This window comes from Conger conger, chromosome 9 (genome assembly GCF_963514075.1).
Source record: "Conger conger chromosome 9, fConCon1.1, whole genome shotgun sequence".
In the NCBI taxonomy this organism is placed as follows: Eukaryota; Metazoa; Chordata; class Actinopteri; order Anguilliformes; family Congridae; genus Conger; species Conger conger.
In genome coordinates this window covers 38,934,442-39,006,530 of record NC_083768.1, presented here as the reverse complement: position 1 = coordinate 39,006,530, position 72,089 = coordinate 38,934,442, and the positions used below count along the sequence as shown (strand labels likewise).

The 72,089-nt window shown below is 41.2% G+C and overlaps 2 protein-coding genes across 2 annotated transcripts; both read left to right on the top strand.

The window, feature by feature from the left end:
* Window positions 1-8,700: 8,700 nt before the first annotated feature.
* pi15b (peptidase inhibitor 15b) lies at window positions 8,701-12,709 on the top strand. Its single transcript, XM_061256286.1, has 5 exons — window positions 8,701-8,976; window positions 11,343-11,461; window positions 12,045-12,177; window positions 12,268-12,383; window positions 12,574-12,709. Exons 1-5 carry the CDS (start codon window positions 8,701-8,703, stop codon window positions 12,707-12,709), a joined length of 780 nt encoding a protein of 259 aa, XP_061112270.1.
* Window positions 12,710-20,236: 7,527 nt separating this feature from the next.
* On the top strand, window positions 20,237-42,236 carry crispld1b (cysteine-rich secretory protein LCCL domain containing 1b). Its single transcript, XM_061255176.1, has 15 exons — window positions 20,237-20,264; window positions 25,742-25,971; window positions 32,582-32,700; window positions 33,676-33,808; window positions 34,245-34,360; window positions 34,807-34,907; window positions 35,448-35,609; window positions 36,561-36,621; window positions 37,456-37,522; window positions 37,738-37,868; window positions 38,133-38,176; window positions 38,275-38,347; window positions 38,657-38,723; window positions 40,742-40,875; window positions 41,282-42,236. Exons 1-15 carry the CDS (start codon window positions 20,237-20,239, stop codon window positions 41,331-41,333), a joined length of 1,518 nt encoding a protein of 505 aa, XP_061111160.1. The 3' UTR covers window positions 41,334-42,236.
* Window positions 42,237-72,089: the final 29,853 nt, after the last annotated feature.

Here is a 72,089-nt window from a genome sequence, read left to right as displayed (position 1 = left end):
GATTTGCCGCTCTTCCCATACACCAACAAAGTTGGATCCGCAATCTGATCTGATGAGTTATTTTGCTGGCAGGCCAATAGCAAAAGATCTTCTGAGTGCATTAATGAAGCTTGAAGTGTCCTGCTGGTGAACATTACAGCCCATTGTGTACTATTAGGCCGAGTTCCTCCCATGCATCTGGATGTGATGTTTCAAGGCCTTGACACATCTAACCTGACATAAATTAAGGGCAGATCCGTGCTGAGATGGTCAGTAGGCCCATTGGCCATCTTCTGCTCCTCAAATCTGCTATGCGGGTTATGATAAGTGATGTGCCTCAGGATGGCGCTGCTGATGCAGCACTTTCTTCCTAAGATCCAGAAATGTGCTGAGCAGATTATTCGTTCAATGAAGTAATCGCCCTTGATAGTGGGCTCATATGTAATGACATACAGTACAAGCCAATCATTGCAGTTGCCTGTTTAGCCTGAATTTGCCCTTCTGAATGCATGTGTGAATGCACTGCTGAGCACTGTTACAGAATTTCTGTATAACTTGGATGTGGGTGAGATGGGACTTAACCAGGAAGGTCAACCATTTTCTAAAACATTTGTGTTAAATGCATTCACAATGGTTGGCTTGTGGGCTTTGCCAAAGCAAGCATCTTCCACCACAACACAGCCTACAGTAGGTCAAGTCTGCACAAATGTAGTGTTGTTTGGGCCAGTAATTTGCACGTTATGGACTCCCAAGATATCCATGCCAGGAGGAGAAGAATCTGAGTTTGTTGATTCACTTCAGGGTTGATACTCGTTTCAGGTGCAGATAGTGAAGTGTGGCTTGAGTTGTGGGAATCTGACCTTCGCATTTGGTTGGCAGTGGCAGCCTTGTTTTCCCACTGACTCTGCCTCTATGAATTAGCCATTATAATGGCATTCCCTTGGATGCTAAAGAGGTTGAAGACGTCTCATCTGGCTAACAAACCGTTACTCTAGTCATCCAGGACTATAGGATACACCTTCACTGAACATCTCTTGGAACAAGACTTGCCATGCATGCCTTGCCATGCCGGCCACAGGAGTGGACTTAATACTTCTTCCTCACCCTGTTCAGTGGGTGTGGTGGACACCTTCAAGACCCAGGGAGCTCACCCTGGATGAAGAGCCCGTCACTATCGCATTATGTGCACTTCACAGCTGTCTTGCTGTTTTGTGCTAGGTGAAGTAGATGCTCTTTTGTTTTTAGAAGGTATTTCTGTCTTCAAGAGACCTTTCTTTGAAGCCCCGGCACTTTGCGAGTGGATTATTATGGATGGAGCTGTGTTTGTCAGGAACTTTCATGGTCATGCGGAAGTTGGAGGTATTCGATCCCCTTGTGCAGATTCTACCCACCAGTTGTGTATTGCTGTGTATTGCAGGGCTACTGCTGAGTTCCTGTGCTACAGGCAGCAGTGTCATTTGTACATCTGTACGGCTCAGTGCTTGGCATTGATAGCTGGCCATGGACATACTTTCTTGTATGCCGTGCGGGACTGTGTGGAGTGACTTCTCCCTTCTTCATCAAGTGCTGCTGCCTCCAGGACCTCTGCTTCTGCTAAGGCCCATTGTTCTAGCTCTAGCGCCTCCAAGATGGCTCCTAGGCATGTCTGTTCAGTCATCAGGGTGATTCTCGGCCTCTGCGTGGGCTTTCACCACAGCGCTGCTTGATGAGAGGCTTGTTGAGCCTGAGCAGCGGGAGGATCTGGCATCAAACGGCTGAGCTGTCATCGTTTCTTCCTCTATAATGAAATGCTGGGGATGTCAGGATGATGGCTTCTCTCAGAACAATGAGCATGTTGACTGACTCATGCTATAAATCTAGCACTGCTGGTTATTCGAATAAATCTCCTAAGTTCTGGAGCAAGTTAAAGACGAAGCAGCAGAATTGTCTCGCTGCATTTACCATTGCACCCTAGTAGTCAAGCCATTTTTTCACTGTTCTGCCCACCTTATGCGTGTCTCTGCACAATTTGGCAGATAGCTAACAATAAACAAATAAACACAAGCTGTGATGAGTAATTCAATTGCATTTACTAAGTTTCATCATTTGCTTTTTTTCATTTGCCATTGCTTTCCAAGATGCAACCAGGAACAAATGACTTGAAATACAAATTACACTGTTAAACAATAACTGAAAATGGTGGACTGTTCATCACATGACTCATGCCAATAATAAAATGCACATTTGTCCTTGGTTAACTACTGTACACAGTAGACCTGGCCACTAGAGGGCAATACAATTACAACAAAGATAGGTGGCAATGTTTTCTATGGTTTTCCAATTGTAAAGTTTTATACTTATACTTTCACACACACAAACACGCACACACACAGTAAATAATGAGTTCTCTAGATCATTTAATTCATTAAAACAAGACAAAGACATAGGCCCACAGTGGTTGAAGTGGTCAAACCCCAAAAGTCTATTTACAGTAACAGTGTTGGGATTGGGCCTTTGTAAACAGATGGAAGAATGAGAGCAAGCTGGGTCGGGACTTTCTGAGTCAGTGTGGGTCTTGAGGCCAGAAGCCTGAAATTGATCAAAAACATTCTCATGGTCATCTTTGGTTGGGAGCCAGTTTACTGCACTGCACTACCACAATTAGACTCAGCGGCACAATTGGATTCATGACCTCAAGATAATATTGTACATACTGTATAATAGCAGAAAATGCTTTTGTTATTTCTTAATTACTCTATGGATTAAATTGATTACTGGGAGAACTTGAGTGGAAAAGGTTCTGGTTTTGTTGTCACTACTAATTGATCAATAAAGCAGGTGATTACATATTCAACTCACCTGATTTCTTGAATGGATGGCATGGTGATGCAGGGGATAGCATTGTCACCGCACAGCAAGAAGGCCAATTAAGATCACTTCAAGTTATTGATAATGACTGTTGAAGATTTTTTAATTGCCTTTATTCTTTGGTGCAAGGGCAGATGTTTACATGAATAGTAATCGACTGGACGAATAGAGGGTCTACTCTCTGCTACTCTCTGAGCTACTGATACTGATGCAGGATCTTTGGTTCCATGGTTTGATTTCTCTCAAATAACTCACTTGTACATAGTTCCTCACTGATGACAAATGTGATTACATTACATTACATTATTGGCATTTGGCAGACGCTCTTATCCAGAGCGACGTACAACAAAGTGCATACCCATAACCAGGGATAAGTTCGCTGAAAGACCCTAGAGGTAAGTACAATTTCAACTGCTGCTGTGATAAGCCATATATTCAAAAAGAGGTCCAACTCCTGTCAAGTCTTGGAAACACTTGCTCCAGTCCACAATCCTTTGATAACATCTTGAAGACCTGTTTGAAGGGAAAAAATTATATAGCCAAAAAATTTGGATTTATTGCATTTCTTTTGCTGCACGTGGTGGACTTGATAAATCAACCAATCCTTTTCCACACAGAGATCGAGAGCTAGAGGACCTAAAATGACATTACATTACTGGCATTTGGCAGACACTCTTATCCACAGCGATGTACAGTTGATTAGACTAAGCAGGAGACAATCCTCCCCTGGAGCAATGGAAGGTTAAGGGCCTTGCTCAAGGGCCCAATGGCTGTGCGGATCTTATTGCCACTATGCTACAGGCTGTCACTTCTTGTGGTTAAAAAACAGCTGCTTTTCCAGTAGTTACAAGTTATTTTTTGATATCTTGTTACATACAGGAGTTTAAAAAAACTATACAGTACACAGCGAAAGTGTGAATTATGGGCCCAAATCTGTGTGTGTGTACGTGTGTGTGTGTGTGTGTGTTTTGGGTGAGGCTCAAATTTAATAACACAAAGAAAAGCAAAAAAGTCTCTTCAATAGTTAATTAGTCCACAGATGATTTATGGACAGCAACTCACAGCTGGTCCTGTTCCTTACTATATCAACTGCCAGAAATACATTGCTTGCGTTGTGAAAAAAAGTTGGTAAAGTTGAACATTAAGATTGGCTTCGACCCAATGTACACATATCTGTGCTGTCACAATTTATGTCTCCCTCCCCTGCCAAAAGGCCCCTGAAAACTATTATATGATGTCACCATCTTGCTTTCGTTTTTCTTTCAATCTGCACTCAACAGTGCTTCTCAGGTAACAAGCTGCCTATTCATTTTAATATAAGATACTGACAAAAATGTGAATTGAGAGGTAAATAAATCATTAATTTTTATTTTTTCTTAGATGTTGGTTTTCACCATAATAAATGATCAAATATTATTAAGAGCTTATTTCCACAAAGTTTGCGGACACACACATATAATCTGTGTGAATTATATCTGTTTGAGTAATTTTGTAGAAATGTTTTAATCACTTTAAATCTGATAGCCGATGCAACTTTTAACTGGTCTACTCCAAAGTCCATCCATCCATCCATCCATTATCTGAACCCGCTTATCCTGATCAGGGTCGCAGGGGGGGTGGAGCCTATCCCAGCATACATTGGGCGAAAGGCAGGAATACACCCTGGACAGGTCGCCAGTCTATCTCAGGGCACACACACCATTCACTCACACACTCATACCTACGGGCAATTTAGACTCTCCAATCAGCCTAACGTGCATGTCTTTGGACTGTGGGAGGAAACCGGAGTACCTGGAAGAAACCCACGCAGAGAGAACATGGGAGAACATGCAAACTCCGCACAGAGAGGCCCCGGCCGACGGGGATTCAAACCCAGGACCTCCTTGCTGTGAGGCGGCAGTGCTACCCACTGCACCATCCGTGCCGCCTACTCCAAAGTCATCATGTGCTATTCAACCGCAGCACATCTATAGAATGAGCTCAATGCATATTTTTAACTTTTTGGACATGTTATTATACTTAGACACCAGCTGTTAGATAACATTGAGAGCCTTCAATAGCACCTGAATTGAAACATTTTTGTGTGAATCAGCATGGCCTACCCGTGAGATTCTCACAATAACATTTTTCAATTCATGTGCTATTAATACACAAAAACTGTTGTACGCTATTCTGCATCAGTCCTGTGGTTTTTCCATTTCAGTCACAAATAATCTGAATATTTGAAGGCAAATATTGAAGTTTTCGAGGGAAGACTGCCAGAAAGACAGTAAAAGTAAACTAAAATATTTCATTTTTGGAAAAACGTATTTTTGTAATAGTTTAGTTTGAAATTATACGCTATTATAACGTTATTATGTGGTTCCAGATGTTAAACCGCACTACATTTAACCTTAAATTGATATTACTTTGAGAAGCCGATGCCTTGATGCTTCACGCTTCACGCTTTTACAGGTTCCACAAGGGTGAAGCACTGTTTATATCCCACAGCACTGACTTCAGAGTGGCTCACTCGCTGCTTCTGGCCAGTTGGTAACGTTAGAGCTGGGTGGGGCGCTCGGCTCTGGGGCTGTAACTGGCAGGACATGGGAGAAAGAGATGAATAATGCTGAAAAATACAAAGGCCTGGATTCAATCACAATTTCATCCTTAACATTGACACACACAAATAAGTGAATATATCTTTCTATGTCACAAACACAGTTCAGCGAGTGCATTCCAGTCAGGGCTGAACCCACCAACCTGATTTTGTAAAGAAACCAAAATTATTACTAACTAAAATGTTTTGTGTAAAAATAAGGAAAAAAAAAAGAACCATGTGAATTAATTTGTTACAGAAACCAAAGGGCAAAGCATGTTACGCATTAAACCAAACCTGTCAATCTGTCGGCCTCCTCACCTAACACCCCATATGCCAGTAATGATGTCGAAAAGAGGTTGGATTGAAACTGGCCAGGCACAGATGACCTGGTCTACATACGGTCATTTGATTGGTTTATGAGGCACTAATAAGGTTCTGGATGTTTCCCAAAAGGGGTGTGGGTAAATCCAGTACTGTGGCCTCTGGTGTTCTGAGATGTAATGCAGTATACTGCTGAGTATATTGAAGGATCTGAGGCCCGGCTGATTTTACAGCACCTCCTCTGTCCTAACCGTCTCTGCTGAACCACGATCAGGGGACCTGCATATGTTTTCAAAGGCACCGTTGTCTGAACGTACAATCAGTTCCAGGACTGTCTTAAAAGGAGACAATTCAGCCCAGAGAGAGCTTACCACTGCACAGGAGCTGGCAGGAACTGGCACTGTACCATAATGGCATTAGCAGTGATCTGACTTCATCTCCTGTCATCAGTGGATGGAGCTTCACATCCACTCTGTTCCCCTTCTGCAGAAAGCATTTGAGGAACACACTGGGAATAAATGCTTCCAGTGTCTGGTGTCATAATATGAGGTGCACAAGAAATAATATCCTTCTAGTGGCTTGAAAGACATAAATTGTTCTTTATTAACTGCCAAAACTTTCACAAGGACTGCTTTTTCAATCCACCCACACTTTATAGCTTCCTGATACTACACAGACAAAAGAACAGAGGTATCATCATCACATTTTAAGTCTTTTCAAATGAACACTTTCTCCCACAATACATATCTCTTACTTGTTTCTGTACCCAATCATTAAAATACAACAAACTGCCCAGAATATGTGATTATGTTTTGCATTTAGAGAGCATAATCATCTAAACTTAATTGTTCTTACTGAAATTGTACAGCGATCACGTTCATTACCACCCAATTAAACTAAATAAGGCTATTTAGAAGCCACACCCCCCTGCCCCCCCTTTGACACTGGCCATTGATCCTGTCTTTGACTTCAAGCTGTGCTCCTAACCATGACAAAAACAGGAGGTTCTGGAGAGGACCCACCGTGGACAATACCAGGGACCACACATTTAAAAAGAAAAAGATTAGCAGGGCGGCTTCTGTTGTTGTTTTTTAGTGCCTAGCTAAAGCGTTTCATGTGTCATCTATTTAAAGGTGGTCATTTGCTTTGAATACATGATGGTACTGCACAAGGTTTCATTGCAGTTACCCCTCCCTCCCCTTTCCACAGGTTGTGATAAGCTATTGCGTAATGTCGCCTAACCTTGTCACCACATGCATCTTGACATCAGCTAAAACAACAGACCATGACTACAGCTCTTTATGGTAAGTGCAGAATTCTTTCCTCGAGTACAGGGCAGACCTGGGAAGCTCTTCATGCAACTGCATTCCTGGTACTCTCTAAACTCTGAGTTGTTACTGAAATCTTTAATTATAGAGGCATTCATCCATTTCTCTCTACCTGTCTGCTTGAAGTATAGTAGCATTTATGACAGTGAGAGCGCACCAAATATTCTGCTAATATACAGGTGTATTGTCAAACTACATGCATAACCTACAGGATAACCCATATCAGTATAGTATGCAGTATGTAGATAGGTACTAGGAGCACTAGTATTTCAAAATCCCAGGCACTGGAGTTCGTTTTCAACGACAACACCAAAAAAAGTAAAAAGGGCGGAGCGGGATGTTTCTTGCGTCACCAGGCTTTAGTTTTCTAACCAAGTGCCAAAGAAAATGAGTTCACGCTCTCTAAAATGGATTTGCTCTGGCGGGATAAAAGCTTTTGGGATCCAGACACTGAACAAGTGTACTCTTTACAGTGTTATCAATATTACAATAAAAACAAGAAATAGCCTACCCCAAACTATTCTCAATTAATTTAAACGTTGCCTTAACTTTGTTATTTCATCTGGTCAGATGCATCACATGCATTTTGGTGTTAAATTAAAATGTTTATTATTTTAGTGAAATTTTGAAATTTTAGTGCTAATTTCAATTATGACGTGTTCTGTCTCACTTATATACATATCGAACCATGCATACGCAATTCAGGAGTTTCTTTATCATTGCATTATTTCTGATATGGGATGGAAAATAATCCCAGACCAATTGCACGCAATATTAATTTGTATTACCTGACATACACTCGTACAATTAACTTTACTGTTAAGTTATACTACCCCCTCAAAAAAATAAATATAAATATATATATAATTATAATAATTATAATAATAATTTGCCCAGACCAAAATCACCGACCGACTCTCAAGCGCATGTAGGCTACTCTCACATGTGCATCATCACGTGTTCTTCTTAATACAGTAGGCTACTTTTTTTTAGGTTTCCAGATGTGCAAACGTAAAACAGATGCCTGCCGAAAGTGGGAAGAAAGAAACAGAACCCACTGCGTTTCCAGCTGTCTTTCAGGTGACAGGGAGGGGTTCAGTTCACCTTCGAAGAGCGCTTTCTTGACCCGCAGTAGCTGACTGGATATAAAAACCAGACAATTCCGACAGCAGTCTTAGACCTCCTGAAGGGTAAGCTAGCGGCCACATCCCAGCTGCACCACTCTAGCACAGCACGTAGAAAATATCAAGAGCCCAACCGAACCTTAGCCACCTTTGCACTGCAGAAGGTAAGTCTCCAGTGGATGCATGAAACATTTTTACACTCATGTTTTTAATCATGTTTTTAATCTTAACGCTTTTATCTCCAAGGCAAAGTTGACACGTCCAATACATTGATGACATATATAAATGCATTTTTTTTTTTTTTTTGCATGTCTTGAGCATGCAACTGCGCAAATAGGCTGCTGGCTAGAGCACATCCATAACTCGATATACCCAACACATCTCGAAGCGGACAATTGACGGCCTATTTTTTTTTTAAGTTAGTGATCTCAAAGGTCGCAACCAGTTTTCTTTTTCAGTTAACAGCTTCTCCACGGAAAGTATCCACCTGTCTTTGCACAAAGTCGCAAAGGGAAGAAGGATGAGGAGAACCTGCTTTTCGTTAGAGATGCTGCTGTTGTGCATCGCCAGCGGAGCAAGTGCTGCTGCACGAATCGATAAATCCATCGACTCCTCATCTTCGGCGAGTAATTTCTCCGACCTGGATGGCACCGCGGACAATCGGACGGAGCAGGCGACTGTCCCCAAGACCAGACGGAGGCGTTACATTTCCCAAAACGACATGATAGAGATTCTAAATTATCACAACCAAGTTCGAGCAAACGTTTTCCCGCCTGCCTCAAACATGGAGTACATGGTGAGTTTGGACTTTCTTCCTCAATTTGCTCGAACCAGTATTCCCAGAATGCAGTCGAGGCACAGCGTCAATGTTATGCCATGATAAGGAAATAGTTTACGATTAAATGCTATCTTATTAAAACAGTAAGCTAAACATTTTGTTCTTATAATTGTAGGCCTGTGGCATCAGACTGGCACCAAGGACGAGGTGTAGCCGAATGTGGCGGTTTTCTGCTGCTTTTTTCCTTATCTGTGCAAAAATCCATCTACTGTAGGGGAAATCAGCATGTAGACGACACGAGACATACAAGGAGCTACCTCGCTATACATAAAATACCTGTTCTTAATGGCTGTGTATTTCCCCACATAATAATACAGGCTAGGTCTGTATTATGAGTTTATGCATTTAGTACAGGGAGATTAACTTACTTGGTGGTAGTAGTAGTAGTAGCTTGTTGGAGCAGGCTTGGAGTTTCTGTACCACCATAAACTTGATAGGCGTCTCACTGGTCCAGAGTTCGTGGGCGGGTCTTTTGAAAGTAATTTCATGATGGTTTTAAACAGCACGCACGAGTAGCCTTAGCCAAAAAAAAAAAAAAAAACTGAAATAGCCAAGTAAGTCCATTCTTTTATTTCCGCTCTCAACTGTATTATTAATCGTTTTTATTAGAAGTTGCATCATTGCGCGTTCATTTCTTAGAACTCCTGCCAACCTGCATTTGGCAGAGCTCTCTTTTCTTGACCTTGCCAATGAAAATAATAATTGCCATCAACAGCATTTGTTATTTCGTTCTTTTATATATTAGACTAGTTTATTGTGCTTGTTTGTTATTTGGGCAGATTCAATCAAGACAGATAATGTTTATAATCAACACAAACCTATTTCTAGGCTATAACATGAAAAACTGGTGGTGTGCAAATAGAGAAAAGACAACGGTTTCATGACATGGGCATACAGTACAATACTGTAACTTGTTTTGGCTATGTTTATATACTCAAGGGCCTCTAAGTCATACTATTATTATACTATTTTAGCTTGTGCCAGCAATGTGTAAATCATAAGCAGGTGTACAGGGAAAATATCTGACAGTTCTGTTGATTATTGTCAAAATCTGAAAGATATGCTTCATGCATGGTCCATGCATGCAACTGTTCATGATGTAGGTGTTGATAATGTGATCATTACTGCTCTGTTTATTTGAGACTTCCCATGGTCAAAGTGTATAAGACACAACAGAAGAGAATAGAGGCATGAGAAACAAAAATAAATCGAATAGCAAGCACTTGGCTACATTGTGAGTTGATCTCTTACCATCTAGGAAATAAAGAGTTTCCTAAATGGCCTAATGTTGAATGCTTATATCTCCTAAACTCTTGTGTTTCTTGCTGCCTATGACAGCAGGTGTAAAGCTCTCTCCAGCTCAACAGACACCTTGTAAACATGACTTCTCAGTGCATCCACTTTCTTACATGTAGAGAGGACAGATATTAATCTTTTCATGGGCACATCAAGAAAATCACAACTATTAAATATGATATCACTTGATGAGCATGGTTAAAGCATGATTAGTTTGCTGATGTACAACTGTGCATTTACAATTATTTTATTCATAACTAATTGGAATTGCATTTTCTTTTGCAGTATGAACATCGATTGAGATGTAGTGTGAGAACTGAAATCAAATCTGTAATACTGATGCATTTTTGATGCACTGTATTTCTCTGATACTGTATAAGGCCACTGCATGTTAGTTCAGGGCCGTCATTGAAACATGTTGATCCTGCTGTCAATACCAAAAAGGCGAGTGCTGTCTTCACTTTTTTACCCTGTACAAGACTGCAATTACCATCCCGCTGGTATCCAGGCAACAGGAGGTACCTTTCTGTCAAATGGAGCAGGAATTGAGGTTTTCCACACTCCTCAATGGGTGGAACTACATTAAGCGGTCTATCACTGACTTGCTTGTGTGAACTGAAAGCTTTTGCTTCCCACCATGGGACACAATGATTGGTTAAAAGTAGTCTGTTGAGGCTGCTGGTTGGTTAATTCAGTTAAGGCGCATGGATGACCCTCACAGCCATGGATCGATTATGGACCATGCTAGCGCTACCTGTGGCCATTAGCTCCATAGGGCAACGTGCAATTTGCTGTGCTGACTAGGGTATGGGAGGTAGATAGGCATCCACGTTTCATCACTCGAGCGAGTCCTACTGGCTGAGGCTAGTAAGACTGCATGCAGAGCTGCATATGAGAGGTCTTTCTCTGGCCCTGCTCTGTATGAGCTTAGCTAAGGTCTGCAACGTGAAAGGAATATGTAAAGCCACCTCTGCAGGAAAGATTATGCTAAGTTATTTTGATGTTGTCGACATGGTGTTCCTGTACAGGTGTGGGACGAGGGTCTGGCTAGGTCCGCTGAGGCCTGGGCTGCCATGTGCATCTGGGATCATGGCCCCCAGCATCTCCTCAGGTTTCTGGGCCAGAACCTCTCTGTCCGGACCGGACGGTACGTGAAGGCTCAGTGTACCTCGTATGTTCACCTACATTTTAAATTAAATTAAAGAACCATTTTGCCCAACAAAGGACCCTTTAACGATATAGGGTTCGTCTCCGGAATCACAGGGTTCCAGAGAGTGTATAATGTTTCATGGCATACAAGATTTTAAATTTAACTTGATATTCAGGGAATGTCATATGTACAGTACATAATTATTAGACCAGCAGAATTATGGTAATGTAAGTATTTACAGTATGAATGTAAGTTTTGAATTCAAAATGGAACTTTTGGGTAGTTCAGAATTTTAATCTAAAATAATTTAAAAAGAGTTCTTCAAACCATTGGATGACTACTCATGCACTGTGGATAGGGTCACTGTCACCTGTAAAGCCATCTCTCTGCAGGAACAAGGCTTTTGCATGGGGTAAAGATAGTTGCTCTTTGCGAAAAGACTGCACGCCTCAGTAAATATGCGATGAGGGTTAAAAGCAGTGAGTCAACGGGGGAAATGAGGTAACTCCTGCAGTGGTGGCTCCTGGATCCTCACCCTGCCCTCACACACTCCATCTCCAATGGCCTCTGCTCCTGACAGGTACCGGTCCATCCTTCAGCTGGTGACGCCCTGGTACGATGAGGTCAGGGACTACGCTTTCCCGTACCCTCGAGACTGCAACCCCCAGTGTCCCATGCGCTGCTACGGGCCCATGTGCACGCACTACACGCAGGTAAGCCTCATTACCGCAAACCGAGCGTGCTCAGTGCGAACGGGCCGTCTCAATGACAGCCCTCTCTCGCTCTGCTCTTTCTCATCACAGATGGTGTGGGCAACGTCAAACAGAGTTGGCTGTGCAGTTCACACCTGCTATGACATGTATGTGTGGGGTGCTGTTTGGAGGAGGGCGACTTACCTTGTGTGCAATTACTCTCCAAAGTAAGCATTTATTTATTATGTATTTACTTACATTCTTACTTATCTACCTACTTACTTAATTTTTAAGCTATTCATTTCTATCTCCATTCAGTCTACTCTCATCATTTCCCCCCACTATTCAGACAGGGGTGTTGGAGATCAACTCCCAACGAAAGCACTGCAGGCTGACGTTGTTGTGTCTGCCTTTCAGAGGGAACTGGATTGGCGAGGCTCCCTATCGCGTTGGCGTTCCGTGCTCCGAGTGCCCTCCACGCTACGGTGGTTCCTGCAGCAACAACATGTGCTTCCCTGCGCCGACCTCAAACTACCTGTACTGGTTCAAATAGGCACGGCCCATGCAATATGCATCTGCCATTCACCTGCCATAAAAAGTCTGGTGAAAGATTGTACATAAGACTGATGACTTAATCTGCGTGCAGATTTTGAGAAAAGAGGCAACAGTAAAGGTCGGTCCACACCAAGAACGATAACTATCATTTTAAAGATTGTCTAACTCAAGTGGATGGCAGATCCATACCACAACTATAAGGACAATGGCAGTGACAAATTATATTGTTGGAATCACTTTCAGAGAGACTTTTTTCCAGCTGCATGAACAATTAACAAATCCATCCAAATTTAAAGAGCATCACGTTAAAAATTGCAGATGACATAGCTGGGAGACTGTTTACAGAATGTTCTTATTCATCAGTGTGGATGCTCACGTCATTTTCGTTATAGTTATGGTTATAGGTATAGTTCTTGGTGTGGACTTTTTCACTTTTTCTATAAATGTATATACCATGATAATATAACAATTTCCCTTAAATAGTATGTTTCATTATGTTGGTAGGGAAACGAGACGAAGGTTAAATTGATATTTAAAATCCTGAAAATGGTGCTAAATTCTTATGGTTATTTTAAAATATGTATTTACAGTGACTGTAATTGGTGCTCAAGAGAAATGAGAACTTCAGTGTGGTGTAGAAAGATAAATGTTATTGGTGAAGTAGCTAACACGGCTATAACAACAGCAACAGCTTCAATATATTGACGTACAAGTAACCAAAATAAGTGGTTACTTGTACGTCATGGTCTGCACCAGAAAATGTATAAGCTAATTCATTTGATTTATATAGAGCTCCCTAATGTTTGGGACAAAGACATTTTTTTTCTTGATTTGGCTCTCTACTGCACAATTTTAGATTTGTAATCAAACAATTCACATGTGGTTAAAGGACATATTCCCAGCTGTTAAGAAAGAGTAGTTTATACATTTTGGTTTCACCATGTAGAAATTTCAGTACTTTTTATACATGGCCCCCATTTCCAGGCACAATAATGTTTTGGACAAATAGGTTTCATTATCAAGTTTTGATTGTAGGCTGTGGATTGCTTTTGGAGTCTGTTATTGGTATTTGTCATCAGAAGAACCAGCGTTGTGCCATTGAAAGTCAAGGAAGCAATTATGAGCCTGAGAGATAAGAAAAAAAAATCCCAGAAAAAACTCCAAAATGAAGAAAAAAGGCCCTGCGATGGACTGGCGACCTGTCCAGGGTGTATTCCTGCCTTTCGCCCAATGTATGCTGGGATAGGCTCCAGCCCCCCTGCGACCCTGTTCAGGATAAGCGGGTTAAGATAATGGATGGATGGATGGATGGATGAAGAAAAAAGTCCTGAACGTTATGGAGCTGTTGCACCTTTCATCCTGTTAAAACATCTGAAAGTCCTAGCAGGGTAACCCCCATCAACCATCACCAATATGTATCTCTTACCAGGGGATGCACAACGGGTATCGTATAGCAAAACCATTGCTGAACAGAATGCCATTGCAGACACACTGAAGATCCCATCTTTCGAGGTTTATTCATTTTATAACAGTAGCCACTACTATGACGTGTGATCACTTTGCATTGCTGTACATTAACTTTAAATTTAAACTGTCTTTAATTTGAGTGTGCGTAAATGAAGCTGTTACCTTGCACAGCACAGTCACCATGTACTGTATGAAAAGGATGTGGTATAGTGCAGTTATCACTTGTCCTTAAATTTAACAAAGGTAATTACATCTAGTAGCATATCTGATGAGCATTTTAATGTTCCTGTGCAGCGCAGATTCAAGTGTTTTCTTCATGCAGTATTTTGATTGTTTTATGTGGATATCATAAGACATACATTTCTGCTGATTCAGTTAATATCTGACAAGACTGAAACAGTAAACATTGTATATTGAGTCTTTTTATTGCACCTTATTTATTTGTACCATGTCAAGGAAGTCTATAAAAGTATAAGTCATCCTTCTAAAATGGAACATTTTTATGACAATGTAAGGACAGAGGATAGAGCCAGCTTCTTTTAAAAAGTCAGTGTAGTATTTTGCGGTGAGGATTTTGGCTGGAGGGAGAAACTGTCACTATCTGCTCATTTTTTAATCAGCGGTCCCATGTTAACCCTTTGAGGAGTGTGTTTTTTGGAATGGGTTCTAGAACTCAATTGATTGACAATAATGATAGTTACATCAGCAATAGAATGTTCAGTTCAGTCAATAACTTTCTGATCACATATCTGCAATCGTACACGTAAAGGGTTAAACCAGTTGGAGAATCAGTTGTACAATAAGCTTTACTCTGCAGAAAACTGAACTCCATTTGATATGCACTGAATGTTTGAATTTATACTTTATTTTTTATGGGGTTTTTTTTACGGAAGGTGCTTTTATGTAACCAGGTTAAAAAAGGAAATATGAAATAAAGTTATTATTTTAAGTCTTTGATCTCTAATGCACTTTTTAGAAATATTTTCACACTTTTACAGCTTTATGTTACTGCATTCTGTGACCTTGTCATGTTGTTGTCATGTTTTTTTTGTAGAATATTGTGGTAATGTGTAACTATCAGTAATATTTTACTCATATGTAAACATTGGTGCCTTCAACAATGTAAATCTTACACAACACAACACTTTTCCAAGAGTCCCTAAGCATAATCGGATGTGATTGAGGTTAGTTTCATACTTGACTGTAAACGCACAGGCAGGATGAGATGAAAGGCAGATGGTGTAGATGCAAATGATTAGCATATTCTGCTACATGTCATATCATTTAAAGACCTGGAGGAAAGTTGTGGGTTTGAATCTTCATTGAGGCACTGCTGTGGCAGCCTTGAGCATGAACCCAAACTACTTCAACAAATAATATCCAGCTGTGTATATGGATAAATAAAATAAAACAATCTGAGTCGCCCTCAATAAGGAGTATCTGCCAGGCAAATAAATAAAACTGCTGGAATAATTAAGCGCGGCTGTTGTTAGCTCACATACTGAAAGCCATGGAAAGAGAACGTGGGGGCTGCCTTTAAATCATGTCCGGAAAAACGTTGCTTTTGGCCTGGTCTGCTCGGGCCATCTCTTCTGATTCTCCTCCTAAGCCTTCAGCTCATCTCTCCCATGCACCCAGTGACCCCAGACACCTGACCTGAGCCCTGACATGCCACCGCTGTGTATGTGTGTGTGTGCGTGAGCGTGTGTGAGAATATGTGTACAGTAGTGTGTGAGAGAGTGTGTGTGTGTAAAAGTGTACAGTAGTGTGTGTGTACAGTAGTGCGTGTGTGTGTATGTGTTTGTGTGCAGTCGTTTGTCGTTGCGTGTGTGTATACAGTAGTGCGTGTGTGTGTACAGTAGTACGTGTGTGTATGTGTTTGTGTGCAGTCGTGTGTCGTTGTGTGTGTGTACATATAGTAATGTGTATGCCAATATGTATGTTTACAGTAGTATGTGTGTGTCTGGTCAGGCAGTACAATACCATAAATATGTCATGATCTATCAAGCAGATTTCGCTCTTCTTCCCTCAGGCAGCATCCAGCTGTAATGGTGGTTTGTCCCCCCGCCCCAGGCCTGCAGCAGCTCCCTCTGGGGGTCTGAGGGTCTGGCCCTGCCCACCCTGCAGCGGTTTGGGTCCAGACCACATTCTCCTGAGAAGCTGTCCTTGCAGACAATGAGGCTTAAAGTAAAAAACCATTCCTCTGTCTCCCGGGTGATGAGTGGCTCTCTCTGCTAGACTGTATCTCAGGCACGTGTGCCAATGGCTGGACACAGTGTCTGGCATTTTCTGGCAAAAACTATAAAGCAGTTATTCTTTGTGACAGCGAGGGCATAAATGTTATTCCCTAATGTGGTAGAAATATGTATCATATAACACATTCGAGTAGACTTGCTGGAAATGTAAGTGCTTCAGCCGCACAGGAACCAGTAAGCCACCTGGAAGATTAAAACTACAGAAAGTGTGAAGGTTAAGATTTTGCCAATATACTTAATAAATGTTTTTTATTTCGAACAATGCGATGTCCTGATATGAATAATAATACATTTAAAGGGACTGCCTCACCGCCTTGTGATATATGAAACTAAGTACATGAATTGATTAAGTACAAAAAAACATATATGTACCATTTTCTTTCTTTTTTACTGTTTAACCTAAGGTCTGCAAATAAACTCTTGATAGCAATATTTTTCTTGCCAATATAAAATGTGGATGGAACTTTCACTGTTTCCTGTTCTTTGATGAGAAATGTGCATTGTATGCAGTAACATTCTGATGCTGCGTGATGTTCTGATACTCTCCTCAGTAAAATGGGCCTTCTTCTTCTCTAAATGAAATCTGCTTCCCATCTATAATCTACAATACTAAAAGTCTTTCGAATGGCCCAGGCTTATTGGACCGAACCATTGGGATTTAATGGTGGGTAAGATGAGAAGGTCAGAACTGGACTTTCCTCTCTCCAGATGTGGTCCCACCAACAATGAAAACAGAACATTCGGATGCCGCCTGTTGCTCTGTTTAGACCTGGCCATAATATAATGCAGGCGCCTAGATTCAATCAGGCTGACAACAGGAAAAGGAAAGACATTACACGACTGACCAAAATAAAATGACGAAATGGACTACAGTATGCTCCTCGCTGTCTTGTAAACTCAATGCAAAGGTGACACCCCCTATAGGTAAGTATCTTTCCGTTATTCTTCTTGTAGTCTTTGATTTTACATGTTTACATATTTATTTGTAAGGAAAGTCATTCTTTCGCAGACATTTGTTGTGTTTTGTCCTCTTGGCCAAAGTGGGCGCGTGGTTGGCTCGTGGACCCGCTGATATGCTAATATACGTTGCGCTCGATGCGCTCGAATGCGATGCGCAGCCTCCGCGTTTCAGTACCCAGGCTAACCATGAGAAAGGGCACTCTACATCGGTAGTGTATTTGTCCTGGCATCAAATTATATCTCGCTGATTTTCATAACCTCACTGGCCTGTGATATTGGCATCGTTTCAGACAGTGTCCTTACAGACAAATAAACCTCGCCCGATAACAAAATCTGATCTCCTTCTGACTTCTCAGCAAAAAAGTAGGTTGAAAGAAACTGCATATTTTGCGAAATGTAGGTCGAAATGAGCTGCGTATATCGGGCATGGAAACTGTGGGAAGATTATTATTTCATGTAAGCGTCTTGTTTAGAAAGGCGTGAGCCATGTTTCCAAAGTGAACATCAAAAATATCATGGAAATCCATGAAATTACTTGGTTGCTTTTGTAAGCCTGTCAAGAAGCCAATTCTCATTTTCTGTTACAGAACAGGTCCGCCATAGAAAAGGCAGTAAAGATACCAAGATATACACTCAGTGAGCACTTTATTAGGTATTTATTAGACTTGTTTTTGTGACTAAATATGTATTCTGCTGCTGTAGCCATCCAGGTTTGACGAGTTGTGTGTTCAAAGCAGCTCTTCTGCATACCACTTATTTGCGTAACTGTCACCTTCCTGTCAGCTTCAAACAGTCTGGCCCTTCTCCTCTGACTTCTCTCATTAACAACACATTTCACTCTGCAGAACTTCTGCTAATTTTTTTTCCCACACCATTCTCTGCTAATGCTAGAGACTGTTGTGTGTGAAAATCCCAGGAGATCAGCAGTTTTTGAGATACTCAAACCACCCTGTCTGGCACCAACAATCATTCCATGGTCAAATTCACTTAGATCACATTTCTTCTCAATTCTGACATTTGGTCTGAAAAACAGCTGAACCTCTTGACCATGTCTGCATGCTTTTATGCATTTAGTTGGCTAATGCTGGCAATGAAGGTTATTTCAAAAGGCAATTAAAAGCCTAGACAAGACACAAGTCAAGACTAGATACTGAAAGTTCTCTTATAGATGCACTAATAAAGTGATTGAACACACCTGACTAATCAGAAGCACCTATGAAACAATTTATCCCAAACATTATGGCAGGGCTATATTATGAGCTGTAATTCCCACATAGATTACCCGATATGAATAGGCAGTAAATACCATCAAATTAAAGATGATAGTCTGCACTTTAACCTCATATTCATTGTTTAATTTAATTTCATTAAAATTACATTTTGGTACGACATGGTTTTCTTTGCCTTCTTCAGAACCCCCCAATGTGGCATCTATATTTTACGAGGTTACTGATATAAAGTTGAAAAGTTCAAATGATACGTTTAATTTTGGCAATGATAATTAGCTCTCATGCAGCTCTAATTCTTAAATACTTGCCCATACCTCCTATTATTGTTTCACCATGCACACACACACACACACACATACACACGCATGCACACACACAGGCAGGCATGTACACACATGAACACACACACATACGCACACCCACCCACACACACACACACACACACACATTCACACATGACATGCGCACACACACACACCCACCCACATACACACACACACACACACACACACACACACACACACACACACACACACATTTCAGAATGCTTTGGGCCTTTGAGCTCCATCTGCCTGATCAGTCTGTCTGTTTATATGTACTTAATTTCTCTCTCACTAAGAAAACTAATTAAACTAATATGCTGCATGAAGAATTCCTACAATTATTAATCAGTCTCCACATGGTTTTAGGGTGGTTCTATTGGAAAGTTTAAACACTTCACTGAGGCTCAAGGAAGCAGTCAATCTTGCTGCTGTGGTATCTGTGATCTGAGAAACCAGCATACAGTATGAGACTATTATGTTTTATTATACCCATATGTATAATATTTAATTTTATCTGTGGATGAACATGTGTAGAAATAAAAAAAATGCTATATAAATATAATGAAGTATATGCCTGCTTTTTACTTTAAGTGATGTACAAATTTAAAGTTAAGTACAAAATCCCATAGGGATTGAATGCAAGGAAAAATTTGAAAAAAAACAAAAAAAAACCTTGGCATACAAATTTGTGCATTGGTGCTATTTGACCACCAGAGGGTGACATAAGATGGATTTTCATCATAGTTCTGAAGGTTTTCCAGAGTGCAAAAACTTCCAATGCTGCTAAAATTATCCTGTCATCCCATTGATAAAGGCTCATTTGATATGGTTTATAACCTCTGTGGCCACTTTATCAGGTATGGCTGTATAACAGCTCATTAATGCAAATATCAAATCAGCCAATCATGTAGCACAAAATCAATACATAAAAGCATGCTGACATGGTCAAGAGGTTGTGGTTCAGACCGAACATCATCATGAGTCAGAAATGTGATCAAAGTGACTTTGACCGTGGGATGGTTGGTGTCAGACAGGGTGTTTTTAGTATCTCAGAAAATACTGATCTCTTGAAATTTTCACACTGTCTGGAGTTTACAGACAATGGTGGGAAAAAAAATAAAAAATAAAGTGAAAGCCAGTTCTGTGGGCAAAAACACCTTGTTAATGAGACAGGTTAGAGGAAAATGGCAAGGTTCATGTTGACAGGAAGGAGACAGTAACTTAAATAACCTCACATTCAAAACTGCAGAAGAGCAGCTCTGAACACACAACACATCAAATCTTTAAGTTGATGGGCTGCAGCAGCAGAAGATTAATAAGTAAAACAAATGTATAATAAAAAAATAATAATGTGGTGGCTGACAGTATACTCTCTGACTTGGATTATATCTCCACTTACGAACAGATGCGTACTGCCCTGAAGGTCTGGCAGTTTAAATAGTTGAGACCAGACACCTGTGTACACACCTACTTCCTGACAACAAGGGATAGGCTCTAATGCTCTGCCCAATCTGTCATAAGAGAAAAACATATCCAACATCACTCATTTTAGGGAAGAAATGCAAGTTGGAAGTTGTGTACAGGACAATTAGCCTCTTTCTGACTGTATAATGAAATTATATTTCCAGTAGGAATATGTACACCAGCCAGCTATATTTTCTGGCTATGCGAGTGTGAATGGGTATTAGTGCACTGACTGAGCCATAACAAAGTGTGTTTTCAGTACCTGATTGTAGGCAGTTTGTTACCTGTTCGTAGTCCGTTTGAACAACTCACCCCCCATTTAATGGGTTGAATCGTTGTTTTACCATACTGCCCCTAAGGCCCCCAACAGCCAAGGCACTGCCTCTTGCTGACACTTGCAAAGGGCCGCCTTTGTGTCCATGCTGACTTTTCTCTCCTTTTCCCCACTGGCTCAGAGGTTTTTAGATGGCTGAATGAGTCAGGTGTTTGCCCACAGCAGTGATTAACCTTGGTTACCTCTGTGAACGTCCAGCTGTGAAGATGACTCATAAGGAAAGATGTAAGCTGTGCACCTCCCCCTGCATACAGGCTTCTGCTAATAAAATAAACAAGTGAATGAGTACAACTAATACTTCCATCAATACTATTGCCATTACCATTACCAGTACCATTACTCCTACTGCTCCAGTTCCTACTATTAGTTCCCCTGCCATTGCAGTTATTTATATTCATAGCCTATTATAACTACTACTTATATTACTACCACTGCCAACAAAACTACTAGAATTGCTATACTAGAAGCACTGAAGATTATACACTCTTAGAAAAAACCCCATTTTAATTGTTTATTTAATTCTCTCTGTCAACAGTGTGAAGTGTGAAAGCGATATAACAAACCATTTTACATGACACCCTTTAACTAGATAGATTCTATTAGGGAATTACAGGGTTCCTTTTGGAACCATTTTGGAATCAGTGTAGATGCTCAAAAACACACTTATCTTGTGAGGTCTAAGTTTGTGACCCCTGTTCAAGGAGAGCAGGTAGGTGTGTCCTGTATCAACATGCATGCATAATTGGCTGTAGTGTCATGCACAGATGGAGGTTTGTGGCCAGTGTCACGGACCCCATCTCCCTGTACCCCAGCGCCTCCTCTGATTGATCGGGGGCCTGCAGTTTGTCTGCACACACTGTTCCTGAACGTCCCTGCTCTGGTACAGACTGCCCCGCTCAGCTGGGCCTCAGCACAACGTCTTTAAACAGCTGCTGGAGCTGTCTGCTCCCTCCCACATCCACAGAGACCGTCCAACATTTGGGAAAAAGGAAATATGATGAAAATGATTGAAATAAACCAAAATGTTTCGTTCATAATTCCTGACCCTTAGTAGATTTGAAAAGAGCTGACTCTTTGCTGTTGAAAATAAGGCATGAAGGTCATTATATGATAAACACTAAATCCAAAAGAGCATTGTAATATAAAAGCAAAAGCTTATTTAAATTCCAGTATATAAAAACAATAATAGTAATATAATATTATGTTTGTGCCATTGATGTGACATAAACCACTTTCTTCCAAAAGAATACATGTCCATGTATGTACACTCAGTGAGCACTTTATTAGGTATTTACTTTTCAAATTAATTTTAAACTGTTTTGTGTGATAATCCCAGGAGATCAGCAGTTTCTGAAATACTCAAACCACCCTATCTGGCACTAACAATCATGCTACAGTTGAAATCACTGAGATCTAATTTTTTCCCCATTTTGATGGTTGATGTGAACATTAACTGAAGCTTCTGACTTGTATCTCCTGATTTTATGTATTGCACTGTTGCCACACGATTGGCTGATTGGATAATCACATGAAAAAGTAGTACATGTTCCTAATAAAGTATTAACTGAGTGTATAACACAACACTGTACAATATATTAAACACAAATTGTAATTTTATAAGGGTTGCTGTTGCAAGAACAGACTTATAATAAGAAAAATATTTTTACAGCGTCAAGACTGGTTCCCAAATCTCACTGGTGACTCAAACATGTAGGTGTTGTAGTCTTTATGGGTCTTGTCTGGAATAGACATCAGGCATAACTTGAGATAATTTTTCAGGCTTACTAATGTTATATGCAGTTATTTAATTAAACTATGAGCGTAATTAAATCACTGTCAATGTGCAAAAAACATGTTTCTGAGTTGTTTTTTGTTGATAAGCATGTGTTTTCCATTTTAGGTACATACAGGTTTAATTTCAGTACTTCTGTAGCACATAAAGAGTTATATGTAGAACAGCGACGGCAGTAAGGTATATGAATTACAGTATTGTGGTCAGGTTCCCGGGGGTATTCTGGTTACAGTGGTGGCTGCTGTTTCAGCTGGAGCATGCAGATTGAATGCGCTGCCAACAGAGCTAAGAAGCACCAACGCTGTGGTTTGGGCTTCGGCCAGTGATCTGGGGAGAGGAGAAGAGGAGTTTCAGCGCTGATTTTAGCGAGCTCCAAACCAGGTGGATCGGACTGTGAGACTGTCACTGAAGTGGCCAAACTACAAAAATTAATGAGCCGCTTTCAACAGGTATTTTCCAATCCATTTTTTCTATTTCTTTACGTTTCAATTAAACTTGAACAGACTGAGACATAGAAACAAAACCCCATGAACTTACCTCTTGAAACTGGCTGAACTTTGTGAACATATTAATGTTAATACCAACACTGGCTTTTAGTGATTAAATATTTAGTGTTAATCATGTCTGATACTTTGTATAAATTGAGTTTTATACAGAACAGGAATTGGAAAATTGCCAAATAAGTTAGTGAGAATTTAAATACTCTTTTGGGTTGTTTGTCATACTAATACACTGGTTTTCAGTGTAATAAGTGTAATAATTGTCACACGGTCTGGCAATTAAATCTATCAGTGCCAGTGTATCCTACAGTGTATATGTAGTAGTTCTGTAGGATGGAACATAATTGGCTGTAGCGTTACCAAGGTAACAATTATTTGGGTGAGCTGGGTGTTCCCTGTCTCATTATTAAAAAATGAATCCTTTTGCCAATCACACACCTGCAATCTGCACATGCCATTTTTGCATGAAGAGTAATTCTCAAACACAATGACTACACTGCACAGCTGGTGGACTGCAGATTAAAATGAAGTGGTGATTGGCAGAACACACTTCCCTAAATTGCACTAGCCTAAATTTACAGACAATGATGGAGTGGGCCCATGAATATAATAAATCATAGCAATGCGGGAGAACAAAAAAATTATTGAGCATAAACCTGCTTTTCATGTGTTGGGAACATACCCATGTAGGACCATTCATTTGTATGCTAGAAATAACAACATAACCACCTGCTGTAGCAACTCACTGGCACGTACATTCAACTATCAGTCAAGCAGACAGTCGACTATCATACAGATATGTAACAAACAAACATGGGGAATTATCAAGTGGTTTTAAATAAGACTAGAGGTCTACTGAAGGTTGCTAAGCAACTGATTATACATTCCAGTTACTGCTCTTCTTCCAGGGGTCTCTATGTGTATAACTGATCTTTCCAGCTGGATTGCAGCAGTGACAAAGTGCTTGTAGGCTGTGTGTGTGTGTGTGTGTGTGTGTGTGTGCAGAGGGGTGAAAAGGCAATGAAAGGTGAGTCCTTGAAATTCCTATAAACGCTCCGGTTAAAGAAAGGGTCCTGTGTAACCCTGCCTTTGATTCTCTCCTTGGCCAAAGAAGCCGCCATCCGCTTGGTATCGTGCGAAGCGAGCGGGCTTGTGGAAACACTGAAATCTGACCTGAGGAATCAACCTCACGAGCTCTGGGAGAGGAGTGGTCAGCAGCGTCACGCATCACAAAGACCAAATCTAGGATAAAAGTGGAGGATGCAGTTAGGTTTTTGCGAGCTAGACCCCCGACAAGCGAACTTTAAGCAACCGTTGCTTTTTTCTTGTGTTCAAACTTCTGAAACGTGTGTTATTTCTGAACTTAAACCTATAAACCGAATAGGGTGCAATAAAATTTACGCGCACAAAAGATGCCTACTTTTTAGTAAGTGTAGCCTACTTTGCACGCACACTAAATGCCAGCATCCTGCAGAGATCAAACCGTTGGAGCTTGAAGTCACATTATTGAGAAAAGGAGCGGAAATTATATAATCTTTGAGGAAGAGGCTGTAAACTAAGGTAATTCATTATTTGTTACTCCGGCTTTCTGCTTCAATGACTTATTGAATTAATGCAATTGTAGTGGTATTCGCGTTTCCCGCAGTGAGGGGGGGGGGGGGGGGGGGGGCGCTGATACGGGATGCTGTAGCCTATGACACAACTTATGAAATATTGCACTTGCCTGGCAATGAGCAAACGTAAATAGTTTGCTTGAAAATGACACGCTGCTACGCTTGGTTGCCTTTATGGGTCATATAACAAGCAATAGCCTACCAAGTTAGTAAATACGCGTGTAAATTTAGCGGATTAAATATTTTAGAAACGCATTGTATGACATTGCTTGTGCACTGCTTTTCGCAATCGGAACAGCTGATACGCAGTGAACCAATACACTGTCCTGGAATTTTCACTTTCACAAAGACGTCAGCGGTTAGCGCGATTATTGTCAATGACCATTCATATGGATTTACTGTATGCAATGAATGACGAATAAGTGGCTGCTGGAGGATGTCCGTTGGTGCTACGTGATTAATTCTAATCATTTTTCATCAAGCCTATTAATTTTAATGGCATTCCTAAATATACGGGGCACGATTCGTTTGACTCAAAGAAATTAGTTAACTCAATTAAATGCGATAATTGATCAAAGGCAATGTAGGCTATACTGATGGAGAATGTCCTTTTTTACTGAGATGGTTGTTAAGTCACATTTAACGAATACTAGCCTACCATACCACCACTAAATCACTTAATGATCCCTTAGTCTGCCAGAGAACGGATGCACTTAATTTAATAATAAACAGGGAAGTGCGTATCACTAAACACAGATCAATGCGATTTAAATGAAATAAATTAGACAATACATTTTGTGCGTCTATTCCGTCATCGGTGATCCAATTAGAACTGTCATTACAGTATCTTGCTGTATGGTAGTTAAACACACTGACGTTTATCTAGATTTATCTGGCACTACACCAGTTCAATTTACCCCCCAACTATAATATTGACTGTAGTCAGCGCAAACTGAACTCTTAACCAGTTTTGGTGTTTTCTCCTTTTTTGCCAACAGACGGGGGAAAAGACTTTGTTTTGGAGTTCATCCCAGGGAGTTTTTCTTTTTTAGGTCAATCAACATGAAGCGTTGGCCATGGTATTGGCAGGGAGGGATAGCCACTCTGCTATTTATATCCCAAACAGTCATTGGCTTGGTGATCCCAAACTCCACCCACTTGGAAGCTATTCTGGAAAAGTACCTGGATGAAGATGGAGAGTGGGCGGTTCCTAAACAGAGGGGGCAGAGATCCATCAGTGAAAGTGACATGCACCTTATTCTGGACCTGCACAATAAGCTGAGGGGTCAGGTCTCTCCACAAGCCTCAAACATGGAGTATATGGTAAGCACAATATAGAGTCTTACAGTGCATTTAAATAATGTGTTACTTAGCTGATGCTTTTGTCCAAAGAGACTTACAGTTGATCAGACTAAGCAGGGGATGGTCCCTCCTCGAGCAATGCAGGGTTAAGGGCCTTGCTACACCGGGGACTTGAACCACCAAGTGGTTAAATATCTTTAATGAATAGGGACAATTAGCATACATTATATGAATTCCTTGCATGCATATAGCACGAACAGTACTATGGAGACACAGACACCAAAAGATGAGTGAAAATGCTTCCCAACAGACTAAATAACATGTACAACTACTGTATATGGACAGTAACAAGCGCTTAAAATAAAAAATCAGCGGGCAGCTGCTGCTAGCCTCTTAGTCAAATTCATTCATTCACTGGTAAGCTGGTACGTTGAATCATCCAAGAGCATTGTCAGAAACAGATTAAATCAGACACCAAATAGCTTGAATCATGATAGAAGCAACAAAATGGAGAAAAAAATGGAATTGTAAATATAAGCCCTCATGTTTGAATAGAATACTTTTCTGTTTAGGGTTCATTCTCCCTGTGGTTCTGAATTAAGTCTTCAAATTTTGGGCACATCCCTACTAAGCACTCTTACAATTTCAGCCATTGTAACAGGAGAGTCTGAAAAATGAACTCTTCAGTTTTATTCTTTCTCAAACTTCATGGCCTTTCAGAGTCTGACTGCATGGCTCCCTACCTGAATAGTCGGCTTGCATTACTCACTGAACAGAGCCAAGGCTATATGAGAGTGTATTTATTTTTATTTTTTGTTTTGCAAATGCGCAAGTGCGAATGAAAGACGAGTGTTTTGCTGAGGCGCATTGCTGTTTCGGAGCATTGAATTATGACGCACACACAGCAGTGCTGCAGCGTCTGTTGGACTCAAGTTTAAACCTCTCTCATGTGAAAACTGCTTGAGCAGCAAAGTTTCACCAAAGTCAGCCTCTTGTGCTGTGCCGATTCTGTTGTGAGATGCGTTCATAAGAACCATGTGGAAACCTATGTAACTGGAGAGACAGAATGGAGGCACAGAGGAAAGAGATAGGGTCATTTCAGGATATACACTAAGTGAACACATTATTAGGTATTTATTAGACTTCATTTTTAGGCTTATTGGTCTTCTGCTGCTGTAGCCTATCAACTTGAGAGGTTTGACATGGTGTGTGTTCAGAAATACTCTTCTGCATGTACCACTGTAATGTGTGGTTATCTACGTTACTGTGACCTTCCTGCATATTTTGCACTGACAAGCTGGTGTACAGGTCTACCTAATAAATTGCTCACTGAGTGTATATGCGATAGCTGAGCGATGATTCCTCTATCTGTTATTTGCAGAAATTGCGTACATGGGAAGCAGTCTCCACTTTCAGGTGTAGGATATTGCACCGTGAAAGTGTGATTGACCCAAACTGACCCCCTCTTTTCAGTTGTAACAGTATTTTCATGGGTATAAAAACGGATAGAATTCTCCCCCCCCCCCCCGACACACACACACCCTCATTCCCACTCCCAATCCCCAATAACCCTGGGCTAAAAACAGGGCAAATCATGCAGGATATTAACAAACCCCACTGAAACCATCAAAACAGCTCTTTGCACCATCAGCGCTTCTCCCAACAGAGCCCACATGTTTGTACTACCCCACTCCCCCACAGCATCCCACTTAGTACCCCTATATGAGCAGATTTCTGTCTGTAGTAATGGCTACTGCACCTGGGAGTGCCAAGGAGCACAGAAAGCGCTTTTCACCAGGCCACGCGATAGTGCCACCTCTGGCCAGCCTGGGCCTTTGCTCCCTGGGAAAGAAAACAGAAGCTCTGGTAGGGCTGCATGCCTTTCAGTGGACACACACGCTAGTGTGCACACCCTTGTGATCTGACATAAGACATTGAGTTTGATGGAACAGGCAGGCCAGCAAATAAGTTCCAGTTGTGTGAGAAAAGTTCAAACAAGCACATAAAAAGATGTTTAAAAGAGGTTTTGGATTCCATCGTGGTTGACAGTGTTTTCCATCTCCACTGTTGCTGGGCGACCTTCTCCCCGATTTGTGATGTCCCAGCTTGGTGTGATTTCTTTCTGGTTGCTTGGTGATTTCTACCCTACAAAGGTAGAGGCCCAATCGCTGTTCACTGGCCAACCCAAAACAGACCTGTTCTGTAATTCAGCTCACCTACACATGGGTGTCCTGCGCAACAACTTCAGCCATTGCAAACAAATTGTTCAGGGCCAAAATGTATTTTTATTTTTTGGAGCAGTCAGCCCCACCAGCATAGCTTCAGTGTGAAGCCACAGGGCTGGGTTCAACCTCTCGGTCAAGGGAGGTGACAAAGGGATTCCAGTGCAAGATGCTTGTCGATTCAGATATACAAACAGGCGGGTGTGACCGTTTGAAGTCCCGGTGTCACACCATGGTAGTGGGTGCTTCTTGATGGGAAGCCAGAGGGACTGAATTCTGGGAGACCATTCAGGCAAATACACAGCACTTCACCCAGAGCCAGTGCTCCAAATCTACACTCACTGAGCGCTTTATTAGGTAGACCTGTACACCAGCTTGTTATTGCAAATATTTCATTAGCCAATCATGTGGCAACAACTAAATGCATAAAAGCATGCAGACATGATCAAGAGATTCAGCTGTTTTTCAGACCAAATGTCAGAATGGGGAAGAGATGTGATCTAAGTGACTTGACAATGATTGCTGGTGCCAGACAGTGTGGTTTGAGTATCTCAGAATCTGCTGATTGCCTGGGATTTTTGTGCACGTCTCTAGAGTCTGCAGAGAATTGTGTGAAAAACCAAAAACATCCAGTAAGCAGCAGTTAATTGTTAATGAGAGAGGTCAGAGATGAATGGCCAGACTGGTTGAAGCTGACAGGAAGGTGACAGTAACCATACATTACAACAGTGGTATGCAGAAGAGCATCTCTGAACACACAACGCGCCAAACCTCTAAGTGGATAGGCTGCAGCATCAGAAGACCAATAAAAAAAGAAAAATGACCTAATAAAGTGCTTAGTGAGTGTATGTCGCTTGTTATTACCTGTTATTGAGATGCCCTCATCCAGGGAGACTTGTGTAGTGAGCATTTCACATTTGACTTGTTGTCTATTTATAAAGCTGATTACATGATTTGGCAACAGCTGTCACATAAACCTGCAATACTGCAGAGGAAGAGGCAAAACGAATGTTTGCATAACGCAGGGGGTTAGACACGCGGTGCTGACTTCTGTTGCTCAGCCCTTAATTCACTAATTAAAGTTGTTGATTATGCAATTAACATGCCTCACCTGCTTGTTCTGATCTAAAATTGTTGCCCATTTTAAGCGGAAAACAGAAATCATCAGATCCTGTGTCTCTCCAGTGTACGGGCGGGGGAACCCTAGCTTAACGGCTTTCCTGTATTTGCTCTGAGATAGCTTTAAGACTGTAACCTTTGCTTTTCTTGCTGTGATGTGGTGTGCCCAACTAAGACAGATGTGTGTTCTTCTCAGGACAGGCATGGCTCAGCAATGGTGCTGGAACAGGGGCTGAGGTCAGCACAGGGAAGGAGCTTTGACAGCAGAGTAACACTAACATCCAAGAATTTCAAAACCTCTCATATTCCCAGCAGCACAAATTCCACACAAGTTCAAGGCTGTGCAAACACACATACGCTGACACGGAAGCACACACACACACACGCACACACACACACACACACACACACAGGCATGTGTACACACATACACATGGATGCACGTGCACACTCACACACACACACACACACACACACATGCACACACATACACAAACACACACACATGCATGTGTACACGCATACACATGGATGCACGTGCACACTCACACACACATACACACTTGAAAAGAACAGCAGGAAAAGAAAGAAAAAAAAGAAATCCGCACACTCGTGTCTTTGATTGAATGCCATCTTGAAATGACCAACTCCCAGCTGTTTCAAGACATAGCTTGAGCTGGTCAAACCCTGTTGAGTATCGAGCTGGCCTGAACTGGTCAACCAGCTACCAGCTGTTTTAAAATCAAGCTTGAGCTGTTTTTCAGCAGTGAGGGGCCCCAGTGAACGTGATAAAGCTGCTGAATACTTGGCACTCTGATACTTCCCACAACTTCCCTCCGTTAATCCTCAATTCTCAGACTGGTCTTTGTGTGTGACTTGAAATAGGGGACAAGCAGAGTAGAATATCACCCCAAATACAAAAACACTCACATGCAAGTCACTTATAATCATGCATGTTAAGAGAAAAAAATATACATTAGCATATTCTTACACCACACTAACCCGAATGACACAATGTACAGTTTATATTTGTTCACTAAAGTTTATCGTATTCATCCCTCTTTCATAAAATTATTCTTAATGTAAAGCAATGCATCTAATACAGAACTGTATGGTGCAATGTAATACATACAGAACTAGTATGAAGCCTTCACAGAATACTCCATAAAGCATTATTGTAGGAAGCAGATAACACAATAGAGTAGTTGATGGTGGGTGAACTTTCGCTGGGGGGTGACCTCTGAGGAAAGGTGGAACAGGAGCTTGCTGGGGTGGAATGCTCGAGAGACACATGGAACACATTAGAGAGGGCCCGCTCAGCACCCGTTTGCATTCTGCTAAATAACCTCCTTCTCCAGGGAAAATGAGGCGGAACTCAATCCCAACCGAAACACACTGGCTCCATTCTTTCAAAAGCAGAACGATTTCACAGCAGCGGCAGCAAAGCGGCAGAAAAGCTCCTGAAAGCGCATTTGTCACTTATAATTTTGCTCCTTTTGTCGGGAATAATAATCGCGGTAATGTACAAACGGACTAGTGGTTTCAACTCGGGTTGAACCACGCTTTCAGCTTTATTGGATAAGATGGCACATTCGTAAACACTCAGCATTAATGTGCAATTCAGAAAGCTGCTGTGTTATCAAATAAATAACAAAGGGGGTCTATAGATACAGAGAGGCTTGTTGCCTAGAAATGTTTTGCATTTTTTCTTTTGCCATATCTAAGTTGTCAAGCCCCATTCAAATAATTATTAGTACAATTTATTTGAACAATCTATTGCAATGTTCAAGTTCCAACCACTGTGTCCAATGCTGGAGTGCTGTGTCTTTGAAAAATTGGTCCTGTATGTTGTACAGTGTGAGTCGCTTTGCTTGCCAGCAGTGTGTCCAGCCAACCTTAAATAACACCTGATGACAGCCATGTGCTTATCTGAGATAAATATGCATAGGCAGCGCTGATGAGGTGAGGCTCTTTACGAACTGTGCTCTGATTTAGAGAGAAACTGATCTGCTTGTGATTGCTCTGCCCTTGCGCATACATTATCTCAGTACTGTGAACACTGTCCCCAGGTGTGCTGTCGGCCCTAACTCATTGCTTTCCCTGCCTATTTACATTCTTCTTTTTGTTGAAGGAGAGCAGGCAGTCTTCCCTCCTTGTGTATTTTTGTTCAGACAGGAAGTGTCAAGGTGGGTAATCTAACTCCCATATGCATGTAGTAATTCGTTTAAGGGTTAAGTGCAAAGACTAAAGTGTAAAGACTAAAAACTAATCTTTGGCTAAAAGTGTCTCCTACACGGCTAAATTGCGAAATGCAAATTCAAAAAATGAACAGCAGACATATTCACAGCATAGACCTTTGTAGTTCTTTTAAATCCATTTAGCACTTAGCCAAAGTGACCCACAGAATTAAGCCTTACTGCAGTGGTCTCATGAAGTGCCACATGTATGCAGGTTTTCATTCCAACCAATGAACGCTGCCTTAATTGATTCCAATTACTCATTCAGCTATATGCAGTTAACGGCTTTAAAGCACAGACTATAAGCAACAGTTGTTATTCGACAACTATAATCAACACAAATGACACTGAGATACTTCTGCCTCTCAAGAAGTCAGGAGGGATTTCAACAACCTTCTAGCAGTGTAGTCCATACCTGCATTCATTAACCTTGACTGACAGTTCAGTGCTGTAATCAAAGGTTTGGATCAAACTATACCCAGGCGTCAGTCAGTGTGGGCCACTGGTGGGTTAAGGTCTCAGCCTTCCTGGTGTGTGTATGGGACCAGTGTGTGGGTTGAAACATTGTGTCGGATTAGTGTGTTTAGAAACCCTGTATGGACATGGTGCGTGTGTAAACACTGCTGTGTTGGAGCTGTGTGTACATGTGTATAACTGCTGTGTTGGAGCAGTGTGTGTTCATGTCTGTGTGTGTGTGTGTGTGTTCATGTCTGTGTGTGTGTGTGTGTGTGTGTGTGTGTGTGTGTAAAAAAGTTATATAGGAGCAGTGTGTGTGTGTGTGTGTGTGTGTGTGTGTAGAAAAGTAATATAGGAGCACTGTGTGTGTGTGTGTGTGTGTGTGGGTGCGGGTGTGTGTGTGTGTGTATTTGTGTGTGTGTGTGTGTGTGTGTGTGTATTTGTGTGTGTGTGTGTGTGTGTGTGTGCGTGGGTGTGTGTGTGTGTATTTGTGTGTGTGTGTGTGTGCGTGTGTGTGTGCGTGTGCGTGGGTGTGTGTGTGTGTGTGTAGTGTGCACACACATGTAAAGGCAGGGTGTTTCTGTGGCTGTGCTGCAGGTGTGGGATGTGGAGCTGGAGAGGAGTGCAGAGGCCTGGTCACACGCCTGTCGATGGGAACATGGACCTGCCAGCCTGCTGTCACAGATAGGACAGAACCTGGGCGTTCACTGGGGCAGGTACTCCTCCTCCTACTCCTCTTCCTCCTCTTCCTCTTCTTCTTCCTTGTCGTTTTTATCGTCATCATCTCATCATGTCTTCTTCGTCATCGTCATATTCTTGGTTGTCGTTGTCTTCTTTGTCATCTTCTTCATTTTCAAACCCATTGCCTTCTTCATCACTGTCTTCTTCATCTGCTTTGTCTTCATCCTCTTCCTCTTCTTTTCTTACAATTCACGCAGTTAATTGAAACGCTATTGTTGTTGCCATTATTATTATGATAAAGGGAATTATGGGTATTAATTGAGCAGAGGAATTTCTCTCCTTAAAATGACCAGGCATGACCAGGTATCAAGAAGAAAATAATGTATTTTTCTGCAGAAAGAGTACAGTACTTACACACACAAGGTGGTCAAGCATGAACTGAAGAGATGGTGGCAGTTTCAGCCATGTTATAATCTAAAAGTGTTTCACTAATACATTCATGCTTCTACCTCTCATTGGTACATGGTTAATATGTAAGCATACAGTAAGATAAATCAAATGATTTGGCTATGTCTTATCATGTAGAATGCGTAATGGATGAGCACACAGTGACCCCTAACCTTCAACATTGCACAAACAGTTCTAAATCAATTATTCTCCCAGATCCAAATCCATGTTTTTCAGGATTCAAGATGAAGTGTCTCCTCTGGTTCTCTAGTGATAAGATGAGGCATATATCTTCCATCCTGGGATGAAAATCGGTCAAAGGCCACTGGTCTGCAATGTGAGGGAGAGAGAAGGAGGGAGAAGAAGAAAGACACACACACACACACACACATGCACATGCACATACACACACTTGCAGGCTATATTTTGGCTCCTGTCTGACATTGGGAGGCTGAAACCAGAGGGGCTGCAATCAGGGAAAGTGTCCTGAACTGGACATGAACAGAATGCTGACCCCTGACCTGACCTTCTGCCTGACTGTACACTGAACGTCCCTGTTTCAGAGACCGCCCACCAACATTCCACGTTCAGGCCTGGTACGACGAAGTCAAAGACTTCTCCTTCCCCTACCCGCAGGAGTGTAATCCTTACTGCCCCTACCGCTGCCATGGACCCGTGTGCACTCACTACACACAGGTAAACATGCCCCTCTGCAACAGGATCATTTTCTCCTGGATCCACAGGAATGCTCCTTGACTTTATATTTATATTTTAAACTCCTAAAGTTTTTTTTTAAGTGTTTTAGAAAGATTTATTACTTGGAAAAACCTGAGAAGTGTATGATATAACCTTTCTTTTCAGCCTTTATTGATATGGCGTTTATTGCATTCTGTTTGTTCTGTGTGTGTGACAGTGTGATATAGAGAGACAGTGATAGAAGTCTGAGTGACAGAAAGAGATTTGATTTTTGGGAACTCATTTTTTCTGCTGTTTACAAAGTTTTGTCAGTTGAATGACCACTAAGCTATTCATTGTTTCTTCTGAAGTAAAAGGCTCGGGGGGGTTAGCTTAAGGAAAGCCCCTGCACACCATTAATCGTGCCCTAAAGTAAGTAATCATTATGTCTGTGCAGTTGGTTTGGGCCACGAGCAACCGCATTGGCTGTGCCATCAATGTCTGCTACAACATGAACGTCTGGGGGATGATTTGGGCCAAAGCTGTCTACCTGGTGTGCAACTACTCCCCTCCGTAAGGAAACCGTTCATTTAATCTCTCTTATAAAATTAATTTTCAATAAATGTAAAAATAAGTACAAATGTTCATTACAGTCATATTTAATCACTGTCGCATCGCATCAGTTTAGCCATCAGGAAAATTAACTCTGACAACACTAGCTCTTGCAAATATTTGGGAGTCAAATTTACATTTTGTTTGTGTTCTGGCTATAATATATATATATATATATATATATACATATATAATATATTCCCAAATATCTTACTGGATTACTGGATAACAGTTCACAGTAGTCGCCTAGACTGGAATACATGTGGGGTGGCAAAGACATTTAAATGGAGCACTTGCTTCTAGTTTAGAAAATGTTGCACTAGTACTATACAGAACAACAAGCCTACATTTCTGCTTTGTCTTTGACCCCAGTTTTCTTTTTTTTCTTTTGATTTGGGAATGTGCAGGGGCAACTGGTGGGGTCACGCCCCATACAAACATGGCAGCCCCTGCTCCGCCTGCCCCCCCAGCTATGGAGGAAGCTGTAGGGACAACCTGTGCTACAGAGGCAGGTCTTCCCCCGATGATGTCACCATCAAACTCTGTGCTTATCTGAGACAGCAGTGACGCCATTTTACTCCCCACACCAATGAAGGAATATGTCAGTGAGAGCTGGTTCAGAGCATTTGTAAATCAAACCGTGGACATGTAAGGAGGTTTATCTGCTGTCGCAGCATGGCACTGAAGCGCAGTGAATCTTTCAGACACCCGTGGAAACGCTGGGCACTAAATAACTCTGATACAGTACATGTGTTCCCTAATGGACTTATATGAACTGAACACTGAACATTTTACCCTGCTGCAGTAAAGCAGTGTTTTCTGACAAAGCTCTGACTATGCTGTGTGAATAAACACATCATTTCAAGACATGTAAAAACTCCCCAAATCAATTTCATCCTATCCTTATATTTTTTTGTCGTATGACCCTAACATAATGCACAGCATACTTGTACATGTGGGCCTGTTGGAAGAACACATTCCTCCCAGTGAAATGACATCTGCAGGGGTGGTCGTCTTTCTTCGCATGACAGTTTCCACGTGTTTACAGATGAGGGAATGGGAAGACGCTACCCCCCCGAAACGGAAGAGACCAACGACATCGAGCCTGAAGTGGGCCGGACCCCAGAGCCCCGCCCGAGGGCACAGTCCCCGACCGTCCAGCCGAACGAGCACGCGGAGAGGAACGCGGTGGTCAGCACCCGGCAGATGTGTGAGAATCCATTTTACCTTCCTGACATCAATCACACAATTCAATTTTGCTGTTCAAGTGCAAGGGCATTACATTGAAGTCATTAAGACGTGGGTTCAGTGCTTAAAATGGACCGGTACTAGTACATCATACCGGCGATTCTGTGTTTTGCTCTACTGTGACTTTTTCTTGAATACCAGCACTTATTTTAAGTTCCGGTAATCTTTTCTGCGGCTGTCCAATATTCTCTCCCCCGTAACCACTGTTGTAGTTAATGCTAGTGGGCCAGAATGAACCAGCAGTGGGACTTTTTTTTTTGTATACCGGCACTTTTCCACTTCAAGCAGTGCCTGAACCATCACCCACCAATAAGTCAACCAATCAATCAATCAATCAATCAATCAATCAATCAATCAGTTAATCTATTCATCAAGCAATCAATCAATCAAACAATCAGTCTACCATGCTAGCCATTGATCATTCGTCCCTCCATCCAGAATGCATAGGTATATGGATTGAAAGAGTATTTAAATTCTGTTGGAGTCTATGTAGGCTGTGTCTTTGAGGAGAATGATTTGTTTATTTAAAGTCATGTTGGGGGTTCTGCAGGGGGACTGGTTCCGCCAGTGCAGTTTCAATCCTGCTGGCTGGCAGGGAGGTTTTCCTTCTATTTTTACAGAGCTCCTCTCAGTCTGTGTTTACTCAGGGTGCACTGGGACCTTGACTGCTTTTAAACGGCTTCCTGTGACGGGAGAGGGGGCAGAGGGGCGGGGGAGGGCCAGCGCAGAAAGCAGACTACGCCGGAGGTGGAATCCCTCGGTTTGTTATAGAAGCTGTGCCAGAGGATTGTTCTTGCTGTTAGACTTCACAGAGCGCAGTTCTGGAACTTGGTGGTTTGACAATCACCATGAGCCGACGGCATGTGCGGAACCACAACCGCGCGGTTCTGAAGCGGTCTTCTCTTTCCCTCAGCTCAACAGGTGAACTGCGAGGACAAACTGCGTGATAAGTGCAAAGGAACAACTTGTAACAGGTACAGTTAAGCCATGATTAGATGGAAGGGCATTCTGTTCTGCCTGTATTTACAACATTACTGTTATGTTGTTATTTCATTAAAAATATTCCGGCTGCTGGGTGGCTCATCGAGGCTTGGATTCAATCCAGACATGATAGTGCACAATCGCTGCAAAAGAGTCCATGTTTCAAAGCTCTCCAGTGAGCCCCGCTGGTGGATGGGGTGCTCATGGACTGTATGTGTCTAAAGTGCCACATATGCAGATTTCTCCTCTGACTCCTCTGGCTCTGTATGAGCTTGGCTTTTGTCTGCCGTATGAAAAGAAGCAGCTGGTGACACAACATGTTTTGGAGGAGAAGCACACCGCAACTGTCAACACTCTCTCAAAGTGGCAGTGCGGTTTGCTGCAGCGGTGGCAGACAATTGGACATTGGTGTGGGAATTGGTCATGTTCTGCCCCATGTTGGCTACAGGTTTTATAAAGAAAACTCTTCTTTTTTCAAATGTGCATTGTATCCAAGGTTTTTTTGCAAGGACATACTCTACATTGTTTACTCTCATAGTAGATTTGCAATAGGTTAACAAGTGGGTCTTCTTGGGCACTATGAAATGCCAAATAAGATTTTTACCAAGTTAAATACACTTACTATACAACAGACAAACTATACAAATACACTATAAAACAAGCTTTAAGAAAACATGCAGATGGAAATAAGTATTTCAGTAGCTCCAGTGAATCTGGTATATATTCCCACAGCAGCATATCATTGCTGACTGTACATCAATTTTTATACGGCACGAATGTGCGTTTCAATGTTGTTTATTCCAACGTTATCTGCCATTTTCCCACAGATATGAGTGTCCTGCTGGCTGCCTACAGAGCAGAATGAAAGTCATTGGAAGTGGATACTATGACATGGTGAGCCCACTTTAAATGCACATGCATGTCATTTTTTCTCAGTAGTTAGAAATAACTACTGTGGGATAGTTTCTGCAGAGGTATCCATATCTGCCAGGATAAAGTGGTTGTTACGCTTGTCACATACAGAGCTCGTCTGATTGGGAGGCAGCTCGGCATGAGGTCATTTTCTGGGTAATGGAGTTTCTTTCAACCCCCCCTCCCCTTTCCTCCAGCAATCCAGTATTTGCGGAGCTGCTGTACATGCAGGGATTGTGGATAATCAAGGAGGCTGGCTGGATATCACACGGGTTGGACGAAGGGAACACTTCACAAAGTCCAACAAGAATGGGGTTCAGACTATGGGGTAAGATGTTATACTACACTGTATCTAATGCCATATTCAATTCAGTGTCAAACTCCAGTCAACTAAAGTCTTTCTGTAACTGACTAATATGCCATCACTATGATTAAGTGATATATAGGGTATAGTTTTATACTGTATGACCAGTCCTGTGAACATTGTGCAATTGACCACCTACAGTTAGTGAAATATGGTAATCAACTGTCAACATGCAAAAGGGATTTACTAATATATGATCATTTAAAGAACTTGTACTTTATTCCACAGAAAATCACAGAGTGCAAATGCCTTCACTGTGTCAAATGTACCAGGTTAGTGCTTTTTAATGTGGTTTCCAGGCATCATAGACACTAATGTATTGCTTAATGTTTTCAATAGTTACTGTTTTATCTTTTCTTTGTCCCTATAGTGAGAGCCATCACATGTGAGACCACAGCTGCACAGTACTGCCCTTTCAAAAAGCCAGTTAGGCACTGTCCAAGGTGAATCATGACTGAGAATCTTTATTTTCTTTATTTTCATAATGAATCATGTAATTCATATCAATATTAATGCCATGATATTGTAATGATACAGCTATGTCTTTGATGTTTATAAAACTCTACTATAGTGCTCCTATGACATTCCTACCATGCTATTATGATGCAGCTATGACATGTGTAGAACGCAGTTATTAAGCTGCTTGGACATTATTATTATACTGTTATGATACAACTATGTCATTTATAGAACACAGTTATTACACTACTATGACAATGTTATGACATATGACTATTGTACTTCTATTCCAGGCTATACTGTCCCCAAAACTGTCTACAGACGACCTCTAGAGTCATCGGAACTCGAGTTTATTCTGACGTAAGCACCAATGCAACAGCAACTGCAAACCAAGTTAAACCTTTTGTACAAAAGCACATTTCTGTCTGCATTTATGTTGGTTTAGGTAGGTTAGCGACTGAAATGATGAATTAATCCACAGAATAACCAGCTCCCCTTTTAATGAAAGCAGTATGCCCACAGGAATAATCAACCATCTCCGGCTGAGACATCAAAGTGTTACTTAATGATGTTTTGATTTAAAAAAAGGAAAGAGTAGAGCGCTACTGAATAAGCTGTGAGAGAGACTGAAAGTCCCAGGGCATGATATTGGCCCAGAATTTACATTTACAATGCAGGTCTGATGCAGCAGCATCCAATATATAATTTAATAATACACGTCATGTGCAATATCGCATGTTTATCCGTAATTATAATACATGTTTAATATATATATTTAAAAAAAAAAACTTAATTCATAACAATCCAGGCAATTAACACTAAATTAGCATACTTGCAGTTAACTTCTCTATGGTGCAGAGAGATGTCCCACAATCCTTTGTGAGAACTTACAGGGTTTGCGCTCCTGCGTTGTGCAAACATTCTGAACGGTGGTGACCTCCACAGATCAGGTCAGAGGGGGCTCAGAGAACAAAAACATTGGCGGGTCGGGATGATGGGGTGACTTTTCCCACGGCTGCAGATTACCCCGGAGCAGCGCTCCCGAAATCACAAATCATACTCCTCCTATGGAAACGAGCCGGCGGTAGCCTTCCTTTGAGAGGCAGGAATAACAGCTCTCGGTGAAGGCCTTTTGTCCCGTGTGCCGTAGCTCCCTGTCTGCGTCGTCTGTTCTGCCACGCCCGGCTGCAACGCAGCCCTTAGGGGGCGGAACCTGTCAAGCTGTATACAACGCTCTGCGTGGGAGTGAATGAGTGCCTGTCAAAGGCTTCAGCAGGATGTAGTGGCAAACAGGAAACAGGAACTGTGAAGAGAAGGTTGAGGGACCGTGGAAAGAAGACTCAAATCCCAGGTGGGGCCACTGCAATTGTGCCCTCGAGCTAAGGAGTTTAACCTGAAATTGCCTCAGTAAATTCATGAAAAATGTCAGGGCCTCTAGAGTGAAGAATAAACTTGCTGTTGGAAAAAATAAAAAAGGATAAGAAAAGTCCTTGGAATGTGCAAAAACATTAAGAATATACAAGGCAGTTCTAAATGGTTCTAAACAATTTTGCTTCAGTAAGTGTTGAGTAGAATAATTGGATGGTACAGTACATGACCCTGAGTAAGGTTGCCTGGCCCCAAATGAATTGATGTGAAAAACAATCACAATTACATGGAGTGCATCCTTCAGGGTGCCTTAAATTCAAACAAAAGAACATAAACAATGACTCCTTTTAAAAGTGATACATTTTTTGGACTCTTGCTTGGGTTTTGTTATTTCTCTTCTGACAGACATTGAGGTTGTGGTATCTGACTTACTGTACAGGACTGGTGAAGGGAATCATTTTTCTATGCATCATTAAGACTTTAACTTGCCAGCAAAACCGCAAAAAACAGTGTCTATTTATTCATATTAAAATGATGCCAAGAGATGCATTTATCATTGGCTCAATTTTACATTGGCAGTTCTTGCTTCTGTGGGAAATTATGCAATTTGCTCTTAAGTGTGTCCCGTGAAGTGCATCCTTATAAGAAAGACGCCTACTGTAGTTACTGTTGCCATAGTAGAATTGGGCTTAGGATTCTTTTGGCTGGGACCTTAGTTACCCCCTCCCCCAAACCCCCCCACCAATGCACACACATGCACACACACACACGCAGGCAAACACACACACACACACCCACACACACACACTCACACACACATGCTCACACACACGCACACACACCCACACACACACACATGCACACACACATAAACACACACGCACACATGCGCACACAGACACACCCACGCTCACTCACACACACATGCACACACTCACACACACACACAAATATAGACACACACACACACACACACATGCGCTGCTTACCTTCCTGTGTTTGTGGAACAGAAATCCAGTATCTGCCGGTCAGCCATCCATGCAGGGGTCATACAGAATGACTCTGGGGGATACCTGGATGTCATGCCCGTGGACAGGAGAAGGCAGTACATCGCCACCTACCAGAACGGGGTCTCCTCAGAGAGGTGCAGACACACGCTCGTGGAATAATCCCACCAGGAACAATCATTCTACTGCTGTCACCTGTTTCTTTTCTCCTGCTTTGCTTTGATTACACTTTTCCAGGAAGGTCTCTCAAATTCCCCATTCCAGGGGTCAGGGAATTTTCCTGCTTTCCCTGTTTGCCTTTGGGATTTCAGTTTTTTTATTTTACCCGTGGAAAACCCACAGTACAACAACACACGTGTAAACAATGTAATAAATCAACCAATCAACAAATCCACTTTTATTGTTTGATTGATTGATTTACTGATCAAAAATCCATAATGTCTGTTGGAATAATATCTGCGGAATATCGCACATATACTTTGTGTTTAATGTTGCGCTACATTGTGCTCGTGTGGCTAATTTTAATCTCCTTCTTCCGCTCAGCATACGGAATCCTTCCGTGGGCAAAGCATTCCGAGTCTTTGCGGTCATTTGAACTCTGACCTTGAGGACCCCTGCATTGAAAGGACCCCTAGGAGATGAAGAGGATTTCACTATACTGTTTTTCCATGCTTTTCTGACAAGCTGCACTGAAATCAGGACCCATTATCGATTGAATCATGTTTGCTCAACAACGCCAGGAAAGAAACTTGACTATTATAGACCACAGGTCAGAAAATATTGGAAATTTCTCTATTACAGTATCAGTTACCCTTTTCCAACCAACCGGAGCTTGTGAACTATTGTGAACCTTGTACATTTTATGTATATAACATTCCATTTTGTAAATAATGTTATCTGTTGTGTTCATTTAGCATGTAGCCTTTGTCAGGTTTGCAAACATTATTTGCTGAAGGTGAATAATCTTAATTGTTCATGTAAGCACTTAAAGAGAGGATTCCTTCATTGTGGTCATTTCACAAAACTGTCATAAAACTCAATCTGTTCAGGGAAGCCTGTCTTCCTGAAAAAGTGCTTTAACATATGTCAGAATTTACTTTAAGAAATGGAAGGTATTATATCTTTATTTTTATATGTATTTTTATAAGTATTATTTTGCTGCTAAGTCTTGTGATGTATTTCAGAACAGACTTTTACAGAATCTGTTACTTTAAAGCCTGGCAGGCCAGGAACTATAGTTCTACAGGAAAGATATTCAGAGGGAGTGCTAATGAAGCGCACACCCTCACCATCAGCCAGTGGTGAAACAATCTGTATGAGCATTAGTCATCATATAATAATGGAAAAAGTCATTTATCAGTGGAACATGTTATTTTAAATGTAAAATGTATTGTGCTTGAAACTGGAAAAATAACAATTTAAAAGCATTCATTCAATGTCTTCTGTTGTTTCATAAAATATCAGGAGAAATCTTTTTTCCTCTGGTCTCAATTCTGCAATTAGCCTTATGTACTATGAACAGTACTACCTCACTTGGTTAGAAAAGCTTTGTTTCATATGCAATAAAGTTTCTTTTAAAAACATGTGTCAATTTCCTATTTGTTCACAATGTGAGTATTGTGCAACTACAGTGGTGTGAAAAAGTGTTTGCCCCCTTCCTGATTTCTTATTTATTTGCATGTTTGTCACACTTAAATGTTTCAGATCATCAAACAAATTTAAATATGAGTCAGACAATGCAAGTAAACACAAAATGCAGTTTTTAAATGAAGGTTTTTATTATTAAGGGAGAAAAAAAATCCAAACCTACATGGCCCTGAGTGAAAAAGTGTACATTCTCTATCAATGATCAACTGATCTTGACATATAAAAATGTTGTTTGCTACAGTAGTGTGATATGATTGGTTCAAATGATGGCTGGGTCTATCATTGTGGGATTAAGATACTCCTACCTTGAAATTCAAGCTCCAATTTAATCAGTGGTCAGTTGATTCAAAAGGGTTGTCCTTATCTCAAATAAATATCTGTCTTCCAAAACAGCCATGAAACAATGCCCTTGAATAAGATTGCTGCATTGAATAATGACGACAATATGTGTTCACTAATATTAGCATTTATTTCTTTTTTATTTCTTAATGCTTCCCTTGATACTACATATTCTGCACTACATGTAATATAATATTTTACTTTTTTTTAATTCTCCCTGCTATCATTGTTCATTACTAAATGCACCTTTGCTGAATTGCTGTGGCTGATTTATATACAGAGTCCATGTTTCCAAGATCCCCTCTAGTTCTTTGCCATGGTTCATTCAATACTTACTGCACTGGAATGGACATTTTAAATGAAGAGAGAATATTTTAAATAATAGACTAATGATAAAATGTAAAACATGAATATGCTGTCCATGCAGTGTAAAGTGCATTTGCAGAGTGAGCCTCATATGCTAAAATACTTAGCTCAGCTCCTTGGCAGCACACCAACTGAACAGACAAAAGGCAGCATTGTGTGTGTGTGTGTGTGTGTGTGTGTGTGTGCAGATTTAAATCTCTGGTTGTGGTTCCCCATATCCTGGCAAAGATGCAACCCTGCTGGGGGGAAAATTCCTGTGCTACACTTTGATCCGCTTGGACACAACCTGACAGAGTCTTATTGGGGAGAATCTGCATGTGAAGCGTTCTTTACTGCAGTCGCAACACCTTACAATTCATTTGTTGCACTCTCCTCTGCGCCAACAGTTCCAGTTTTGCTATTTTTCCTCACCTGTGGTTTTGCGAGTGGCGTTGTGCAAAGGGAATAGTGGAAGTGCCCCTTTTGCAACTTGAACCTGCAAGAGGGGTTCTATACACTACAAGAAAAACTTCTTAGAAAAGTTAGCGTCCATACTGCCTTAAAATACTGCCTTAAGTTACGTGAACTTGAGAAGTCAAGTTGTTTTATGAAGATTTGTGTAAACAACTTGCCTTCTCAAGTTCACTTCAGATTTTAATGCAGCAAACTTTTTTAATTTGAAAGCAGAAGTTTTTTTACAGTGCACATTAAACAGCTGTGCTGGTTTTTATTACCTGCATAATTATTTCAAGAAATAAAGAAGCTGGCGACATGCCAGGTCCACCGTGACTCGTTACTTTGCTGAGACAGCGTAATGTGCTGTCCCTCTGTGGGGAGCTCTGCGCCCTCAGTGTAAAGTTGGTGATGGTGATTTGGCCAGCATCCTCACAGAATGACGCTACGGCCGGCTATGCTTCCACCTGTAGGGCTGCCAGCCATGGAGCGGGGGGAACTCAGCTGACGGGGATTAAACAAGTCAATGAAAGGGACAGTCTTTTAAAGGACTGAGTCAAAATGTTGACTTCAAGTCTCAAGTTAGACACTTGTCCTGTAACTCGAACATAAATTGCATCTCTAATAGTAAATAAATATTTGTTTTTGTTAATTTGTGAAATAAAAATGTACAATCAGTGAGCACTTTATTAGGTATTTATTAGACTAATTTTTTAGACTTATTGGATTTCTGCTGCTGTAGCCTATCCACTTATAGGCTTGACACATTGTGTGTTCAGAGATGCTCTTCTGCATACCACCGTTGTAATGTGTGGTTATTTGAGTTACTGTCACCTTCCTGTCAGCTTTGACAAGTCTGGCCCTTGGCCTCTGACCTCTCTCATTAACAACGCGTTGTTAGCAGAACTGCTGCTAACTGGATGTTTTTTGTTTTTCGCACCATTCTCTACAAACTCCAGAGAATGCTGTGTGTGAAACTCACAGGAGATCAGCAGTTTCTGAGATACTCAAACCACCCTGTCTAGCACATCATTTCTCAAAGTCACTTAGCTCATATTTCTTGTCCCATTCTGACATTTGGTCTGAACAACAGCTGAACCACTTGACCACTTCTATATGCCTTTTTTGCATTTACTTGCTGCCACATGCTTGGCTGATTAAATATTTGCATTAACAAGCTGGTGTAAAGGTCAAACCTAATAAATTGCTCACTGAGTGTATACTTCGTAAACGCATATAATTAGAGTGACATTACTGTTGCTGGGATGACTCAAAGCAACATGGCGCTCTCCTGTCACTCCTAACCTGACAGGTGACCCGATGCGCAGTGTGCAGCATTACGGGAGCCGTCACGATGGCGTCAGGCTGGAATGGACGACATTGCTGAGGGGAGCCAGGGAGGCATGCGCCAGTCCCCTGTCAGAATTCACAGGGCTGTGCCGGACAGAGAGCCGAATGTGCGTTAGCAGCCTCCAGTGTCCCCACAAAGACCTTCACCGCAATTCCCTGCCGAGCGTGCAATCTGATGGGACAGCCTCGCGCCAACATCACGCCCGTGTGGCTGCCCAATGACGCATAATGCCCCTAATGGCATAATTCCTCCAGCTTGGCCCTGGATGATCCCAGAATCCCTCCATGCATCAGGAGCACAGTGATAGAATCCCTGGAATCTTAGACACTGTACGTTTAGCGGAGAAATAGCTATGGAATCCAGAAAATTCCAACATCCAGCCATTGAACAATTACAGGGGCCACAAGGTCTGTTCTCGCAATGCTGTGAATGGACCTGAGTTGGTGTGAATGAGGTTAAATGGCTTTCTAATGCATGGCTTTATGTCGGTATGCTGAATGGTCTGGGCTTATGGCTAGAACTCCCCTGAGGCATTCATCACAGTTACCATAGTATTAGTATAACAGTTACTTTAAAAAGCATATTTCTCTCACTGCAAATGGCAGGCAAATATTTACATGATATTTTAAAAGTGACCATTAATTTTGCTGCCATGTAAAAACACAGAATCTTCAACATTTAAAAGAAAATTTAAGTCTCAAAACCAACATCAGACTGTACACAGTATCAACCTAAAAATATTTGTTGTAGTTTGTGGGCTTCATGCACCGCCAAGCAGAACCTTTCTTTATAATCAACCTGTATTGTTGAGCTACACTTGGTTTAGCCCACCTGTTAAGGCTAAAGAGGACTAGAATCACCCACCCCCCAAGAGACATTGTTTGGTCTGATATTTATTTCATATAATTTGAGTTTGTGCCATATGAAACAAGGAAAGACACTCTGTACTTCTTGCGAGATGAACTGCCGTTTGCATAACCTCAGTGGAAGCGAAGTCGATTTCCTACACTAGATGCTGATGCACCGTGACATATCTCGTGCTTTTATACTCTCGGGTGCTTTTAGCGCAGAAGAAATGCCACTCTGGCATCGGTTGCCAACGGGAGGTTTTTTTCTCCAAGGGTCACAGGGAACAGGCAGCATTGATTCATTGGCAAGCTTTGTCGATTCAAAGGGTGCATAGCCAGGCCAGGCATATTCATTAGCGCTATCAAAGAAAACATTCTTCATAACCAAAGGATATCCCATATCGCCAGCTTAGCCCTACCTGCTGTTTGTTCAGATGTATTCAAGCACGAGGGGATGTAGTGTTAACCTAGCGATTTTGCTGATATCTGTATTTATCAAAAAATCTGCGATGTTTAATGTACTCCAGCTGCTGCTTAATAATACTGGGGAAACCATGGCCAGCATTTATGGGGAAATAGAAGTTGTGTGGTTTTTGGCAAAGGCCAATGGTGTTCTTAGCAGAACAAAATGCCCCAAACAGTTCAGTTGGCCTTGGATGACTGTCTGTGCAAATAAGGAAAACCTCTATTATTTGAAGAACTCATTTTGCAAAAACTTTTGAGCATCTATCATTCATGGGAGGCCAATATGTGTTGTTGATCTAACATTTCAACCCTTGCCATCACACTTTCTTGTGAATATTACTCCATGACCTGGGTGCCGTGGCAAATTGGATCTTTAGAAAAAGTACCAGCGTCATAAAGATCGCTGGGGCATCTTAGTCCCAGTCATGTCACCTCAGTGTTCTTTCAGCGGCTAATTAGTAAAATGTAATCCTTGAAAGAGTGGATATCCCCCATCACATAGCGTCCATTTGCCAGATGTTCTTATCCAGAGAGAAAAATGCATTAGTCAGCAACTGTAGGTCCACAAAAACAGTAATCCTGATGAAAATTACATTTACAGTACTCAATCTCACCTAATTTTCCCCACTGCCAAGCTCCCTTCCTCTTTCCTCTTCTGCCCAGGGGCAATACAAATGTATAATGACCTCACTTAACAGAGAGGGATCCCACCTCCCAAAGTTTGCAGTATGTTTGCACAACTAATAAAATGAAGGCAACTGGTTCATACTTTACTTAGGAATTACCAGGAAGTATCAAGAAAGTATCGACCAATCACCATCAACATTATTACTTGTAACATACTGTGTGATTGGAGGAGGTCCTCGCTTGTTCTCTGCGAGTACAGTGTCATTAAACCGGTAATATCCCTCATTTAGTCTCCAATTGCAGCTTGGTGCTTGGTGTTGAGAAGGGGGATTCTCGTGATTCTGCAGTGTTTTCAGAGTTACGGAGAATAGATTTTGTCTTGACATCTCTAGACCTATTTCAGGGATTTGGTGCTATATTTCTGAGTGGGTTTTTATTTTATTTTACAAAAATCCAAATATGAGAGAGACACTGCATCAAACAATACAGAATGTCTGACAGTACATTTGTGAAATGCAGAGAGTCGTCTGTCAGAAGGAAACTAATCAGATACAGAACCCCACTGGAAAAGCTAAATGAAAGGTAAACTCTTTCGATGATACCTTTTGATACAGAATGAGCATCATGAATGTATGATTAATTAGTCTATGCAAATATTAGAAATGATTACAGCTGGTTTGAATGGCAATATGAAATACACACACACACAAACACACACACACACACACATTTATATATTTTGTTGTTTATAGATTGTTCAGGATATGGAATCTCTAATATTGTTTGCATCAATATTTCAAGATCCTTTAGTTAACAGCATGATAAAGAGATATTTTTGAAAAATGACAAAGGATGACAGGTCTCCACCCAATAAAAATAAGACAAATATGGTGAAAAACGACTTAATGTGTATTCTTCTTTTTTATGTAGACATAGGAAGTGAAATCAGCCTCTAAAATGTTCCTTGTGCTCTTTCAGAAAGACAAAACTAGGTCAGGAAAAAAAAAACAGAACGAAAGAAGAATAAACATATTCTGTTATTTGAGTAACTTGAACACAGGCACTCTGGAGATAATATGTTCAGGTTTTTGAAAGCTCAGCGTTGCAGTTTTGAGTTTGTCAAGAATTCCCTTTGCATTGTTGATGTTTGGATACTGTACCCTGGCCAGACTTGAAATATGCATTCAATTTCAGGGCTACCCATGGCCAGTGCACCATTATGGAGGAGCAGAGGTAGAAGATGCTAAATTTGACTTCACAGAATCAATTTTGAGCTTTGGTGCGTACTAGTGCGGTCATGTCATGGGTGGATATGACTGGCACAGAACAGGCATGCAATCACTACCTCCACAAAAGAAATACAAGACTGGTTTTTCCCTGTATTTATTTTTCCATACCACTTCATATTTTTAATTATTATTATTTTAACATCGTTTAGAGTTCTGGAATGGGAGTAATCACCTCAGCATTTGCTGGTTTTTATAATGATAATGTGATATTTTTAACATTGTATATCTGAAAACTCCTCATATGACACTATGTTTATATATGTCATTTAAGAGTACTTAACGGGGCGCACAACCAAAACCCTTAAAACATTTGATTGCAGAGCTTTTTACGGTTCATAGTAAAAAAAAGCTTTCATATTGAGACTGAAACTGGGCAACCTGGAACCAAAGTACACACTCAAAATGTACACATCTCCTGAAGATAAATACACAAGTGCTATATATTAAAGCAAAGGTCAGCTTTACGCAGCAAAATGTTGCCAAAAGTATGTTTAACTCTAACAGAGTACATTAAGTCCTTACTGAAATCATGTAAACTGTTAATTTTGAGTTAACACTGGGCATTTGGCAGTGTGTCACACTGTGTCCAAGAACCAACAGAAATGAGCCAATACTGCCTAAAAGCATTGTCTCTATAGCTAACTAAATGCTATAAGACAAAGGAAGTGAAGAATGTTTCTTTCCTCCTACACAACAGCAGGTATCAGGCATCATTTACTAGCAGGAAGCAGAGGGATCTCGTTGTAAATCAACGAGTCCAATACCCCCTACTCCACCCACCAAAAAAGTGGGAAAACCACAGAGCATGCAAAAGATCCCCCTCTAGCCAAAGTAAATTCTGGAAGGTTGGCAGCATGTGGCTCCATATCCTGGACTTCAGAATTATGCTGCACTTGCAGCTCCGCAGTTCAAGAACCAAATATATTTTCTTTACATACATTTAAAAAAGCACATTGAGATGAGAATCTCCTAATAAATTTTGCACATGGTGCGTTACTTGGCAGGTACCGAGAATGCTATGCCACTTGATTGATATGCAATTCATTGTGTGTTTCCTCCAAATTAACTCTAAGTAACTTGAAATCTCAAAGGAGAGCTAGTCACCTGTGTACATATAATTTGTCAGTTTTGGCACATGTAACCCTAATGGGAAAAGAAAAAAGGAATCAGATCTTGATTTATCGCATCTCTATGGAAAATTGAGTAAGATGAACTGAAATTAAGTTACAAGTGACAGAGTGGCATTGGTTAGTCAGTATAAACAGGGCCACTGACTAGGGAGTAACCAGGAAACTTTGTCCTAGGCAAGGTATGATGACACAAACAGTTTTTTTTTGCTGTAAGGTGTGTGTTCCAGTTTTTTCTTTGCGGTTGCTTTATTAATCACAAATCCAGCACCTTAGCTAATTAAGAAGTGTGTGGTGTTAAACAAAAATCTGTATATACGCAACCTCCTGATAATGGAAGAGAGGTATTCCAGTCATTCAGATGTGCACCAGATGTAGCTGTAGGGGGGTGGGGTGGGGGGGGGGGGTGTCAGTGACCACACGGACGCTGTCCTGGGGCAGAACTAAGGATCGTCTCCTCATAGCTCTGGAAACATCGCCAAGGTAACACAAGCAGTCCGTGATGGTTTCCAGGGCCAGCAAGACACATGCCACTGGGGAGTTGACCCAGAGCTGCAACCTTCACCTATGAAACGTTCACTGTCCTTAACCCCCTGGTCAAGACAATGTGCCACTGTTCTCTTGGCACGTGGGGACCACATGGTACGGGACCTCTCGAAATAAGCCTGCCCAAAATTCCTATCAATTAGAATGAAAAAGGCATCAGTTTTTGGCCAGCCTATGGCGCGTAAAAAAGGGATAAAGTCTGGGTCAGGGGAAAGGTTTTAAAACAACATGCTGCTTTGTTCTGTGTTGACATAATAGCATTTAGCAGCAGCAAAACTGTGCATCTACAGAGAGCAGGATGTTCCGCAAAGCAAGATTACTCAGTTAGCAGAGTTAGCATTAAAATGTAACACTGGAAGACCTCTTTTTAGTTCAGTCCATGTTCCAGATTCAGGCAGGTCCGGGTTTTACTCAGTGTGGTTATCTGGCTAATTCGGTAATCCTGCTTTGTGGAACAGGCCCCAGGTTTGTGTATTTATTTTGGATAGGTCAAATTGCACCAGTGCTCGAGCTGACTTTTGCCTGGATGATTTAACAAAATTAGTGATATTTCTGGAGATACTGGTTGATCTGTATAGCAGCACATGGTAAATATAATCAGTTGTGCTCATTTCCACTATTATTTCAAATCAAAATATGTTGAAAATGTATAAAAATAATTTCAGCACCTTTTCCTAAATGTACAGATAACATCCAATTGCTAACATCCCAAAAATAAAGGTGAACATAAGGTTTCCCCGAGGCACAAAACACACCTGTGTCACTGTTCACGAGCAGGAGAAGAACAGCTGCTGGATTTTTTATTATCTGTTTGAATTCACATGGGAGTACAGAGGACTACACAAGCTGCTGCTACTACAGAGATCCTGACCCCAGCACACCTTCCACTGGAGATTTTGGCAAGCTCCCCCTTGGCCCGGGACGGCCGCTAATGTTTGTCCACAACCCACACACAGACTCCATGTGCTCGTGTGGTAACGGGGCAGAATGCCTCCCGAGTTGGCACAGTAAACCAGACCACCTTATTGCAGAGTCCTTTCATAACTCACGCAACTGTCCCAAAAGAACCCTACCGAAAATTTCCACAATGACGGAAATAGCTTTCAAAAACGTCTTCAGAACCCCCAACACCCCACCGCCAGTCGGGTGCCCCCCTGTGCCCCCCACCTTCTGATTCTTGCCCATTGGAAAATGTTCTCTTTACCCAAATGAGACATTAATCCCTCTGTTTCTGATGCCAAAAATTACATTTAGGAACTGGTGGAGGATTCACCCTTTTCTTCATTTTGCAGTTAGCGCTCTTTCTGATCACAGTTGGATTTCTGGTCTTTTCTGAAGCATGTTTGAGGCAAATCATATTTCCAGCCCAGCATGCATGTGAAATGCAACAATAATAATACAAATAATAATAATACGAATAATAATAATAATACATTTCATATTTTGTCTTAAAAATTAAATTTCTATTCAATTTAATTTGTATAGCGCTTTTACAAAGGGCCTTTGTCGCAAAGCAGCTTTACAGGAAATAGTGTCATTCTTTCAATATAGCTTATGAGAAGAAAATAGCTGAGTCATCATTAAGTTTGATGTTATGTGAGAATGATCATTTCTGATCCCATCACAGAACACATATTTCCTCTGCAACTCAATGACTATGCTTCTGCTTTACAAATGACGACCTTCCCCTGGAGAAATACATCGATTAAACCAGGTTAGATATGAATTATATATGAGACTACTTTTGAGAGTCATTCAAATCACATGGTATCCACATAAAGTGTCATGGTGGAGTGGATGCCTTTAGACAGACCTGGGCCAAATATATAATTGTTTTGGACGCACATAATTGTTTACGCCTACATGGTCTCACAATGATAAATGTAGCTTCCCACTCCAGGTGGAAGGCTGGTAGAGGTGGATCATGTACTTGAAATCCTGCTGGACAGTGGCCCACAATTAAGAGCTGTTCATGAGGCCAAGGAAGTGTTTTTTCTGTTTTCCAGATTTGCTTCATATTAGGGCTCTGTAAGGTGGACTGGCTGGAATACCCTTTCTTTGTGGCATTGTTAAACACTGTCAGTGGGCAGGTGAAGTGGCGTTCCTCTGGTGGTGGTGCCATAAAAGTTTATAACCTCCGAAAACAACACACCATTCTATTCCAGTAGGCCATAGTCCCTTCTCTGCACCTTGTTAGGGCGCATGAAGGGCTGACAAGGGAAGACCATCTGTTTTCTTGTCAATCACTCTGTCTCAGTACTCTCAGGGTTCAGCCTCTGGAATGAATTAAGCATGGGACGTTTCATGACAAAGCAGGTTTAGGGTATAATCATGTTTAGTATTATTTTGCTTGTTTCAGTGTGACTGGTGCAATGGTCTAATTTCCACAACAGTAAACCTAGGACTTGGTAACCATCCATGAACCTGGGGAGAACTGTGGAAACCTGCCCCTGTGAAGCCACCTGTCTCTATCTCTTGACCAGCACCCACCACCTGGAGAACGCTTCTAAATCCGAATTGACTAAATTTAGATTTGGACAATTTTTAGATGGAGATCAAAGGCCTGGTTTTGGTTTATAAGCAGGGGAAACCAAGAAATCGGGGCGGGTCTGTAGCCAGACCCCCATATGTAGCTTTTGTTAACAGGTATGAATTTTAAGACTGGTGCATCTTTTAATGAGTTATGCTGTTTTTTCATTGCAGGCGACAAAAGATTCCATCATAAATGTTTGAAACTCTGATTAATCAAGGCTACCTTCAGAAGAGCATAATTAACAGTCTCCCTTTTGTTAACATGGCTGTGCTTTAGAACAATGTTTAATCATACCTGTGTGTGTCTACGTGTGTGAGTTTGCACAATAATTTATCCACGACAGTAACAACCTCAGTTAAACTATTCTATTTAAACGGTTTTTGAGATTGATTATATGAGACAAACCTGAGCTGTTGAAGAAATATTTTTTTGTCTACCCATAATGCTCATTTGACTCAGATGTTAAAAGTACAGTATGACACAAAAATACTACTGTACTGGCAATACATTTTAATCCAAGCCATATTTATTTGGGTACTCGTTTTTTAGTGTACAGTGTAAATAAGAAGAAATGCTACAAATAGAAGTTCCCCACTTAATGATATAGTCATCGGGGGCTCGCCTTCCCTTCTCACGTCATCTCTGACCTTTTTTATGTTTGTAGAAGGTCTTTAATTTCCACTGTTTTTTCCACATTTACACACGGGCCATTGTGGAAACGTTGCGGGTATAAAAGAGTGGCTTTGTGTTAATGAAACGGCGGTGCGGTCCCCACGTGTACCTGCCAAACCCGTCAGCCGATGGCCGCCGACCAGCGGCCGGTAACAACCGCACGGCGCTCAGCTGTTTCTCGTTAAGCCTGTCAGATTAAATAAAGACGCCAATAAACCCGGTTGATTCAACGCTTGTTGAACGAAAGCGCGTCTTCTTCCCTGCAACGGCCTGCCGTCTGTGATTGAGTTCGTTTTTGATTGATTGTTCTTTACGTTCCTGGGCCAAATGAATTGCAAACTGATTATTGTAATTCAAATGTTCAAGAAAATAAATACTGATATTGTGTATTTGTGTGTGTTGATAAAATAAATTGAAAACAATGAATGCGACATTGTAGTGCCCAGCTCTCTTGACTTCGCCTTATCCACAATGATCACCATTGTCACAGGTGAATGCATCTGAAAATCCAAATGACTGTGCTCATTTCAGAATATACTTGCTTAATCTTTTATCATGATGAAGTAGACTTCATGAAAAAGAAAGAAAACGTTTTCATGAAATCACTACTATATTCATATTTCATAATGTATGCATTTTGCTTGCACCTTCTCATCAATGCAATGCAGCAATTGGGACATTTGCTTATGTCTTTTCTGGTCTTTTCCACTTATACTGAAGGTGAGTTCTGCATGTTTTTCATTCTTTTTAAAACATATACATGTGGGCTCTTATAAGACCTAGATTTATAACAAATTGACATCAATGTGACGTTTCAAAGACAACAGTGCCCCCTACAGGGCACTGTATTAACTGAATTCTGTATTGTAGGCTAGAACTCAACTAATGGCCTGTCATTGTGATTATAGTATCAAGATCCTGCTAACCAGTGAAATAACTGGTGTGTGTCAGCATGGGCTACATTTAGGTACAGGCTTACAAGCCCAGCGCCATGAGGGGGGCAAACGGGGGGCAATTAGAATATTGTGCCCCCTCAGATTTGTAGATCTTGGCTAGTTTGCTAGTAAGCACGGTGAAGTGCAGGGAAAGCGAAGGCTCGTAGCTGGTTACCATTGACCTTGACTAGGGGCGATTTTGTCTTTAGCTGACTGGTAACATATTGGGGAGGGCCGGGGTTCAAATCCCAGCTTGGACTCAGGCAAAATGTATTTCTCATTACACAAGGACACAACCACAACAGCAGCATCTGATCAAACCGGCGGAGAGTGGGAGAAGCCAGCAACAGAGGTCAAGGCTGCTGAGCCAACGCGGTACATGACTGAGGCCGAGAGCGTTGAGATACAGAGAGGCAGAGCCTGTAGCCACCGAGATACAGAGAGACAGAGCCTGTAGCCACCGAGATACAGAGAGATGGAGATGACCACAGCGTAGAGGGGCCTGTAGCCACTGAGATACAGAGAGACGGAGATGACCACAGCGTAGAGGGGCCTGTAGCCACTGAGATAGAGAGAGAACCACAGTGAAGAGGGCCCTTAGCCACCGAGATATAGAGAGAACCACAGTGAAGAGGGGCCTGTAGCCACCGAGACCAAGCCTAACACCAGGATTTTACAGGCCCATATGCCTGTTAGTACCTGATGACCTTGTGATGAGGAGCCAGCGCAAGTTTGTCTGGAGAAATACCCACCTCGCTTGTACTGTGGGAGAAAAAGGGCCAAAACCGGCCTTTAGTAGCGCCTGGTTCAAACACAGAGAGTGGCTGGAACATTCCTGCAAGGCAGATGCAGCTTTCTGTTACCCTTGTTGAAAATTCAACATTGGCTCCAATGCTAACGCAGATAAGGCATTCACCCAAACTGGATATAATAACTGGCAACATATTATTGATAGCAACAAGGGATTGGGGAGGCACGCATCAAGCAAAGAACATTTGAAAAGCATGGTACTTTGGACCGACAGACAAGCGAGGAATGCTTGAGGAGGTTCAACACAGCATCAAGGCGGCTGCAACTCTTTTGAATCAGGGTAAGAAGAGGCAGGCTGGTGGGGCTTGTATTATTTTGTAACTTTTTGGAAATGCTTGGGAAATGTCAGTTATAAGGGTAGACATTATTTAATAATTGGCATTGCGGCCAAGAAAGGGATGTGATGTTAATGTTGTTTTATATGGTAGAATAGGTGCTTTGCATTACATCGATGAGGGTGGGCAGATCATCACCAATCTCTGCTGTTGCCATACGCAGCGCATTATGGCACTCTTGTGGCAAGACAGCTTGGTAGCTGCATTCCAGCTGCTTTCTACCGATAACATTTTGTAGCCGGTAGTGAATTGTCCATGTTTTTACAGTAGTGCAGCAGCCTGTATTCTTGCAGAAAGACAGCCGTGCATGACTGCGAATACACTGTGTAATTGTACTATAGATTTTGATCCCTCCTGTGTTATCAGCAAGTGAAAAATAGTTGTGCCCCCTCAGTCATTTCTGATGCCTCCTTGCATTGTTAAACCTGCGGCAGGGCCTGGTAGCTTATCCCGGACATGTTGGACATTTGACTGAGAGTTCACTTCCTAATATGTGCCCTGGAAATGAACAAACAAAACACAGATATATTTACCAGCAATGTCATGACAATTTTCTTTCACCTATACGATAAAGACATGTAAATACTGTACCTTGTAAATACCTTGCACTGAAAAGGTACTGTCACGTTTTATACCTGAAAATGAAAGTTAAAAGTTGCAAACAAGTTTTCATGTCTACTACCCCAGACCAGTGAATGCAGTTTGCTTAATTTTCAGTCCTGGAATTTGCTCACGAACACAGCATTATTATTCTGTTTCACTTCTCCCCGGTTCAGTTCTTAAGCACTCCGCTTGGTTTGCACATCAGGTCGTTGATCATAAAGTAAGCTTTTTTCTTCTTGGAGGAAAATAAAGGACACAGTCAAAGCTCCTTGCTGGAAAGGTCAAAGTTGTGACCACGTTGGGTACCGCGGAGGCAATTCGCGATGCTTTCTTCCTGATTATCAAAGAAAAAGCGAGTGTTGCAAAAACTCTGTGGGCGGACTCCAGGGACCGCCTCGAGCTCAGCCGCGCGCGCTGAGAAAACAAACCCAAATTCATCACTGCGAACTCGCGCCTCACCGCTCGGAGCCCCTGCCCTCAACACGCAGCGAGGGGGCGTGCGTGCGGGGATGTTGGAGGATATTTCTTTCTTCTTTCTGTTGACCGCGAATAACACATAAATATGTTTATGTTAGAATTTCAAATATAACCTTTTTTCATTAACCGAGGCAGGGAGCGGATGATTTACATTAGCGCTGTCCCACACCGATTCGCTTTGTGAATTCCACAGTTTTTACACGATGGGCATTTAGACTGCACAACAAATTATTTCTAGCAGTCTTCAAAAATGGGAATTTTTGTGCACAGTTTTCATGAAGGTTTTCTAAAATGAATTAATCAAACTTATGGACAAACCAGAATGGAATTGGAATGCACCTGGACTGAAATAATCATTAATAGGCCCTGTATGTTTTTCGCTCTGAAGCACTCACATATGGACACAATATAGGCCATTCAAAAGAGAACTGGCAATATATATATATATATATATATATATATATATATATATATATATATATATATATATATATAATTGTCATATATATATATATATATATATATATATATATATATATATATATATATATACACCTACAGTATTGGTTACCTGTGGGGTCTGTTCATCATTGAGATGAACTATAGGGACCAATAGTAGTTTTGAACAATAGAGCGGTTAGCATGGTGTTTTTAATCAGAAGAGGTGTAGCAGGAGCCTGTTTGAAACAAGATGAGGAGCCGTTCAAGAGTGAGGTGAAGAAGGAAAGCAGACCGGGGGGAAAAGAGAGAGGGGGAGAATACAAGAAAGAGAGAAAGTGCCTGAAGCAGGTGAACGAGGTTCGGAATTTATGCTGTTTGGCGAGACAACGGAGTCTGCATTTACCCTGGAGTCATGTGAGCGGCAAGCAGACAATACCCAGAGAAGAAATGAACAAAAAAGGCTTGATCTTTTGGATTTGTCTGGGTGAGAGGCTGTGAATTTACAGTACATTTGTCCTGAGAGAGCACTGCGCAGTCGTCTCCTCTGAAGGAGGGGGTTGGGGTGAACAGTCTGCGTGGGTTATGGCAGTAGTTGTATGTATTTGGATATTTGCCTGGAACATAGATGGTTTAGCGGTAGCATAGGGGAAGAGAGGCCCTGGTGGGCTGAAGGGTTCTGGTCAGTCTGGTTCTCAGATTAACATGCATAAATACGCATCCAGAAGCAGCAAAACTCTGGTGAGTAGCGGCTGATGGAAGATATAACACAGTGGTCCTTTTAGCTGCCCATTAAGCTGACAAAATGTAGCATTTGAGTTTGACAGCTAAACTACTAACTACTAACCACTTTTGGTAGCTATAAACGCCCTATTTTAAAGATACAGCATTAACAACAGTCCTGATTCAAACATACAAACATACTGTATGTAAATGAGGCAATCATAAAACTTTATTAAATACTAGAAAAAATGTGCTCATATAAAATGATGGCTGTGTTTGCATGTGTGTACATGGATGTGATATAAATGAATTACGTGTGAGATTTCTGTCGAAAAGAAGCGTAGTGTTAAGGTACATGACTGGGACACGCAAGGTCGGTGGTCCGATCCCCAGTGTAGCCACAATAAGATCCACACAGCCGTTGGTCTCTTGAGTAAGGCCCTTAACCCTGCATTGCTCCAGGGGAGGATTGTCTCCTGCCTAGTCTAATCAACTGCACGTCACTCTGGATAAGAGCATCAGGTAAATGCCATTAATGTAATGCAATGTCACATTCATTGTGTTTGTCGTTGGAACAAAGTACTGAACACTCCAGTAAAGGAGCACAGAAACTCAGTCATTCCACTGTATTGCTTGAAATCCCTCATATTGCCAGGCTTGGGAGCCTTGGTGGGTTTGTTTTTGATCTATTGTGTCTTATTGTTAGTCTGTGTCTTCTGGTCAATCTGTGAGCCTCTGCACATGAAGAATGTGAGTCGATGGCTGCACTGCTCCGCCGGTGGGCTGAGGGATATGAAGCCAGTGCTGAGCTCTCCAAAAATGTAGGAGGAAATTGCAGTGATGAAAACCAGCCAAGAAATACAATTGGATATTTGCATTCCACTGAGCCAGATATGAACCAATCGCAATGCTTTTGCTATGGAGAGCGAGGTAATGTAATTGGTTCATAATCAGACACTGACTGAATGCACATGGTAGCAGTGCCCACGGTGGGGCAAGCAGAGCCTCACTGCTCCCAGACGCAGCCCACCCACGCCTGAGCTGTCCAGGGCCGCATCTCACAAGTCCTGAAGCACTCATAGCTCATAGCTCATAGCTATGAGAAACTCATAGTTTCTCATATCACTCATAGTCTCTCATAGTCTCTCATATCACTCATAGTGTCTCATAGTCTATCATAGTCTCTCATATCACTCATAGTGTCTCATAGTCTCTCAGTCTCTCATAGTGTCTCATATCTCTCATAGTCTCTCATATCATTCAAAGTCTCTCAAAGTCTCTCATAGTCTCTCATAGTCTCTCATATCACTCAAAGTCTCTCATAGTCTCTCATATCACTCAAAGTCTCTCATAGTCTCTCATATCACTCAAAGTCTCTCATAGTCTCTCATATAACTCATAGTCTCTCATAGTCTATCAGTCTCTCATATCACTCATAGTCTCTCATAGTCTCTCATATCACTCATAGTTTCTCATATCACTCATAGTCTCTCATAGTCTCTCATATCACTCATAGTTTCTCATAGCACTCATAGTTTCTCATAGCACTCATAGTCTCTCATATCACTCATAGTTTCTCATATCACTCATAGTTTCTCATATCACTCATAGTTTCTCATAGCACTCATAGTCTCTCATAGTCTCTCATATCACTCATAGTCTCTCATAGTCTCTCATATCACTCATAGTCTCTCATAGTCTCTCATATCACTCATAGTCTCTCATATAACTCATAGTCTCTCATAGTCTCTCAGTCTCTCATATCACTCATAGTCTCTCATAGTCTCTCATATCACTCATAGTCTCTCATATCACTCATAGTTTCTCATAGCACTCATAGTTTCTCACAGCACTCATAGTTTCTCATATCACTCATAGTTTCTCATATCACTCATAGTTTCTCATAGCACTCATAGTTTCTCATAGCACTCATAGTTTCAGTGTTCCGCTCTGATGTTGCCCTGGTTTCGTTAAGGAGTAAGTTTAATATTTAATGTCTCAGCAGGGCTGCTGCCATAGCCCTTTCCATAACAACGTTTCTCCCAGGGCTGTTCAGGATGTTCCTGATCCTAAGGGGTGGGCTGGGGTTGGGTGTTGTGTGGGAGTGTGAGTGCGCAGTGTGTGTGTGTGTGTGTGTGTGTGTGTGTGTGTGTGTGTGTGTGTGTGCATGCGTGTGTATGCTTAGAAGTCGAGTCTGACCTGGGCAAAAATAAAGCCTCAGAGTGAGAGGAAGCGCAGAGAACAGAGCAAAAAAAAAAAAAATCTAAGAGGCAACTGCTGACGTTGTTATTTTCACCAGGAACCCCTCAAGCGGCCCACATCTTCAAATTATGAGGGAACCCAGGAGACAGGCAAGGACTCCAGCGAAAGTGATTTTGAAAAAGCAACTTTATTTCAGCATACCTACATACATACTTGCATACATACATAGGCCTACATACTGTACATACATGCCATGTTAATGATCCGGTGACAGAGAAGGCATTGACATATGGATCATCAATGCCATGCCACTCAAAGCAATGGGTAACTACTTGTGTTCTGTGGAAGGGTACAATGCTTTCTTGAAAGACATCCCACTCAGAAGAAAAAAAATGTTTTCACATGAAGTGAAGATACTCACTTAGTACCATTAAAAGTGACATCAATATTGCCATGCATGGGCAAGAGAATTTTGTGGAACACTATTGTGGAACAACCAGAGCCACATGCTGTCAAAAAAAAACTTGTTTTACTCAGTTGATTTAATCAATGAAACAATAAAGAATAACCAAAAGTACAGGATGATTCATTCACTGTTTCCTGTGTTGCGTCAATAACAAATATCCTGTTGACTAAATGAAGATAAATACAAACCAATAAAAATATCTATGTTTTTTCCCCACAATGCTTTTCTTGTGCTCGTTTATGACTAAATTAGCAATCTTGTTGATACCAAAAGGACTTAATAGCTCTCCTTACAATAGAGTCTGCTGAAATATTTAAACACACAAGCTGCATAACGGAGAAATGGCAGCTGGGACTTGACAAATTAGATCTGCGGGGGGAAAAATAACAGTAAAATTGTATCTGAAACCTGGTCTCGTCCTTGAAAACCAAGATGTGGAAGGATGAGTCCGGCGGAAGACAAAGGAATTACATTTTCTGTGGCACAGGAGCTGCCAGAGAAAACCAGCATCTCTTCCACTTTTTATTTCAGCACGACGGCAGCTGAAACAAGCCATGAAAAATGGAATCATTTGTCATATTTTAGTCTACTCGTTGCACAAAAAAGAAAAAAAGAAAAAAGCCTGCTGCTCTCTTATCTCTTAGCCACTGTTACACCATGTGACAAGGATTTGAAGGTTTTTTTGAGGAACAGCGGATAGAATTCATAAGAATACCCACCAAGTTTTTGCTGTTGCTGTTTGGGGCTCGGTAATACAGTAAGTGAGGTTCATTATTGGCTGAATTGTGTTGGGGTGTTTCTGAGGGTGTGTCCTGTCTGAATCGTCTTTTTCTCCTAAAAATGTCCCTATCCAGAAAGATACAGAGCAGCAAAACACCTCATCATCAATGGATTTCAATTTTCATTCTGTATTAATGTAGAAGTTACCCTGCGGCACCCATGCATAAACATGATCACACAGGTACACATGCCAACATGCACACGTGCAGACAGACACTTACACATGCACGGATGTGTATGCACACGCGCACGCATGCAAACACACAAGTCTGATTGTACAAAGACAGAGAAGGCATGCCCAGTGCATGGATTTTCTTGCAGGCATGAAGATAGGGATTTCTATTTGGTCTGGAACCAACAAAATTTAAGATGAGTTTGTTTTAAATGCCTTTCAAAAGAAACTGCTTGAGTGGAGTGGATGTTAAACAATGGCACTGTAGCCTACTGTATCAAATCAATAGTTTTTTGAGCCTCAAGACAGCTAATTTCCTAATTCCCATATGGATATCATAATGATTCTACGTAAGCATGTACTAAATATGAACATGGAGGCAAATTTCTGTCCGGAGACTATAGGCAACTATTTTTCACACGACGATTAAGTTACAATCACGACTTGACAATTGAAATACGCTTTGAGTAAAACTAGTGATTTGACTCAAGGTTTGAGCGGATCTTCGTGACAGGCCTACATCCAAAATGGAAGGCATACCGGTGATGTGATTGTTTTTTGCAGACTCATTTACGGGAGACGTTCCTGCTTCTGACACCGCAAAAATCTTCATTGTGTTGCAGGTTTTTGTTTTTCAATATCTATGCGACAAAAGAGGCAGGAGAATAATCAATCCGGCGAAACTGCGCAATAAAGCTTCATAAACACGCGGAAAAAAGACATCAATTCATCAGCCGAACATATGGCCGTGGGACGACATTTATGCCTTGCCTCAGAAGAATGCGAAACGTGCTCAGGAAACATGATACACATCTTTCGAAACATGTGATTTAATCACTAAAACGTGATGCGACAGTTCATATTAGCACATATCTGATTCACGTTTTAATTGCTTACCTACTGTAAAGCTATAACTCCGTCCAGGAATACAACAGTACACAAACGATTTACCCAGCAGGCAATCGTGGAGTTATCAAAATGACAACTTGTAGTTTATTACGTTTTAATGGACTGCAGTGTTTTTTAATATGCACTTCACAATACCGCACTGTAAAGCACTTTGCATTGGGTACCATCACAGAGTAAGTGGTTCCCTGGCATCTTTGACAAATTCCGAAGCTGTATATTGCAGTTTGCCCACCTAATCCTCCCATGGCTAAAATGGTGTAATAATTCTCTTCCTCTCCAACGTTGCTGTATGAGGGGAATGCATGCCCAGATGTAAAGGTATGTATGAATGCAGGAATGAATAAATGCCCAAAAAGGTACAAATGATTTTCACTAGAGTGATACCATATACGGTAGGCCTACATAAAATTGTACCCCCTAAACAGCAGTACATAATTTATTTGTACCTTATTTGTATCAAAATGGAACATTATTGTGCTTTCAGGGTGCATTTAGGAAATGGGCTCCTTAAAGGACAAAAATATACTTACACTTATATTTTTATTTCTGTACACTTTAGTGATTATGGTTGTTATTTTTGTATTTGTATCATTGTTTTTTATGTTAATACTACTAATAATACTTGTTTTTCTTTTCTGCTAATAAAAAAAACCTTTTGCAATAAAAACAGAAGCAAGACGCAGTCAGTGTGTAGGTGACAGTCTAAACTGCCACAGTGAATCTGTTCCATGGTGGAGCTGTCAGTACCAATTGTCCCTTCAAAGAAACAAGGAAAATACATCTGGCAGCTGGGTTGTGACTTAAGATGAAGAAAAATCAAGTCATTTTTTTACATTACTGTTCATTTGTTTTCACAGCATGTGACCCAAAAAGAGTCCAGTAATCCCTGAGCAAAATACAATGTCATCTCAAGTGTACAGAAGAAAACACGGAAGGTTACTACGAGATCACAGGTCTTCCTTTCAACATCCGACACTATTGTATGTTTCATCCTCAATTCTCAGCAGTGAATTTCCACATTTTTATTTTGGTTTTGACAGAGATTGTGATGTGGTTCTGAAGGTACACATTGTGGTAAATATATTGGAACCCATGCAACCAATCTTTGCTGACATGCAAAATGTTTATGTAGAAAAAAATATTTATTTTGCCATTGTTGGGTTTTCTGTGAAGCATGTTGTGATAATTGTTTGTGAAATACATAAAGAAATTAAATTTGACTCGATTTTTTTAAATTAGCAATATTCTGAAGATGACCATGTGCACTGATGCAAGGAGGACTATTCTTTACTTTTTCATGGGAAATATTGACACCAAAAAAATCCATTTATTTATGCAAATGAACTGCTGCTGAGCTAGTCTTCATCAAAGCACACGCAGAATAAAACTGAATATGTGAGACTGTCACTCAATATTTGATACAGGTCAAGTACGCTGCCAAAGAAGGTTTTTATGAGGCAGCGGGGCTTTGACTGAATACGAAAGATGTCAGAAAAATGCCTTTCCGCTGCTTGAACTCATCCGAGTGCTCGGCATGATACATGACCTACATCGCCCTCTTGTGGATGCTGTATTTGCTCACCATGACCGTTGTGGTGTTCAAAGATGGCTTTCCTGACCTCTGACCTTAATTCGCATCCCATAATTCCTTGTGTTCTTCTCCTAAGATGTCGTAGTGCATGTATGAATACACAGGGTATCTGCAGGGTTGATCATCACATTAAGGCACTGATTTCCTTTGTGGAAATCTTCCCTGTGATCTGGAATGGCATCCAAACTGCAGCGGTGTCTAGCAGTGGAACCTCCTCAGAACGACAGGTAACTGGCCGTAGAACTGTCCATGGAGGCATGATTTAAGTCAAGGGTGTCCAAGCTTATCCGAAAAGGGCCAGTGTGGGTGCAGGTTGTTGTTTACCTCAACAATACAACACCTGACTCAACTAATGAACTAATCATGGTGTTCAATCAAGACCTTTAGAAGTAGAATCAGGTCTGTTAGTGCTAGGCTAAAACAAAAACCTGCACCCACACCGGCCCTTTTCATATAAGACTGGACTGGACTGGTCCAAGTCTTCATCTCATTGCATGGAAGCCACACTGGACATCAGGTACATTCCTGCAGTCTGACTACTTCAGCTGCCCATGAAATTAAGCACTACTTAATTTCCTCCTGTGGTCAAGCTGCCTGCCATTGTGCAGTATCCCTCCAACATGTCAGCTGTGCAGCTCTGCTGACACTGGGGGTAAAGAAGCTGGTCCAGCAGGCTCCGGAGGGCAGCGCCCAGTGCCTATAGAGATGTGTCTCTGATTACAATCTAAAGACTAAAGCCTACCATTGCAAATGGGTATTTCGGATACAGAGAAAAAGAAGAAATGTGGACTAAAACTTGGCTCATGCTTGACAGTAAAGAAGGTGTGCAGCTATTAAGGAAGCATCCACAGATGTTCATGTATTTTCATGATACGGACATAGTACTGTACAACTGGGAATAGGAACACCTTCCTGACACCTATAAAACCGCTCAATATGAATGCATTTTACTGCGTGTACGTATTTTATATTCTTGTGCAGAATCTATCTTGGAGGTGGGGCAGACTACCGTAGAAAATAAATGTTATGTAAGTACCAGTGCCAGTATATGGCATGCCTCTCAAAGGGGAGAATATGTCTATGACCACCAATCTCTGGACAGATGAAGGGCATGTACAATAATGGAGGCATGCCTGTTGCTTCTGAGTTCAAAAAAATATTAATCAAAGGGACGTCTTTACAGCGGACGCCATCAAGATAATACCATGCACTGATCACCAGGGGGCAGCACTAGCTCTGTGATTATTATCAAGGTGATGAAGGCAATAGCGAAGATTGTTCTCCAGTTTCATTAGAGGAAAAATACATTATTGGTCCAGGGGGAAATGCGGCCTCGCTCTGACAGGTCCATAACTCTCGGCTCTGGAAACCGGGGGAATTTTTACAGCGCACCAACAACCAATGACTTTGCACAGAAGGGTAATGAGTATCGCTGCTGCTGGCGATGCTCTGTAAGAGTTAAACACAGACCCCACGCAGCTCAATAGTGTCTGCCTTAACACGGCTTTTATGAATTGCTGTGAACGCCGAGAAGACAACAGCTCGTGAAGTGTGGTCACACTTTATTTTGCAGATGCTTATTTTCACTTCTTTCACGTTTGGCACAAATTCAACTCGAGAGTTCCACGGAGGTTCCAAAGCCACTCATGTTCCTTGGCAAGCCTGCAGACCTCTTTTTTTTATTACAAAAGGACATTCCTGAGAATGAAAGGACTTTGACAGCTTGCGACATGTCAGAAATATGAGTGATGGACGGTAGGGGGGAGAGAGGCTGTGTGTTTCTGGGCCTGGTCCAGATGGGCAGGTCCCCCTTACCTCCCACTGTGACCTGGAGAGGGGCTGAACAGCACACTCACTGCACAGCACACTCCATTGCCGGCTCATGAGCTACAAACCGGAGAGGCGGGGAAGTCACCTCTAGTTATTATAATAACACCCCTGAATTATCATTAGTTCCATTTACACACACATTCCAATACAAACAAGGATCACCCGCTAGCAGGTATTGTATGCTTTATATATTATACAACACAAGGAATGCTTCAGATAAGATGGGTATTGTGTACCATATAATCTTTTTCTGGTTAGAATTTTTACATAATAATGTCACAGACTAGCCCAGACTAGCCCAGGTTTTTGAAGATTTGTGTCATGTCTGAGTGTCACTGCCTTCACCAAGCTTTCTTTGTCTCATGAGTCAAGGGCACTGTGAAGCTCAAGGCGTGAGTGACCCAATACATCACACTACCTGACACAATATGTCAAATCCTAACTGTCTGGCTTGATTTACTGATTGCAGACACAGCACAAATGAAGGAGAATAAAAACCACGTGTTTCAGAAATCTGTGACAATATGTTATTATTAGTATCCTGCAAAACAAACCTTTTGACTGAGATTTTTATGTAGGTTTTTAAGATGCCTTTATATCTTCATAATTTTCATTTTACTATTATTACCGTCAATGATGTGGTGCCCATTGAAGCCGCAGGAGCATTCTCTCCCTCAGGTCTTCTGTTTGTAATTGCCCCCCTTTTGTCTGCAGTTGCCCATTCCCCTTTCAGGTTTGTATTTCTTTCATTGTGGACTTACAATTGTCCATATTTGGTTTGTCTGAGTTTATGCCCCCTCAGAAATTGGGTGCAATATGCCCCTTATTATCATAAAGTGCTATCGTTCATATTGTTTTCACCTAATTCTTGACTGCAGTAACATTTTTTAGTTAGTTTTATTTTTACCTGGTAGTTCATTAATTGATTAATGCTGCTGATTGGCCAGACATCATCTGTGACATTACATTGCATAGAAGCAGTGCAATGCAAATGATGGCTGATAGAATGCGGAATGTGAGGAAATGAAGAGAAACCAATGGTACTACAGTGCTTTTATAAAAACTATGGCAGTCTAAACATATGTTCTTGTGCAGCAGCTTTACTAAGCTGCATGATGTAAAATCTTTGTAAGAATCTTTGTTTCCTAAGAAAAAGGAGATGTATAATAAAAAGGGGTGTTATTTGCTTAGATGATGTTTAAAATCAGTGTTTTGGGAAAGAATTGCAGAGATGGACTGGCAACGCTACTCTCTCTACTGACCTAATCTACAAGAGGCCTCTGTGGACCAAAACCGTATCTGTCAGATGGAAGCACAAACGGCGGGTATCCAATGGAACAGCCCAGGTCAGGCACTCCGAGCGATGACAGGGACTTCTCAGGAATTCCTCGGTCTTGGGGGGCGCCGGTATCTCTGCGAGTTGACAGGTCGATAGCGTGGTGTAGCGAAACGAGCAGGAGGCCTTTTTTTCCCCAAAGAAAATGTTTGCCGGGAACGTGCTCCCGTGCATTTCAATGGAGTGTGATTTTTTTGCGGATTATCACCTTGTGAACAGAATGAGAGCTCACGCAGGCGGCGGATGCTGATGCGCGATCAGTCATTCACAGCAGCCGCGGACAGCGGAGGACTTCGTCTTGGTTAAATGAGAAACAGCTTGTTGCGTGAGTCACCGCTCACCGCCCCACACTGCGCTTCATCGCTCCTAATCAACCTTATTGTCCCCGGCATGGCAGGAGTCTGTCTGAACCTTTATACCCTGTCTAGAGACACCTGTAACAGTCCTGGTCACTTAAAGTGCATTTCGACCTTGACAATCATGGCGATTTTACAACCCGTAACAAGCCAGACAAGGGCACGTAATAAACTGGTTTACAGGTTCTACTTTTATGGCTTCAACTCTTGTTAAACTCACTCTTATGATCATTTACCTCTAATCATACGTTTACCTCAACCACATTAAATGGCATTTAGACATCTTCATTCGCTGCATACTACACGAGGTTCCTGCAATAAGGGAAAAATATGAATTATATTTTGGAGTAAATGGCTTGCACAAAGAGTGCAGTATTTGCACCTATACAGTATTATGTGTGTTTGAGTTAATAGACATCCTGTGAAAACCTGTGAGTGAAATGTCATTTTGTCCTTCTCGGGATATCTAAGGGGACTGGGGCACAACCTAGCCATTTTAGGTTTTCACTTAATTAACCCCTTAAGTATCACCAAATCTTCATAAAACGATTAAAAATGACGTACCTAAAATAATATGGCTACTTTTCCTGAAACCTGTTGACTACATGCATGATCCTAATCTTTTTAGAAAGACAACCCTTGGAGGTTTGTTGTTTAGAATCACTCTAAACATTACTGAAACCAAGTTACAGAAGCTCGAACACAGTAGAAGTGGAAGCTTTTCTTCTGACCAATTTATTTTTTTTGAGTGGATACAGATGCTTGTGGCTGTGCCACATTTGATGACAATATTACCAATGATGAGTATTCTGGAGAGGGCTGGAAAAAGTCAAAGGTAGGTTAATCCAATTTACATTTTTCATCTGAAGATACTCTATGTAGAAATGGTCTATATTAACAGACCACACATGATCATTAATATGTGATGAATGGCTCAAATGGATAAGATCATATTAAACCTGGAGCTATATTGAACCAAATAAGTGTATGGTATACATGGAGTATACAACCTTTTATGAACATGTATTGAGGCTGATGCATGTATAATAGGTGGATGCATGTGTCAAAACTATACTTATAACCCTCAAGATAGTGATTTAGCTTCCATGTATTTGGAATATTTCTGGCATTCACACATCACACATGATCAATCAATTGAAAAACACTTTGGTGAGAAAAAAAAGTTGCATGTACTGGTGCTAAAACACGGACTTGTTAATGACGTTTTTTCAAACCATTCTGCCTCTCACACCGAAGAAGCATGTTGCTATAACACGAGTGAAAACAAACAGATTATTCTTCCACAAACGCAACTTCACAAAATCTTGACGTTTCAACATGCTCCATGTTAGTTTGTGCCCCGGTCACCCCTACTTCACATGACAATTTTCCCATCTCAGTGAATAATCGATTTCTAATAAATCTTGACAATCAAAAATGAGATGGGAGACAACCATTACTTTAAATTGGATTTTTAAAAATCATTATTGCCTAGCTTATAAAGAGACAACATAATTTGTAGCAAACAGCCATTTTGAGAAAACACTGACTTGTAATGAAGAATGACAGCTGCCCAGCATGTGGTTGTTTGCTAGGTTTTTAAACTCTGAGCTAGTACACTTCTGTGAGTATAGCTTTTGTTTTGCTTCTCTCATTGAAGTCTACCACTGAACATGTTCCAACTTGCCAGCATTGAGTTAGCATACATGGCCTGTAGCGTAGTGGTTAAGGTAAATGACTGGGACACGCAAGGTCGGTGGTTCTAATCCCAGTGTAGCCACAATAACATCTGCACAGCCATTTGGCCCTGGAGCAAGGACCTTAACCCTGCATTGCTCCAGGGGAGGATTGTCTCCTGCTTAGTCTAATCAACTGTACGTTGCTCTGGGTAAGAGCGTCTGCCAAATGCCAATAATGTAATGTAATGTAGTTTGAATGGACATTATGTCATCCCAGACTCAAGCTCATTGGTCAGCTTGGAACTGAAGGTATGATGTCACACATGATTGAAAGTGATGCTTCTTCAGTAGTGGTCAATATGTCTCGAGGAAGGCAGGTGTGTTGGGCACCAATATTCTTCAAGTGGGAGATGTCCTTTTGAGATGCCAGGTATAGCCTGAACCCTATTTAGTTGTAGTCAAGCTGCTTATCCCCTTGATCAAAAGACTGAAAGTGAGTCTACCATTTCAAGCACAACCAGAGATTAGAGATTCAACAAAGATACTACATGAGTATTCTCAAAGCAAACGCAAAAGTCACACCACGTACTAACCATTCTGATGTGATCTTCCCTGGTGCTTTTTATCCTTTCAGAGTTTGGAGCTCAAAACTTAACTGAAGTATTGTGTATGACCACATTTTTTTCAGTCAACAAAAAGAGAATTGAATCTCTTGTATGGAGAGGTTTAGACAGCAAACAGCATTGTCATTCTTTAGAGGAGAGTGCCATCCTATACTTTCAGTCAAAGCTGGTCACAATGAATCTCAGCTATGAACAAAAACTAATGTCATCTTTTTATTCTTAGGTATATTTTTCCATTGATTTCCAACATCACACATAACGAACAGTCACAGAACACATGCCATTGGTGAATTTCTTTACTGTGCTAATATATACAGACTCAACATCACTGCATGATGCATTGGTGTTTGAATGACAGCTTTGACTGATTAGACCTAAAGGTATATAGATTAATGCTTAGGGCAATGCAATGTGGGCCTGGAATATAGCCCCAACCCCCACTCCCCTCCCCAGATTCATTCCAATTGACCTGCAATGATTTGATGTTTTGCTCATGTTTGGCAATGTAAGAAATGCCAAACTGCCATATTTATGCATAAATGTATATATTTATTCGTCATTATTTACCTTATTTACATGTCAGCATTTATGACACCCTAGTAGTTCCTCAAAGTCACACGAGGTGGAACTATCTGTCCTCTATCTACATTTGTTGCATGGTTATCGGGTATTATTTATTTAAAGAATCCTCTAATCCTGAAACTAACTGACACTGCTGGACCCCTGGATGAGGAAGCCTTTCTCACCGCTCATCGAAATGAAAAAACAAGCTGCTTGCACTGCGTGTGGACCTATTCCTTTTTCACCCAGGACCCTATGTAGAACATCCATGTTATCATATTTTCTTGGAAGATTGGAAGTGTTATTTATAACACAGCTCTCAAAAACCACATAAAAAGAGGAACCAGTAGTACGATGGGAGCCAGCCAGCCATTGTAACCTACAGACAGAGGACTTATTGCTGTACATTTAAGGAAGGCTGCGCTTGGAAATAAATAATGTATGCATCTGCTGTATTACATTTCTGAGCGAGTGTATGATTTTGCATTTTTTAACTTTATTACATTCTGCAACAGGGGCTGCCACGTCACAGCCAGGCTCCAGAGTGACTGATTTATGGCTGTCTGTGTTGGTGCGGTAGACGCGGGTGTAAGTAATTCTCCTTCTGCAGGACCTCCAGAAGCGACCCTCTGGGAGAAGGCGGAGAAAGTCAAGTGCTGACTTTGTCTGGTCCGTTTTCTTTTACTGGGCATTTCAACAGGTCTGAAGAATAAATTATGCCTTGATTCATGCAAAATAAAAAGAGTCTCAAAGAGTAAATGCTTAGATTTAATCTCAGCTGAATGTGCTCTGTACATTAAACAAGACGACGTGTTACATTTCATTGATTACCTTGTGCCACAAGTTTTACAACCCCTGAGTTTAATGAGGAATGTGTAAGACAGAGAGTTCCCAAAGATCACTAAAAGGACTACTGGGAGCTCCATAACGATAAAATGGGTAGTGGATGAGGCCTTTATCAAATGGCCACTGTAGGCTGAAATGCAGGAGCTATTAAGTCCACATCAGTACATCTTACTACTGGTGCCCCACAATGTAATTATATCATCAATCAATATAAGAAATGTGGTTGTTTAGTACAATATCAATATTTAATAATGACCCTGATCACAATAGTACCAAGGATGTAATGTACAATACAATGATTTGCTCTCTGTGAATGTTGGAAGTATGCAATATATGAAATATGTAAATGGAGGTGTAATATTTTCACAAGGAACATTATTTTGGGCAAAGACCACCCTCAGGGGTGTCCCTGGACCCCTCTTGTGTAACTTGGTGTAAGAAATAGAATAATTAACCACAGCAATATTTTTTTTAAAGACATATGCTCACAGTTTAAACCACAAATCCAACCATTATCTCAGCCACTTATTCCTGCATGTGGGAGGAAACCAGAATATCTGAAGAAACCCCACATGGACGGGAGAACATGTGTGACAGCAATCAGATAACACAATTATTTGCACTACACATCTTTTCTAGATGTCACATATGATATTATATCATCATGTTCCAGGTTTAAAGACAAAATTAAATTCACACCAGCAGAGAGCATATTAAGCCATTTACCATCATAATGTGATCAATATATTCAATTTCACACAAGGCAATTGTTTCCTTTCACCCAATTCATTACATTAACCAACCAATTGATAGTTTTCCAGAGTGAAATGTGGTTTAGTTTATGCAATTTTTAGAGCCTGAAAAGGAAATGTGCTGTGGGAGATTTTTCGGTTAAGCCAAACATGAGGTTTCAAAGAAAATTGTAAAAACTGTATTTATCGAATAATTCTGATAGGTGTATTATATAACATTTAATATCGACAAATGTCTCCTTGAAGATTACTGGCACATTCAAAGGGCATAATTTGTGTTTTTCCCTCATCACATAGCACCCCAGATAGACTTTGCCTTTTGCTCTTGATTGTACAAGACCACTTGTTTACAACAGATTGTCTCAAGATTGTCTCTTTGTCTCAAGTCACTGCAGTAAGTGTAAATTGTTGAGCCATTAAAATTACGGTACAATAGGTACGATTTTTGTGTTAAAACATTGTCACAAGTCCATTGTAAGTCCCTTCCTATCATTGAACAAGACTCACACTCTGCCTGTGTTTATAGTCCTTAAATTCGGGTTTCAAAATATGCAGTTGACGGCCCAACACTCTGTACCAAAACATTGTATAACTGTACAATAATTGAAGCTCATTGGTTGAAAATTGGTTCTAACTGCCACAACGAATGGTGTTACAACGTCAGCGCATTTACAGAGAAGGGGGA

What these genes read in the sequence shown, in the direction of transcription:
- crispld1b (XM_061255176.1), top strand. Translation starts at nt 20,237, where the DNA reads ATGGGCTGCAGCAGCAGAAGATTAATAA. An exon ending in CAGCAGCAGAAGATTAATAA is followed by an intron (nt 20,265 to 25,741) that starts GTAAAACAAATG and finishes ATTGGCAGGGAG; the next exon opens with GGATAGCCACTCTGCTATTT. An exon ending in GAACTCGAGTTTATTCTGAC is followed by an intron (nt 38,724 to 40,741) that starts GTAAGCACCAAT and finishes TTTGTGGAACAG; the next exon opens with AAATCCAGTATCTGCCGGTC.
- pi15b (XM_061256286.1), top strand. Translation starts at nt 8,701, where the DNA reads ATGAGGAGAACCTGCTTTTCGTTAGAGATGCTGCTGTTGTGCATCGCC. An exon ending in CCTCAAACATGGAGTACATG is followed by an intron (nt 8,977 to 11,342) that starts GTGAGTTTGGAC and finishes GTTCCTGTACAG; the next exon opens with GTGTGGGACGAGGGTCTGGC. An exon ending in GTGTGCAATTACTCTCCAAA is followed by an intron (nt 12,384 to 12,573) that starts GTAAGCATTTAT and finishes TCTGCCTTTCAG; the next exon opens with AGGGAACTGGATTGGCGAGG.